Source organism: Triticum urartu, chromosome 5, assembly GCF_003073215.2.
Source record: "Triticum urartu cultivar G1812 chromosome 5, Tu2.1, whole genome shotgun sequence".
NCBI classification, from domain to species: Eukaryota; Viridiplantae; Streptophyta; class Magnoliopsida; order Poales; family Poaceae; genus Triticum; species Triticum urartu.
In genome coordinates, this window is record NC_053026.1 from 302,501,432 (window position 1) to 302,573,520 (window position 72,089).

Below are 72,089 nucleotides of genomic sequence, written 5' to 3' on the forward strand. Positions count from 1 at the left end.
TTGATGCAAGCTTTGACACAGATCCGGATGATTCTAAGTCACAAACCGGATACGTATTTATATTGAATGGTGGAGCTGTCAGTTGGTGTAGTTCCAAGCAGAGCGTCGTGGCGGGATCTACATGTGAAGCGGAGTACATAGCTGCTTCGGAAGCATAACATGAAGGAGTCTGGATGAAAGAGTTCATATCCGATCTAGGTGTAATACCTAGTGCATCGGGTCCAATGAAAATATTTTGTGACAATACTGGAGCAGCAATTACCTTGGCGAAGGAATCCAGATTTCACAAGAGAACCAAACACATCAAGAGATGCTTCAATTCCATTCATGATCAAGCCAAGGAGGGGGCATAGAGATTTGCAAGATACATATGGATATGAATGTTGCAGACCCGTTGACTAAGCCTCTTCCACGAGCAAAACATGATCAGCACCAAGACTCCACGGGTGTTAGAATCATTACTATGTAATCTAGATTATTAACTCTTGTGCAAGTGGGAGACTGGAGGAAATATGCCCTAGAGGCAATAATAAAGTTATTATTTATATTTCCTTGTATCATGATAAATGTTTATTATTCATGCTAGAATTGTATTAACCAGAAACTTAGTACATCTGTGAATACATAGACAAATAGAGTGTCCCTAGTATGCCTCTACTTGACTAGCTCGTTAATCAAAGATGGTTAAATTTCCTGACCATAGACAAGTGTTGTCATTTGATGAATGGGATCACATCATTAGAGAATGATGTGATGGACAACACCCATCCATTAGCTTAGCATTATAATCGTTTAGTTTTATTGCTATTGCTTTCTTCATGACTTATACATATTCCTCTAACTATGAGGTTATGCAACTCCCGAATACCGGAGGAACGCCTTGTGTGCTATCAAACGTCACAACATAACTGGGTGATTGTAAAGATGCTCTACAAGTGTCTCCGATGGTGTTTGTTGAGTTTGCATAGATCAAGATTAGGATTTGTCACTCCAAGTATCGGAGAGGTATCTCTGGGCCCTCTCGGTAATGAACATCACTATAAGCCTTGGAAGCAATGTGACTAATGAGTTAGTTGTGGGATGATGCATTACGGAATGAGTAAAGAGACTTGCCGGTAACGAGATTGAACTAGGTATGATGATATCGACGATCGAATCTCGAGCAAGTAACATACCGATGACAAAGGGAACAACGTACGTTGTTATGCGGTTTGACCGATAAAGATCTTCATAGAATATGTAGGAACCAATATGAGCATCCAGGTTCTACTATTTGTTATTGACCGAAGATGTGTGTCGGTCATGTCTACATAGTTCTTGAACCCGTAGGGTCCGCATGCTTAACGTTCGGTGTTGATTTGTATTATGAGTTATGTGTTTTGGTGACTGAAGTTTGTTCGGAGTCCCAGATGAGATCACGGACATGACGAGGAGTCTCAAAATAGTCTAGAGGTAAAGATTCATATATTGGAAGGTTATATACGGACACTGGAATGGTTCCGAAGAGGTTCGAGGATTTTTCGGAGTACTGGGAGGTTACCGGAACCCCCCCCCCCCCCCCCCCCGAGAAAGTTAATGGGCCTCATGGGCCATAGTGGAGGTAGGGAGGAAGGCCACAAGAGGAGGCGCGCGCCTCCCCCCCTGCCCAATCCGAATTGGACAAGGGGTGGGGGCATAGCCCCCCTTTCCTTCTCACTCTCCCCTCTTTCCCCTTTCCCCTCTTCGTTGGAAGGAAGGGGGTGAATCCTACTAGGAGTGGAGTCCTAGTAGGACTCCCCCCCATGGCGCGCCACCCCTAGGGCCATGTAACGCCCCGAGAATGATGCGTCAGATGTCTTCCAGTTATTCGCTGTCATTGCCATGTCATTCGCTTGCGTGTTGCACTTTCCCATGTCATCATGTGCATTGCATCCTCATGTTTTCAAAAACTTGCATCCGGTCTTTTTCTCCGTTGTCCATTTCGGAATCCGACACTCTCATGTACACCCTTTGCACCTTCCAGATCTCGTTCTGCGAGCGGGAAAAAATGTTCTCGAAATGGGTCGAGATTTGTTGAGTGGCCTTGGTACATCACCGGTAGGCCGCCTGTCAAATTTCGTTCCATTTGGAGATCGTTTGATGCCCCAACGGTTAACTGTGTTAACCGTCAAAACCTTCTTTCTCTTTGCAGCCCAGCACCCCTCCACAATAGCCCACTAGCCCATCTAAACACCCTCCATGCTCTGCGTAGTTGGATCACGATCGTGTGGGCGAAAACCGCTCCTCAATAGCCCTCTCCTAGCTCCAAGAATCTATATAAACACCCCCTCCCCAAAATCTCGGGCAAAAACCCCTAACTTCTTCCTCCTCACGCTGCCGGACATGTCCGCGCGCCATCGGATATGTCCACCGCTGCACCCGGGCCAATCCCGGCATGCCACGTCGCCCGCGCCTGCCCCGCCGCCACGCGGCTCACCCCGGGGCCGCATCCGGGCTCCGCGCCCCACGGCCGACGCCGCCCAGCACCGCCGCCCCACCAGCTCGCCACGCCGCCGCCCACCTCTGCCAGTCGTGTCGCTGCCTCCTCCTCGCCGCCTGGCCGAGCTCGCCACTGCCCGTGCCACTCCGCCACCACGCCGCCGCCTGCCTGCCTCGCTATCGACCTCCGCCACCGTCGCCTTCGGTCGTCGTCGCCGTCTCCGGTGAGATCTAGTCCGGATCGGGACCAAATCCACCACTCCCTCCATCCAAACACCGTCCCCGCGCTGTACGACTCCGTCCCGGATCGCCTCGTCCACTTTTCCCCGGGGTGAGATTTTCTGTAAGTCCCAGATTTTCAACGTTATGTGTGCATGTTGTGATGCTTGTAACTTTGCGCATGTTGCTCCGATTTGAGTGTATGATATGTCGAAATGTTTATATCTGAGTGCTCTACGTGCTAGTGTCATTTGCATGCACTTTACTGTTAATCTTGATGCCTTAATCCTCATTGCAAAAGTGCTAAATGTTATAATATGCTGGAAGTTGTCATAACTTGCTGATTTGTCTTTTTCTTAGCATTTTGTGTGTTTACCTTTTGAGCATCATGTCAGCATGTTTTAAAAGCATATTCATGCCATCTTTACAATAGTGTAATCCATGTATTTTTATGTGCCCTATGGTGACTAGCACAAGCTTGCAAAGTAGGGTACCTGTTGTTGCTGATTTCAGTGACTTAGAGTTTTCTGCCAAGCCTGAACCTGCTATATTATGTTGTCATGTTAACTTGATGCTACAAGTGAATCCGTGCATAATCTGGAGATTCTCTTAGTAAGGATGTTTTGTAGATCTTGTTATGCTCTATCCATCCATGCCCTTGTTTGAAATTATGGCCTGGTGTAGCTTGTCATTACCATGCTCTAAAGTTGCTAAATGATGTTGCTATCAGTCTGTTAACAGTAAGTTCATTCTTGACATGTGAATAGCTTGTGATCTATGCATCCTATGACCATGTTCTTGTCATGAGTAGCTGCACAAATATGCCTTCTTGCTGTTGGTTGCATTCACTTGCCATGATATGCTTTATGTTGAGTTGCATAAGCTTGCAAACATGCCTATTTGTCGATGTTCCTGCCATGTTCAGTTTATTTCTACTAAGTCTGGAAGCTGTTATCATTTGTACTCTTGTCATGATGTTTTGAGCATGTTCTAGTGTTTTTTAGCAGTAGCTCAGTGTTTATGTTTTGTAGTGCTCTACCTATACATGCTTGCCATGCCCTTTGATGCCATGAAATGTTACTATAGCATATACTTTTGTTGTCTCAAAGTATGCATCATGAATCTGTTTTCAGCCTTACTTTGTTTTTCACCAAGTCCGAGAATCTGTTATGACTTGCTTACTTGTCTTGATGATTGCCATTGATCTAGGGGTTATATGGAGATGCTTAGTAATCATGTTTTGCCATGTATGACCTGTACTTTTGGTTGCTATGATCTTTCACTATAGCATCATTGTTTCATGCCTCCAACATGTCAACCTGTTATTTCTGCTCACATGTATGCCCTGTTTTTCTCTATGTCATAATCTGTATTATAAAGTTGCCTTTTGCTTTGATCATGTTGGATTAATCTTGATGCCTATGAACCTGAACCTTGTTGATAATTGAAGCATGTAATATGTACTTTGAGTGCATGTCAAGTTTGTGTCCATATGTTTCCTGTAGCATGTTGTTTCCTTGATTGCAAAGTGCCTAGTTGCTGTTTTGGGCAGATTGTGTTTGAAATTTGTTTCATGTGTATGTGTTGAACCGTGGCTCCGTTTGGAGCATGATCTACATGAAACTTGCTTTGTTTTGCATGTAGTTTCATGTTACCTTGTTGCATCTGACGAGGACATGTACCTAGGGTAGGGTAATAGGCTTGACCTAGACACCCTCCCCAATGACAGTACCCTAAGATCAACAGCATTCAAGGCACAACAATTTCACCGACTGGAATCACCTCAGAGTGCAACCCACTCGACCAACAATTCCACTCGGATAACCCAATACCATTCAACCAGTATATCACCATTCAACCGTACAAGAAACCACTCGGAATACAGAAGACCTAAAGTCACTCAGGATGGCAACGGTCAGGCATTCACTCTGTAGTGTTAATGATCATTTATATGACTTTATTGCTGGCGTTACCAGTAATGCCTCACCTTTATGTACATTGAACTCCTTGTAACGTGGGCTGGCTGGGGTCCTGGCGCACTCTATATAAGCCACCCCCCTCCACTGAGACAAGGGTTCGCACCCCCTGTAACTTCACGCATAATCCAGTCGACCGCCTCAGGGCACCGAGACGTAGGGCTATTACTTCCTCCGAGAAGGGCCTGAACTCGTAAATCTTGCGTGCACAACCTCATCGTAGCTAGGATCTTGCCTCCTCCTATGTACCCCCCTTTCTACTGTCAGACTTAGAACCACGATAGTTGGCGCCCACCTTGGGGTAGGTGTCTTAGCAACTTCCGATGAGGTTGCGATTTTTCCGCGTCCCATCGTCATGGTTTCCGGCGGAGGTTTTGCTGAGGGCCGCGACATCCGTCTCAGCACGCTCGTTTTCATCGCTGACGACTCCGCTTGGCTTCAAGAAGCTCCCCTTGATGTCGAGGCGCTCCCCGTCCGCGGGGCGACCCACTTCCGGGCGTGCGCTCGTGGCGTCCTTCTGCTGCAACCGTCGACCCAGTATCGGTCAGCTCCTGCAATGTCTTCGCTCCCCGTTGTTCGTCGCCGCAAGCAATCCGGTCGATCGTGGCTTCAGCGGTGGATTAAGCATGCGTGGCTCGCCGAACGACCACCCCTCAAGTCGCGGCAATCGAGCCCGACGAATCTCTCTACGGGTTGTTCGACCTGTCGACTAGCTCCATCGAGACCCTGTCCAAGTGTGACAGCAGCGACCCTGCGGCAGAAGTCCTGATGGTCGACACGCCACGCAGCCCACCTGGTTTCCGCCACAGCGAAGGCAGCGATGGCGGCAGCGATCCGTCGCATGTTCATGAAGAATATCGTCCTCAAGCCCTTACTTCGCAACAACGAGAGGAGCTGCATCGTTGCAATACAGAGGCGCTCCACACTCCCATCATTGGGGAAACCTCTAAGGCTCGGCCCTTGGAGACTGCACGCCTGGCCACATTGGCTGAGTGCGCGCGACTAGAGAATCTTTAGCGGTCACTCGATGATCGCGCTCGACGACTGGTCCCTGAATCCAGTCGACGACAGCGACAATTGTTTCCCCCCGATCATCAGGTATACCGTACTCCAATTCAGAATCTTACTTCTGTAGCCCGCATAGCAAAGTCAATCCAGTCGTCCCAGTCAGAGGCTGGAAGGGGTATGATGCAGATTCGAGCGTTGCTCCGTGCAGCGGGAGAGCAGAACACAGCAGTTTCCCAGTCGCGCAATAGGATCCATAGCAGGTATGTGGTTGCAGACACTGTCTAGTCAGGCCACAGCCCAAGATCACCTCTACGGCATGAGGGCCGAGGACACCATCAAGAGCAGTACATGGGTCGGAACCACGAACGATATGATCATCGGTTCGGCCATGAGGACCGCTGTCGAGTGTCCACGCCCCCTCCGAGGGGCGGATCGTATGCACCCCGGCGGCTCGATGACAGGAGTCTGTATGGTGACGAGCGAAGACATCCAATCGACCCCGGAGAACCTGGATTTGATGCAAGATCAATTTTGGTACAAGGTTTGGTCGACCGGAACAGAGCTCATAAAGAAGGACAGGACAGAGATCAACCAACGAGCAGTCGAGTGCATGTATCAGGACCTGAGTGTTTCAGCAGTGCCATCAGGGCCGCAGAAATCCCTCCCAACTTCAGGTTGGCGATTGGGGTAAGTCAGTTCACAGGTGAGTCCAAGCCTGACACTTGGCTTGAGGATTACCGAGTGGCTGTGCGGATTGGTGGAGGTAATGATGAAGTGGCTATGAAACATCTTCCCCTGATGCTGGAAGGTTCAGCCAGGGCTTGGTTGAATCAGTTGGCTCCTAGCAGCATATTCAGTTGGGAAGAGTTAGCCCGAGTGTTTGTCAGAACATTTGAGGGCACTTGCAAGAGACCTGCAGGGCTGACTGAATTGCAGCATTGTGTGTAGAAACCGAAAGAAACTTTGAGAGATTTCATCAAGAGGTGGACCACTTTGCATCACACAGTGGAAAACGTGTCAGAGCACCAAGCAGTGTGCGCTTTCAAGGAAGGTGTTCGGTATAGAGAGCTTAACTTGAAGTTCGACCGGACAGGAGATATGACTCTGGCCAGAATGATGGAAATAGCCACTCGGTACGCTAACGGTGAGGAAGAAGACCGACTCCGCAGCGGCAAGAGCAAACCATTCGCCCAAGACGCCGGAGGAGGTAATTCCAATCGGAAACAGAAGCGCAAGGCCGAACCCGCCGCTCTTGGTGAAGCTGCAGCAGTGACTCGGGGAAAATTCAAGGGAAAACCTAAAGGACCATGGGTCCCCAAAAAGGTGAAGGATTCGGCAGGAAATGACGTGTTAGATTTGCCGTGTCATATACACACCAAGGTGGATGAAGAGGGGAACTTGATTTATCCCAAGCATACCACTCGGTAGTGTCGACTCCTGATCCAGCAATTCCGAGAAGGCCAACCCAAGGAGAAAGAGAAAGAGTCTGATAAGGACGAAGACAAAGAGGAAGATGGTGGTTTCCCCAACATCAATGCCACTTTGGTGATTTTTGCTGATGTTGAGAGCAAAATTCGATTGGAAGTCATTAACAGACAAGTGAACATGGTTTCTCCAACAACGCCAACATATTTGAAGTGGTCTATGACTCCCATTACATTCGACCAATTTGACCATCTAGCACGTGTTGCTACCCAGGGCGGCAAGTGTTGGTGGTCGACCCGGTCGTTGGGGGTACTCGATTGACCAAGGTTCTAATGGATGGTGGCAGTGGCCTGAACATTTTGTATGCTGAGACTCTTCGAGAGATGGGCATCCCAATGTCTAAGCTCAGTGAAAGCAATATGCGCTTCCATGGTGTCATCCCTGGGAAAAAAACTGATTCACTCGGCCAGATCACTCTTGACGTGGTTTTCAGCGATTCCAAGAATTATCGCAAGGAAAACTTGACATTTGAAGTTGTCGATTTTCACAGTGCTTATCATGCTATTCTAGGGAGGCCTGCGTATGCTCGCTTCATGGATCAACCATGTTACGTATACCTCAAGCTGAAGATGTCTGGTCCCAAAGGTGTGATTATGATCACTGGTAATCGGCAGAGAGCGGAGGAGTGTTTCCAAAAGGGCTCAAAGATTGCTGATGAACAGATGGCAGCAGTGGAAATGCAAGAGTACCAGAAGAACGCAGATCCGAGTGATTTTCTACGTGCCAAGAAGCCTGCTTTAGAATCTTCATTTTAGTCGTCTAGTGAAACAAAGCAAGTCCATGTTCACCCGACCGATCCTAGTGCTGCTCCGACTCATATCTCAACAACGCTTGACAGCAAATAGGAAGAAGCGCTCATCCAGTTCCTCCGTGAGAACTGGGACATCTTTGCATGGAAGCCTTCTGACATGCCAGGTGTACCCAGGGGACTGGTTGAGCACCGTTTGTGAGTCGACCCGAAAGCAAAACATGTCAAAGAGCATCTCCGTTGGTCTGCCGTGGAGAAGAGGAAATCAATTGGTGAGGAGGTGGCTCGGCTTCTGGCAGCTGAGTTCATCCACGAGATATACCACTCCGAGTGGCTCGCCAATGTTGTCATGGTCCCCAAGAAGGACGATTCACTTCGCATGTGCATCGACTTCAAGCATATCAATAGGTCATGCCCGAAAGATCATTTACCTCTGCCCACATCGATCAAATTGTTGACTCGACTGCAGGATGCGAGTGTTTGTCCTTTCTGGATGCTTATTCCGGGTACCATCAGATCCGACTATATGGTCCTGATGAAATAAAAACAGCTTTTATCACCCCATTTGGGTGCTTTTGCTATGTTACCACGCCTTTTTGTCTCAAGAATGTTGGTGCCACATTCATGCGCATGATTCAGAAGTGCCTGCTCACTCAAATCAGTCGGAATGTGGAAGCATACATGGATGACATCATGGTCAAGTCACGTAAAGGTTCCGATCTACTGACTGACCTCGCCGAAACCTTTGCCAATCTGAGAAGGTATGATATCAAGCTTAATCCATCAAAGTGCACATTCGGAGTCCCAGGAGAAAAGTTACTCGGTTTTCTCGTTTCCGAACGAGGGATCGATGCAAACCCACAAAAAGTTGGTGCAATCCTCCGAATTAAACGCCATGTGCATGTGCATGATGTCCAAAAGCTTACTGGTTGCCTAGCCGCATTGAGCCGATTCATTTCTCGTCTCGCTGAAAAGGCATTACCTATTTACCGACTGATGAAGAAATCTGACAAGTTCGAGTGGACTCCTGAAGCTGACGCAGTGTTTGCAGAGCTTAAAACCCTATTTTCCACCCAGCCGATGCTTGCTGCTCCAATCAGCAAAGAGCCTTTACTGCTTTATATCGCAGCCACTGGACAAGTTTTCAGTACAGTGCTCACGGTCGAGTGGGAAGAAGAAGGCAAAGCCTACAAAGTTCAGCGCCCAGTGTATTATATTTATGAAGTCTTAACTCCGTCCAAGCAGAGATATCCTCATTATCAGAAGTTGGTTTATGGAATTTATTTGACGACAAAGAAAGTTGCACTTACTTCTCAGATCACTCGGTATCAGTTGTCAATGATGCTCCATTATCAGAAATTCTGAACAACAGAGATGCAACTCGTCGAGTGGCAGAGTGGGCGATTGAACTCCTTCCGTTAGATATCAAGTTTGAGGCAAAGAAAGCAATCAAGTCCCAAGCAATAGCAAATTTTCTCGTTGAGTGGAGTGAGCAGTAGCAACCGACTCAGGTTCACTCGGAACATTAGACTATGTTCTTTGATGGGTCCAAGGTGCTGAATGGTTCTGGTGCTGGTATGGTCCTGGTATCCCCGCGAGGTGACAAGCTCAGTTATGTTCTCCAGATTCACTTTGATTCCTCTAACAATGAGGCTGAATATGAGGCGGTTCTGTACGGGTTGCATATGGCCATTTCACTCGGCGTCCGTCGCCTAATGGTCTACGATGACTCAAATTTGGTGGTCAATCAAGTGATGAAAGAATGGGATACCAGGAGCCCAGCTATGACCGGCTATTGCAATGCAGTGAGGAAGTTCGAAAAGAAATTTGAAGGGTTAGAACTCCATCACATACCCCGAGTTAAGAATCAAGAAGCTAATGATCTGGCGAAGATAGGCTCCAAACGCGATCCTATTACCAGCAATGTGTTTTTGGAACATCTCCACACTCCGTCAGTTCAAGAGGATCCTTTAACAGAAGAGCCCCCACAACCGAAAAGTTCCACCGACTAGACTGAAGTTGAAAGTCCAGCCATGGTCGACCTAATCATGGAGGTTTTGGTCATCACCCCTGATTGGACGGTGCCATATGATGCATACATACTCAGATAAGAGCTTCCAAAGGATGATGATGAGGCTCGTCAGATTGTCCGTCGATCCAAAGCCTTCACCGTGATAGGTGGGTGACTGTACAGAGAAAGTGTGACTAGATTTGCTCAATGATGCATTACACCAGAAGAAGGTCGAATGATTTTCAATGATATCCACTCGGGGGCCTGTGGTCACCATGCGTCCTCTCGGACAATCGTGGCCAAAGCATACCGAGCAGGTTTTTACTGGCCACGTGCAAATGAAATAGCAAAGAAAATAGTCGACAAGTGTGAGGGCTGCCAGTTCTACTCCAACATGTCTCACAAGCCCGCTTCAGCCTTGAAGACCATTCCACTCGTCTGGTCATTTTCTGTTTGGGGATTGGATATAGTTGGACCCCTGAGGACCGGCAGAAGTGGTTTCACTCATTTGCTTGTAGCAGTCGACAAGTTCACTAAATGGATCGAAGCCAAGCCTATCAAGAGTCTCGATTCAAGCACTGCCAATAGTTTCATCAGAGAGCTGATGTTCAGATATGGAGTCCCTCACAGTATTATCACGGATAATGGCTCCAACTTTGATTCTGATGAGTTCAGAGCATTCTGCGCCTCCCAGGGAACTCGGGTCAACTACGTGTCTGTCGCGCATCCGCGGTCAAATGGACAGGCAGAGAGAGCAAATGGTTTGATCCTCCAAGGGTTGAAACCCCGGTTGATGCGTGACCTCAAGCATGCAGCAGGTGCCTAGGTAGATGATTTACCTTCCGTCCTTTGGGGGTTGATAACAACGCCAAATAGATCGACTGGTCGGACTCCCTTCTTCATGATCTATGGGGCTGAAGCCGTGCTGCCAAGCGATTTGCTTCACAACGCGCCCCAAGTGGAACTTTTCTCAGAGGCCGAAGCAGAGCAAGCACGGCAAGATGCGGTTGACCTCCTGGAAGAAGAGAGAGAGAGAGATGGCCTTGATTCGATCGACCATTTATCAGCAAGATCTCCGTCGATTCCATGCCAGAAATGTGAGAGGTCGGGCATTTCAGGAAGGAGACCTGGTGCTCCGAGTGGATCAGCAACGGCCTCATAAGCTGGCTCGTGCTTGGGAAGGTCCCTTCATCATCACCAAGGTGATCCACAACAGAGCATATCACCTTTACAATGTGGAACACAAGAAAGATGAGCCACGGCTTGGAACACGGATCTGATCCGCCATTTTAACACTTAAGCACTCGGGAAAGTGAGTTGTAATAAGAATCGTTCAGTTTGCTTATCAAAGACAAAAAAATTTGTACTGCCTTAATAGTTGTTATCCTCTCAAGTTACATGTATGAATCCCCAGTGGGTGGCTTAGCTGCAAACCTGATTCGCCTAAGTTCCAAAAACTACTCCGAATGGAGAGCGATCTCTCCACTCGGAGGCTTAGCCGCGAACCTGATTCGCCTAAGTTTCTAAAATCCTACCGAGTGGAGAGCAATCCTCCCACTCGGGGGCTTAGCTGCAGTCCCGTACTCGCCTAAGTTTCTAAAATCCTACCGAATGGAGAGAAATCCTCCCACTCAGGGGCTTAGCTGCAGTCCCGTACTCGCCTAAGTTTCTAAAATCCTACCGAATGGAGAGCAATCCCCCCACTCGGGGCTTAGCTGCAGTCCCGTACTCGCCTAAGTTTCTAAAATCCTACCGAGTGGAGAGCAATCCTCCCACTCGGGGGCTTAGCTACAGTCACGTACTCACCTAAGTTTCTAAAATCCTACTGAGTGGAGAGCAATCCTCCCACTCGGAGGTTTAGCTGCAGTCACGTATTCTCCTAAGTTTCTAAAATCCTACCGAATGGAGAGCAATCCTCCCACTCGGGGGCTTAGCTGCAGTCCCGTACTCACCTAAGTTTCTAAAATCCTACCGAGTGGAGAGCAATCCTCCCACTCGGGGGCTTAGCTGCAGTCACGTACTCGCCTAAGCTTCTAAAATCCTACTGAGTGGAGAGCAATCTTCCCACTCGGAGGCTTAGCTGCAGTCACGTACTCGCCTAAGTTTCTAAAATCCTACTGAGTGGAGAGCAATCCTCCCACTCGGAGGCTTAGCTGCAGTCATGTACTCACCTAAGTTTCTAAAATCCTACTGAGTGGAGAGCAATCCTCCCACTCTGAGGCTTAGCTGCAGTCTCGTACTCGCCTAAGTTAAAAACCATCCTGATCTGCAAGGATGACGAGGTGCGGGTCATGCATAGAACCTAGTGCTCTTGTCCATGACCCACTCAACGGAGCTACGCCACAAGTACAACGTCCGCTCCATATCAATCCGCAAGGACGACGAGGTGCAGGTCGTGCACACCACCTAGTGCTCTTGTCCATGACCCACTCGATGGAGCTGCGCCACAAGTACAACGTCCGCTCCATCTTAATCTGCAAGGACGACGAGGTGCAGGTCGTCCACGACACCTAGTGCTCTTGTCCATGACTCACTCGACGGAGTTGCGCCACAAGTACAACGTCCACTCCATCTCGATCCACAAGGACGACGAGGTGTAGGTCGTGCACAGTACCTAGTGCTCTCGTCCATGACCCACTCGACGGAGCTGCATCACAAAGTCAGTGACAATTCCGACTGAAGAATCAAGTTTCACTCGGAGTCAAGAGATTCAAAAGCATCAAAGGTGAAGACAAACATATTCAAAGAAAAACAAAGTTCAGATAAATCTCGTAGGGTTCTAAACCGCAGATAAAAGTGCTTGGGCATCAGGCCCAAAGGAGTTTTAACGGTTATAAAACCACTCGGCATTCCGAGGCAAATTTAATTAAGGCTTAAAGTTTGTTCAATCCTCTGAAGGAGGACCGGCTAGCTCGACAAACTCATCCAGGTCAATTCCATCCGAGTGGCTGCTTCAATGAAGGTCTCCATGAAGGACTGGAACTGGCGATGTTTGGTGTTGGCGACCTTGAGCGCTGCTAGCTTCTCTTCCTTGGCCTCTTTGAAGTGGACACGAACCAGACACAGAGCCACATCAGCACCACATCGGGCGGAGGACTTCTTCCATGCTTGCACTCGGCCGGGGATCTCATTGAGTCGAGTCATTAGAGACTCGAGGTCATTCTGGAACCTCTCCTTCGACTAGAGTGCTGTGTCGACTCGGGAAACCGCAACCTTCAGTTGGGCCAGATAATCCACGACACTGGCAAGACAAGATTCCAGTCGGAGCATGTTTATGTCGGTTTCGTCCGTAACAGGAGAGTTGATGGGACCCAAGTTCGTTTCGATCCGTCCAGTCCCTTCTTCAAAGTTTTGGCAAATTCTGCACAGCACAGCAAAATAATGAGTCAAAGAGCCGTCTAAGGAATCAATAACTAATAAGGGAAACCAATCTACCAGGAGAAAATACCTTCAACCATGAGGAATAACTTCTTGGCAAGTCCCTCCAGATAAGCCTCTAGCTCATCCCTCTTCCGAGAGAGATCTTCAATCTTGTCATTCAGGGCTACCTTGTCCTTCTTCAGACGTGTCACTTCCTTGTTAGCTTCGGCAAGAGCAGTCTTCAGCTTGGCGTTGTCTTCCACTGACGTCCCGACTGAAGCCAACTTCTCGTCGGCAAGTGATGTCTTCTCTTGGGCCTCTTTCTGTGCCGCTGCAAGATCAAGATCCTTTTGTGCCAGAGCCTGCCTTATTTTCTCTAAAAAATAATAAACAACACTCGGTTCAGAAAGAAGAACGAGAATATGACACAGGAGATAGTTCAATCTCACAGTCGGCAAGTTTTTACCTTCCATACCAGCTATTTCGTCCTTGGCCTTCTGCAAGTTCTACTTGGCCAAGTCCAGGTCGAGATTGAGCTGGATCTGCTTCCTCTCGAATTCGACAAATTGGGATATGAGCTCACAGGATTTCTGAAGTCAGTAAATAAGATATATCAGTTGACAGAATCAAAGATTATTTGCTCCCGAGTGATGAAAAGAGTTCTAACACTACTGCAGAATCAAACATTCAACAGTAGTCTCGGGGACTACACCTAGTGGGTGCACTTGGCGTGCCCCCACTAGTTTGGTTTGATACTCGACTTGATCAGTCCAATCGCCCAAAAAAAGATAAAAGCAACAACAATATTGGGTCTCAGACCACCACCGACTGCCTGTAGTCAACTGCGGTCTCGGGGACTACACCCAGTGGGTGCACTTGGCGTGCCCCCACTAGTTTAAGAGTTCACTCGACAGGATCCGTTCGAGACCGAGTGGATTTATTATAAACAAAGATCTAGGACCCCCGCCGAAACAAACATTCGACGACAGTCTCGGGGACTACACCCAGTGGGTGCACTCTACGTGCCCCCACTGATTCGAAAGTTCACTCGACATCGACTCAAGTGAAGAAGATTGCAAAGTAAAATAATACACCCAGTGGGTGAACAGATGCACATGAAGTTTGAAAACACTCATCCACAGACATCTTACGAACAAGAAAGCAGCAGTTTCAAGTATCAAGTTAGAAGATCAGTCGGAAATCAACTAACCTGGACGTTGGCTTGGAGAGCTGCACTGGCGTCATAGGCGGCTTGGCTGGTCTCACGCACCGTCTTCATCCGCTCCATCATCAGGCCTGCTTGGCGTATAGCTTCTTTAGCAGCGCTCGCCTGATCCTCCGAGACATGATGGGTGACGAACAGCAGAGACGGTGGAACAGTCGCAACAATCTAAGAGTCTGAAGTATGGAGTTGAACAGATGAAGCAGGATCTCGGGCAGTCGATGCTGATGGACGTTCAGTCGACACAGGTTCAGCAAAAGTGACAGAGGCCCGATTGAGGTCTCTAGTCTGGTGGATTATCGGTTCGGGCACTGATGTCGTCTGAGCTGTCTTGCCGGTTGGCGCTTTCCTGCCTGAGCTCCTGCCTCTCCTTCCCATAGGCCTCAGAGGCACATCTTCATCGTCGTCTGAAATTTGATCACATGTTGCAGTGCTGCAAAAGATTCGACCGTAATATATCAGTCGACCTCCAAATCAATTGACAAAGTGGAGGCAAGACGGCAGAGTCACACCTGCTGTGGAGGTGGCCGCATCTTCCATTTCCGCATCATCCTCATCCCTATAAATATCCACGGAAGTCCCAGAAGTAGAAGCACTGCAAGTTCCCTAACTCACTCGGTCAAGCAAGAAAGCGAGTCGACGGCTACTTGAGAAGTTCTTGAACAAAAGCTTACCCGGAGGCGATAGGAACGTCGATCTTGATCTTCGGCAGGGTCTTCCGAGGCTTGGGAGCCGCAATCTTGGGTTGCTTCGGCGCCTTCTCAGTCGGAACGGGGGAGGAAGTTCGAGTGCACTTTGAAGTCTGTGCAACTGCCTTGCCGCGGATGCTCGCGGGGTCATGGGTCTGCTTGGAACGTCTTTCAGTATGGGATGGAGAGTCGACCTCCTCGCCATTTCTTGAGTCCTCACTCTCCTCCTCATCCTCATCATCGGATCTCCAATTGCTACTTTCGCCCCCACTCGCCTCTCCCTCCTAGTCCTTGTCGGTGTCAAAACTGGCGGATCTCGGGTAGGGGGTCCCGAACTGTGCGTCAAGGCCGGATGGTAACAGGAGACAAGGGACATGATGTTTTTACCCAGGTTCGGGCCCTCTCGATGGAGGTAATACCCTACTCCTGCTTGATTAATATTGATGATATGGGTAGTACAAGAGTAGATCTACCACGAGATCAAGGAGGCTAAACCCTAGAAGCTAGCCTACGGTATGATTGTTGTATATGGAGTTGATGTCCTACGGACTACAACCCTCCGGTTTATATATACACCGGATAGGGTTAGGGTTACACAGAATCGGTTACAATAGTAGGAGACCTTGAATATCCGCATCGCCAAGCTTGCCTTCCACGCCAAGGAAAGTCCCATCCGGACACCGGACGAAGTCTTCAATCTTGTATCTTCATAGTCCTGGAGTCCGGCTGAAGGTATAGTCCGGCTACCCAAACACCCCCTAATCCAGGACTCCCTCAGTAGCCCCTGAACCAGGCTTCAATGACGACGAGTCCGGCGCGCAGATTGTCTTCGGCATTGCAAGGCGGGGTTCCTCCTCCAAGTCCTTCATAGAAGATTGTAAACACCAAGAGTAGTGTCCGGCTCTGCAAAATAAGTTTTCACATATTGCCATAGAGAGAATAATATTAACACAAATCAAATCCGCTGACGTATTCCGCAGTGGGTCACCACACTACGGCCAAGTCCTTTACTCGAATCGTTTTTACTTTTCCATCTCAGCACGTTTTGCGAGGCGGTTTCCTTGGCACGTCTTGTCAAAGCAGAGATCATGTACCCCTTTTACGGGATTCTCATCAATACGGATGTGGGTAACCCAACCATGCCATTTATCACGGCGCTTGGGAGGCAAGCGAGTTTTACTAGGCTGGTGGGGACGCACAACCGCATCCGCCCATATAAGGGGATAAGGATCCACCTTTTTACCTACGCCTTCTTCCTCCTTTGCCTATCCATCTCCTGCGCGCTCGAGCTCCAGCGCCCAAGCCCGCACTTCCCACCTCAGCCTTCTCCAGCAATGTCCGGAGTGGGAGGCAAGTGGATGGTCTCCTCCGCTACGGAGGGCCAAGTCAAGAAGCTAAGGAAGGCCGGATACCTGTCTAAGGACATCGCGCACCGGCTTCCCGAAAAGGGGCAGCTTCTCCCCACCCCGAGGCCCCATGAGAGGGTAGTATTTCTTCCCCACTTCCTCCGCGGACTGGGTTTTCCACTCCACCCATTTGTCCGGGGGCTCATGTTCTACTACGGCCTGGATTTCCACGATCTGGCCCCGAACTTCATCCTCAACATCTCGGCGTTTATCGTCGTGTGCAAGGCTTTCCTTCGCGTCCGCCCTCATTTCGGCCTCTGGCTCAAGACCTTCAACGTCAAGCCCAAGGTGGTGCGCGGCAGCCAGGCGGAGTGCGGAGGCGCCATGGCGGGCAAGATGGCCAACGTCCTATGGTTCGAGGGCTCTTTTTTGGAGACCCTAAAGGGGTGGCAATCCGGGTGGTTTTACATCACCGAGCCATGCGATCCGAACTGGATCGCAGCCCCCGAGTTCCGATCCGGACCCCCCACGCGGCTTATGTCCTGGAAAGAGACGGGCCTGTCGTGGGGTGACGAAAAAGAGGTAACCGGATTGCAAACATGCATCCAGTCCCTGGTGAACAAGCCAATCCGGCTTGTTAATGTAATCCAGGTTATGCTCGTCCGCCGGATCCTCCCGTGCCAACAACGGGATTTTAACCTGTGGGAGTTCGACCCGGCGCAGCACCAAACCCTTAGCAGGCTCTTCGACACGACGTACGAAGATGCCTGGAAGGTGCTATTCAAGGGCGCCGAGGCTCCCGCATCCACTTCCGAGGACCGCGGATACAGCTCGCAGCGTCACGCTAGCGAGGTAAGCTATCTTCACCTTTTACAGGATGTTAAGATTTTTTCATAGTTTGACTCTATGCGGGATCTAAACTCCCTTACCTTTGACAGGCTTGGCGGGCGATATCCGGACCGATTAACTGTCCGGCTCTGCTGCCCGAAGACCCAGCCCCAGCTCTACTAGTGAAGCTGCTGGCTCCGGCGCCTTATGTGGTGCCAGAAAAGAAGGCCAAGAAGAAGAAGACCACGGGGACTCGAAAGAGTGCCCGTAACATGGTGGTGTCGGACTCGTCATCCGACGAGTTCGAGACGCCCTCTTCCCGTGAAAACGAGGAGGAGGAAGAAGAAAACTCTCCCCCCCAGCGGAGGGAGGAGAGAAGAGGAAGGCCCCCCCAACGGGGGAGGCCGAGGGGTCTAGGAAAAGGAAGACCCCTCCGCCGGACTACTCCCCCGACGCCGAAGAGGGCGAAGTGGAGTGGCCAAACAGGGCCAAGCGTCCGGCGGAATCGTAAGTTCGGATATCAGAGTAACTCATGATGTTCCTTTGTCGCACAGCTTTCCCTAATGTCGAATGTAATTATGCAGCCTGCCCCGGGCCGAATTCAACGAATCATCGGGCGGCTCCCTGGACTCATCGGACGTGAACTCAGTTCCGCCCGCTGTCTCCCCCCGCACTGCAGACGACGCCGAAGTGGCGTCGCGACAAGCTCCGGGGCAGGAGGAGGTGGTCCCGGAGGCGCCGCAAGGCAACCTCCCAGACTCCAGGAGTGAAGGGGATAAGGCCCCCCAGGGCTCCAAGTCTGGCTTTGTGCCGGACACCGTGCCGGAATCTTCCACAGTTCCGGACCGCGGTAGGTGAACTCCTTCCAAGAGGAGCAAGCCTTCTGAGCCGGCGGCCTCTGTCCAACCGGAGGTGCCGGACAATCTGCTGGAGGTGCTTGACGGCGCCTCCATCGACGAGGGGCACCGTACTATTATGAGTACGGTGATCCAGAAGGTTCAGTCCGCCAAGAGCGGACTGACTGAAGCTTGCGCTAGCCTTCTAACAGGCTTCGAGGTAAGTAAAAATATGTAAAAATATTACCGCATAGACAGTAGCCCCTGATGCTCTGTTTGGCGTTCGGAAAGAAAAGCCGAATAGAGGATCTATTAAATTTTGCAGGAGTCTAACAAAAAAGAGTCAATATGCGTATGCAGGCTTCGCTGCTATCCACCGCCGCACTGACTGCGGAGGTGGGTGTCCTGAAGTAGGACCTCGAGCGGACCGAGCAAGAGCTCGGCCTTGCCAAGCGGCGGCTCAAGGAGAAAGAAGGTAAGAAATACCTTACAGAAAAGGTGCCTATAAAAAGGCGTGATTGCAAAAAAGATAACAGGATTGTACTGCTTATTGTAGGGGACACGACTGAAGTGGCGACCCTTAAGCAGGCGCTGTCTGAGGCCAAAAAGAAAACGGCCGCGGAGCGCACCGAGCGAGACAGACTTGGGGCTCAGGTCGGCGAGGTGCAGCAAGAGCTTCATGCTCTCATGAAAAAACATGAGAGTTTGGAGCTTGAGTCAAAGGCGCAAGCATCCGAGCTCGCGACGGCCCTTGAGACTGCCAAGTCTGCCAAGGCCGAAGCCCAAAAGGCCCTCCAAGAGTTGGAGGAGATGAGGAAGATAGCAGCGGGTAAGGCATTCTTTATGCAAAGCAGAAATATAAAAGTAAACTACTTGTTACTTACCCGAATCCGGAGCTCTCCAGGGGCATTCGCAGATCTTCCCCGCAGCGTATCCGCCGCCGCCGCATTCTACCGAGCTGAAGAGGGCAGCTCAACGGAGAAGGTGTTCTGGTCTCAGTATTCTGAGGCCGGACACCCTGTGCCCTTGAGCGACCAGCTGAAACAGTTGGTCGAGCTCCACAAGGCGGCCGAACAGGCCATGAAGGGCTTCATAGTTCGGCTGTGACCCAGAGAGGCCCTGCCTGGGAGCTATTTCGGGCTGGTGCGGCGGCTGGTGGAGGCCTGTCCGAGGCTCGAGGTCATCAAGCGCTCCGTCTGCATCGAAGGTGCCCGTCGGGCCCTTGCCCGTGCAAAGGTGCACTGGGGTAAGCTGGATGGTGAGAAGCTTGTGAAGGACGGGCCGCCGCCTGGGAAGGAGCATCGCAAGCCTGAGAACTACTACAAGGATGTTCTTGCAGGTGCCCGCCTTGTGGCGGATGAATGTACCAAGGATGTGATTTTTGAATGAACTCGCTTGTGTTTATCCTGTGCGCTGAAAACTTGTTCATATGCGCTAAGCAATGCTTATTGAATTTAAAATATTACTTTCTGTGCGGCCGTTTATCAAAAAATTGAGAGATGGCCAGTCGTCGGCTTCTGCCCCCATGCCACTAGTGCTGGGGTGTTCGGGATAAACCTGAGCGCTCTTTTTCCCATAGTTGGGTCCTTCGAGGGAGGCGCTCAGCACAACGAACCAAGCAATCGGACTATAATGCTTGAACACTCTCACTTAGCCATAGAACTCTATAATTTTAAATTTCGGCGAAGCCCCTAGTTCGGAAGACCGAGTTCGGGGCGCTATCCACGCCTTGGCCGGACAAAGCCAGCTCCTCGCTCGAAGCGGCATATGTCTTTAGGGACTCGAAAAACCTCTCGAACAACGACCGGTCTCTCGCCTCATCATGACAGTCAGTTTTAGCTTTCTCCACTGAGGTGCTTAACCCAGCTGAACCGGGGCACAATCGCAGTGGTTCTCCTAGTGCTACCTTAGCCGATATAGCGGAACGTAAGGCACCAAAACATAGGAGTCGGGCAAACCCAACTATTGACCCAAATCATGATTCGGAGCCGATGCATATAGTGCTATAAGTTCGGGGTGCCGCACTTGTGAAAGTGTACGGACTTCTCACACCATAATGAGGGGTACTGAAGCCCCTGGCGTGTTTGCCGTACCATGGTGTACGGGTGCAATCATGTCATTTAATAAACATATATGTGAAAAGAGGATAATGCAAAAAATAGACAAAAAGCTATGCATTGTTTAGAGAGAGGGTATTTATCAAAGCCGAACGATACAAATAGTGCTATAAGCAAAAAAAGATATTGGACTATTTAACATGTCCTGACCAGGGGCAGGCCGCGGAATTGTATTCAAAACAGGTATACTGCTCGTAACAGAGACCACCTGGGAGTTCCATAATGCGGCATGGCTTATCTGCCTCCCTGGATCTTGCATCGTTTGTGCGGCAGTCGAATTGCCGAACAGGTCGTCCGAAGTATGGAGTCCTGAAAGTAAGAAAAAAAATTAAAAAAAAGAGTCCGGCAGCCCCTAGTACGTTTTAAGCCGTATTTTGGGCGTGCCGTTATTGTGCCCCTTCCCCTGTGCCCATGGTATTTCAAGGGCGTAGTTATGTACGTGAGGCACTGGTTTCGCTATGTCGCGAGAGCTGGGGTTGGGGCCGCATTGCTACGCTTGCTCAGAGCGTGCCAGGAGGTCCTGTTGTGGATTACTCCGGGCGCGCTTGGCAGTGTCTGGCTTTTTAACGGCCGGACTAGAGAATTGCCTAAGAAGGCTACCTTGTACTTCTGCTGCGAGAGCCGCCGTGTGCTCCTCCGTACGGAGGGAGCGTTCGGTGTTTCCGTTGACCGTGATTACCCCTCGAGGGCCTGGCATCTTGAGCTTGAGATATGCGTAGTGCGGCACCGCATTGAACTTTGCGAATGCGGTTCGTCCGAGCAGGGCGTGATAGCCATTGCGAAACAGGACTATATCGAAGATTAACTCTTCGCTTCGGAAATTGTCCGGGGATCCGAAGACCACGTCAAGTGTTACTGAGCCTGTACAGTTGGCTTCTACACCTGGTATAACGCCTTTAGAGGTCGTTTTTGTGGGCTTAATCCTTGAGGGATCTATGCCCATTTTCCGCACTGTATCCTGGTAAAGCAGGTTCAGGCTACTGCCGCCGTCCATGAGGACTCTTGTGAGATGAAATCCGTCGATGATTGGGTCGAGAACCAATGCGGCGAAGCCGCCATGACGGATGCTAGTGGGATGGTCCCTTCGATCAAAAGTGATCGGGTAGGAGGACCATGGGTTGAACTTTGGGGCGACTGGCTCCATCGCGTATACGTCCCGTAGCGCATGCTTCCGCTCCCTCTTGGGAATGTGGGTTGCGTATATCATATTCACCGTCCGCACTTGTGGGGGAAAGCCCTTCTGTCCATTGTTGTTCGGCGGCCTGGGCTCCTCTTCGTTTTCGCTATGCAGCCCCTTATCTTTGTTTTCGGCTCTTAACTTGCCTGCCTGCTTGAACACCCAACAATCCCTGTTAGTGTGATTGGCTGGCCTTTCGGGGGTGCCATGTATCTGGCATAAGCGGTCGAGTATTCGGTCCAAACTGGACGGGCCCTGAGTATTCTTTTTGAATGGCTTTTTCCGCTGACCGGATTTATAGCCTCTGAATCCGGCATTGACTGTCGTGTCTTCATTGCTGTCGCTGCTAACACGGCATTTTTTCTTATTCCGACGTGTCCTGCCACTTTTGTCCTTGGTATCCGAATTACCAGGGTTCTTTGATAAGTTGTTACTGCGAGCTAGCCAGCTGTCTTCTCCCGCGCAAAAGCGGGTCATGAGTGTCGTGAGGGCTGCCATAGATTTCGGCTTTTCCTGTCCCAGGTGCCGGGCAAGCCACTCGTCACGGATGTTATGCTTGAAGGCTGCTAGGGCCTCTGCGTCCGGACAGTCGACTATCTGGTTTTTCTTTGTTAGGAACCGTGTCCAGAATTGCCTGGCCGATTCCTCTGGATGCTGAATTATGTGGCTTAAGTCGTCGGCATCCGGTGGTCGCACGTAAGTGCCCTGGAAGTTGTCGAGGAATGCGGTTTCCAGGTCCTCCCAAGAACCCATTGAGTCTGCTGGCAAGCTGTTAAGCCAATGCCGGGCCGGTCCTTTAAGTTTGAGCGGGAGGTATTTGATGGCGTGTAGGTCATCGCTGCGTGCCATGTGGATGTGAAGGAGATAATCCTCGATCCATACCGTTGGATCTGTTGTGCCATCGTATGATTCGATGTTTACGGGTTTGAAACCCTCTGGGATTTTATGATCCATTGCTTCATTCGTGAAGCATAGCGGGTGTGCGGCGCCTCTGTACTGGGCTATATCACGACGCAGCTCCGAAGAGCTATGTTTGTTGTGTTCGGCCTGGCCGGGTTTGTTGTATCCGGAGTGAAGATCATCGTCACGTGCCATAGGGCGCCTGCGCGATCCGTAGATCGATCTTGTTTGTCTTGCCTTATCCTCCAGTACGTCTCGCAGGTCTGGCGCATTTTCCCGTGCCTTAGTTGAGCGGCGTTGGGGCATGGCTTGGGTGGAGGGCCAAGAGGCCTCTCTGTCGCGGCCGCGAGGTGGCCGGTCTGCCATGTCGTGCGCTAATGATGTAGGTGCTTCCTCCTCTGATCGGGGTAGCGGCCTGCGCTTTGGGTAACTCTTGGAGGGGCGTTCGAGTTCATACTCTTTGGCCGCAAGGACTTCAGTCCATCTGTCAGCTAGCAAATTTTGGTCAGCTCTAAGCTGTTGCTGCTTTTTCTTGAGGCTGCTTGCCATGGCTAAAAGCCTGCGTTCAAAATGCTCTTGTTCGGCGGGGTCTGATGGTACGACAAATTCGTCGTCATCGAGGCTTGCCTCGTCTTCGGAGGAAGGCATATAGTTATCGTCCTCGACCTCTCGGTCTGCCGCTCTCTCATGAGGGCTGGCTTCTCCATCTTCCTGTGCCGAATCTTGCTGGGGTGGGTGTTCTTCGGCGCTATCCGGGGTAGTATTATCTCCCGTGCCGGAATCACCGTTTTTGCTTTGGCGGGATTTAGAGCGGCGCCGCTGACGTCGGCGCTTTGGCTGTTTCTTGGAGGTGTCATCCCCCGCTGTTCCATCGCCATCTCCATCTTTTGGAGTATCCACCATATATATGTCACATGACGAGGTGGCCTTCCAGCGCCCTACAGGTGCTGGTTCCTATTCGTCTCCTACATCGTCGTCCATACCGTCGATGTCTTCGGAGCCAAAGTCAAGCATGTCGGTTAAATCGTCGACAGTGGCTACAGGAAGATGTCTTTGAATTTCTTCATTGTTCGTACCCCATCCTCGCTGACCGCAGTTCGGCCAGAGCTCTCCTGATAAAGAGAGAGACTTGAGAGAATTCAGGATATCGCCAAAAGGCGAGTGCTGAAAGATGTCCGAGGCGGTGAACTCCATTATTGGTGCCCAATCGGATTCGATCGACAGGGGCGCGGGGGGTTCGAAGTCCGGGGAGGAGTCCGGATCCTCGGAGTCACGGGTCATGCAGAGTGCGGGGCTGGCGCTCGGCTCGATCGCCTTTGAGGTTGCAGCCCTCGAGGTGACGTCCAACCGCTCATCCTCGCTTGGCGCAATAGGCTCCGAGTTAGGGGTCGGAACCGGTGCATGTGCGGCCTCCAGGACACTGTCCGGAGGCAGAGATAGATCATGCCCCTCAAGATAGTGCGGCGCGCTTGGCCGTGGCTCGAACCCGTCGAAGATCAAGTCTCCGCGGATGTCAGCCGTGTAGTTTAAGCTTCCAAACCTGACTTGATGGCCAGGGGCGTAGCTTTCGATCTGCTCCAGGTGGCCAAGCGAATTGGCCCACAGTGCGAAGCCGCCGAAGATGAAGATCTGTCCGGGGAGAAAAGTCTCACCCTGGACCTCATCGTTGCTGATGATCAAGGGAGCCATCGGGCCTAAAGGCGACAACACAGAGGAACTCTCAACGAAAGCACCAATGTCGGTGTCAGAACCGGCGGATCTCGGGTAGGGGGTCCCGAACTGTGCGTCAAGGCCGGATGGTAACAGGAGACAAGGGACATGATGTTTTTACCCAGGTTCGGGCCCTCTCGATGGAGGTAATACCCTACTCCTGCTTGATTAATATTGATGATATGGGTAGTACAAGAGTAGATCTACCACGAGATCAAGGAGGCTAAACCCTAGAAGCTAGCCTACGGTATGATTGTTGTATATGGAGTTGATGTCCTACGGACTACAACCCTCCGGTTTATATAGACACCGGATAGGGTTAGGGTTACACATAATCGGTTACAATAGTAGGAGATCTTGAATATCCACATCGCCAAGCTTGCCTTCCACGCCAAGGAAAGTCCCATCCGGACACCGGACGAAGTCTTCAATCTTGTATCTTCATAGTCCTGGAGTCCGGCTGAAGGTATAGTCCGGCTACCCGAACACCCCCTAATCCAGGACTCCCTCAACGGGACTCTCAAATGTCGGTGTCAAAACTGGCAGACCTCGGGGAAGGGGGTCTCGAGCTATGGATCTAGGATCAATGGGGAACAAGGGGTGACGAACATAGTGTTTACCCAAGTTCGGGCCCTCTTGAAGAGGTAATACCCTACGTCCCGCTTGATTATATTGGATATATGGTATGGTTCATAGAGTAGATCTACCTCGAGATCAGCATGAGCTAAACCCTAAAAAGGTGAGGTGATGAATGTAGCTCTAGCCCTAAAGACTACAACCCTCGGTTTATATAGACACTGGTAGGGTTAGGGTTACCGAAGATAGATTACAATAAGAGATTAAAGAGATCATGCACCTTTTTGACTTGGAGGGCACACCATGGCTTCATAGATCTCCTGTCACTATACGGCTCCACCAGTCCGGCCCATACTCAATGGGCCGCCGCCCCGAGGACCCCTTAGTCCATAACTCCCTCAGTGGGCAACAGGGTGGTCAATCTCCTTGAGCTTGTTACCTTCAAGGATTAAATCTCGTAGCGGTAGATAGATAAAAAGAAAAGTAAATAAATTGCAACAATGTATTTTTTTGTTTTAGTAATATGATTAAAGTAGACCTGGGGCATAGTTTTCACTAGAGGCTTCTCTCTCGAAACAATAGCATACTGTGGGTAGACAAATTATTGTTGGACAATTGATAGGAAAGCACATAATTATGACGTTATTCATGGGAATGATCATGTATATGGGCATCACGTCCGTGATAAGTAGACTGACTCCTCCCTGCACCAACTCCTTGGCCCGACCCACTTGGCTAGGAGTCGACATGGTGAGAGGCCCTCTAGCCGGGACACCATCACTTGTGTCCATTGCTAGCCGAGTTTCGGGTCTCCTTACCTTTTTGTGTGCTTGATCTCTTGTTTTTGTCATTCGTGCCTTCCCTTGTTTATTCGTCGGGGATGCCATTGTGTTCCATTTTTTACCTCCCTTGTGTTTGAGTTGAGGAATGACATGGATTTCAACTCACTTGTGTTTACACATTGTGTGTTTCCTGGGATGCTTGACGTGTGGCTTCTTTGTTATGCAGGTCCTCCTCGCGCTTGCCGACTGTCTGCTTTGCGGCGTGAAGGTTCATAGCTTGCTATGTTTACCACGATTTTGATGGCCTTTTCATGGCTAGTCACATTTCTTTCTTTCTGTCCATCCATTTGTGTGTTGTGTTCGTGTGTGATTTACTATTGCAACTTGCCACCTATTTTGTGTTACTTGCTTTGGAGGAGATTGAGGTGCCTGTGTGAGCATCACTACACTGGCACATTGTTTTTTTCGCGGCCTTTCGAGTTGGCTTCCATGCTTATGAGGAAGCTACATTGTAATGCAAGCTTGCACTTTTTTGTACCCGCGCCATCAAGGGCATTTCCTTGGCTTTTTTGTCAGCCAGGCTGCCTTTGATCGGGTGATTTTGTCTTCTTTCCTTGGGTTTTATTTTTCTCCTTCATTTACTCCCTTTGTTTCCCCTCCACATTGGGTCATTGCTCTATAGGTCTGGCATGTGCGTTGGTCGGAGCGTCCATTGTCGCAGCTTTTTTGGTTGCTACCGACCGTTGATCGGTGCATGTCAGGCACCTTTTTTGCGTTGTTGCCGGCTTGATGGAGGTTTGTTGCTTTCTGGGTCCAGCTTGTCGGTCGCTCTTGGTGTGGGAGGCGAAGAATGACAAGTGCGATGAGTAATGTCCCCAGGTAACACACATCAATTCGGCGAAGAATACCGACCGGCTACACGACACTTGCATGTGTCGCGTATACGCGATAGCCCCGACCAGCCAAGGGGTCGAAGAGACGTCGACAGACCGGGTAGGACAACGCCTTGAATATCCACCAAGACCGGGTAGGACTACATCATACGTTGTTTGAGGGCAAGGTTTTCATTGTGTATAATAACTATTCATTGTTGTTGATGTACATTTGGTTTGTTTGAGAAATAGAACTTGAAATATTATGGTGTTTGCACGTTGGCTCTTCTTATGTATCACTGTTTGTTGCTCCTTACGTTTCTATGAAATCAAAGCGAACAGCTCTCAAAATCATAGCAGGCGTCACGGGGAACAGTGTTCAATCAGCGTTAACTGGAGTTGTCGGCTAGGACATTTCTTGGTGTCTGCCAGAATTGATGCAACTAGGCCGTTCCCAACATACAAGCTAACTATATTAGTAGGTTTCTCCAATAAAAATCATAGAAAATGATGCCAAAACTATGTACAAATGATAGTGGCATGGACATGACAAAAATTATAAATACACCATTGAATCAAATATGATGTCATCCTTTGGAAGAAGGCATGTGCGAGGCACTTGAGTTCTTTGATGCCACTGGAGTAGGCTAATACTTGCACCGCTTTCATTGGTCATCCAAATTACTAGAGGCTAACACGCCCTTTGTCGCATCATTCTTTACCCGTGGGATTGCCTTTTTCTGTAGTATGTTTTTATGTTACCTTTTAGTTATGTTCTGATGGCATTTTTCTTCGTTCGTATATCGTGTTGGGGTGATGCTAAAGACGGTATTTGTTCTGAGAACAGTGAGCTTGTTCAGTGCATGGTTGTTGTGTCCTTACATATTTTAGCCTCGGTGTCGGTCGATGGTCATTGTGTGAGTCTCTTGGGAGTTCCTATGATACTATAACATTCATGTGAGCCAACCCTCCAAACTCCCGATTGCTCACCTCGGCTCCTTGCTCCACCTGCTTGTTTAGCATTTTCTTCGCTCGCTTCACGCTATCTTATAAAAAGCGGGGTGTTTTTATTTTGAAAGGGTTCATTAAATCAAAAGATGTTCATGGATTTTAGGAAATCTTAGATTTTAAAAATGATACAATCTTAAAATCTTTTAAAAAAATGTTCATGAATTTTAAAAATAATGATGTATTTCAAAAAGATTCATAAATTTGAAATAAAATTCACAAATTTGAAAACATAGAAAATATACACGGATTTAAAAAAATGTTCATGGATTTTAAAAAAATAAGTAGGTTTTTTAAAAGTTCATAATTTTTAAAATATTAATAAATTCTAATAAATGTGTATGAATTAAAATGTTAAAAAGGAATGCTTGAAACTAAAAAAGAGAAGAAAAAGGAAATCAATAACAAATAGGAACCCAACCAACAACACACACCCTCACAAGCAGGCCCAACGCCCCCCCCCCCCCCCCCCCACCCCCCCCGCGCTAGAAGGCTGCAAATTTGTCTACAAAAATTACAAGGCTCCAAATCTATAGAGCTTAGTATCGAAATAATGCATATCAATAAATGGAGGCAAAGATATTGCCTCCATTCTGAAAGGGAAAATAGTGCCAACACTGGTATCCTTAGAGTGTGAGTTTCTTGTTAACACTTTAGCGCAGTGGAAAAAGCTAAAGTTTAACTCATATGATCATTCCACGCGAATGTGACATTCGTGTGAGTCCCCCCCCCCCAGAAAGCCAAATCACATCGCAGCTCCTACTGGATTGATAATCTTGGTTCTCTAATAGAGGGAAATACTTGTTGATAGGCTACATCACCCTTACACTTGGGGAATCCCAACCACTCCTGCGGAAGCAAGCAGCATATGCGAGGCCTGCGAGTTCTTCGATGCCACTAGAATAGACTAATACTTGCACGTGGCTTTCGTTGGTCATCCAAATTACTAGAGGCAAACACGCACTTCGCCGTGTCATTTTTACTTGTGGGATTGCCTTTTTTTCTCTAGTATGTTATTGTGCTGCCTTTTTAATTATGTTCTGGTAGTATTTTTCTTTGTTTGTATATCGTGCCGGGTGATGCTAGAGACGTTATTTGTTCTGAAAGCAGAGTGGAGTTGTTTAGTGCGCGGTTGTTGTGTCCTTGCACATTTTGGCCTCGGTGTCAGTCGATGGTTGTTATGTGAGTCCCTTAGAAGTTCCTATTCCTCGCTCAACTCAGCTCCTTGCTTCACCTGCTCGCTTAGCATTTTTTTCCCGCTTGCTTCACGACTATCTTATAAAAAGCAGGCTATTGTTTTACTTAATATTTTTATTAAACTAAAGTATTTTCATGGACTTAAAGAAATCTTGGATTTTTACAAATGTTGCACTTCAAAAAAAAGTTTTTAAAAACATTTGTTAATATTAAAAAGATTCATGTATTTCAAAAGGGATTCATAGATTTGAAATAAATCCACAAATATAAAAACTTAAGAAACATTCACATATTTTTAAAATATTCATGAATTTAGAAAAATGGTCAAGATTTTTCTAAAATTCTATTTTAAAAAAAATATTCATGAGTTTTAATAAATGTCATGGATTAAAATGCTGAATAAGAATAATAATAAAAAAAAAGTAAATGACAGATAGGAACCCCAACCAACGGACCCAACGACCCCCCAATCACCTACGCACCAGAAGGCTTCAAATCTAGAAAGCTTAGTATCTTAATAGATATGCAAATCCATGAGTCGTGGCAAAGATTTTTGCCTCTGTTTTGAAAGGAGAAATAGTGCCAGTGCTGGAATTCTCACCGTGTGAGTTTCGTGTTGACACTTTAGCGCAGTGGAAAAGCTAAAGCTTAACTTGTATGACCATTCCACACGAACGTGACATCCCTGTGAGTTTCCCCCCAGAAAGCCAGAGCGCATCGCATCTCCTTTTTATAAAATAGAATACTAAAACCCTTTAGAAAAAAGAATACTAAAACAGTAAGGCGATTAGTCAGTTATTGCTACTTGCTCCTACCCCACAAAACCCCATTGCTACATATGTTTCCACATGGAGGCAGATAAATAGCCGAGGACGATCCAGGAGAAGAGGAGAGAAAAAGAGGCAACGCGGCATACTATGTGAGAATGCAGCAGCTGGTCCAAATTGCCCCCACCGCCACATGCTCTTGGGCAGCTTTAACTTGGTGCGGTCTCTTTTGGTTTTGGGAGGAATATTTTGGTGCTGTGGGATCCATCCTAGGGTGGCCAACATTCCCAGGTTAGATTCTGCATCGCTACAAATTAGGACCTCATAGACAGTGATCAATAGTGTACTATGCATGTATACAAATTCAGATGTCCATCTATACGCGCTGAGCGATGGACTGAACTCACTGGCAGCAGGAGCAATGGAAGATTTATAGAAATACAAGCCATCATGCGTCGTGTGCACGTGCGTGAAGCGTAAATTTTGGCAGGATGTTGGGCTTGGCAGGTTATAATAACAGAGACTAGCAGAGTACGTAGTATACAGTGAGCCATTGTCGAATGTCGACTGTCAGCAATCAGCAATTTAATAATACTATTCCACTGGAGAAGAGAAGATCTGCATGGTTGCAGCTCTGCATTCATATTTAGTACTGTTGCATTCTGAACTGGTCTGATCTGAATATGTGACCCGATCTTATGTTTAGCTCGCGGCAGCGGAATTGTCTAAATTCAGACATGCGTGCGTGCAGCAGGTGCAGTAGCATTTCAGGCGGAGTCGGCCTCGTTTCAAAAAAAAATTCAGGCGGAGTCGGCCTCGTTTCAAAAAAAAATTCAGGCGGAGTCAAGGTTTGGCTGCTGTCGCCTTTGCTTGCCTGGAGAGGAGAAGGAAGACAACGGCGAGACGATCAGGCAGCTGTAACCGTTGATCAAAACGGAAAGGAAAAGCGAAGAAGGAAAGAAGAGCAGCTGGGCGTAGTTATTAGTGAAGCGATCCGTGGGGGATGGGAGGACGAATGCAGTGATGGACGAGTAAAGAAAAGCAGATGGAGAAAAGTGACGGCGAGGACAGACGCGGACGCGGACGCGGTGATAAAATGGAGCGGCGTAGATAGAGTAGCAGCAGTACTAGTAGTAAGTAAATTGAGCGCACGCCGGTGCATAGCAACCCAGTGAGGCAGTACATAGGACGACAGCGCTGCCGATCTCATCTGTGCAGACTGCATCACAGGCACAGCACACGACGTGGGCGTGGGCCGTGGGGGCTCACGTACTCACTCACCCGGGCGCGGTCCACGGGATGGTGATTTGATGGTGGAATTCAATTCAAATCCATCTAACCTCCCTACGGATCCAGGCAAAGCTAGCTGCCACACGACACACTCTCTTATTAACCCTGCTGACCTTCACGCCTCGCTAACCGTAGGTTAGCTTAGCTAGAGATGGATGAAAATGGGACGGTCACATGCGGACGCAGGGAGGGAGGGGGAGCCAAAAACGGGAGGAGATCCGCGGAGAAAGCGACGGGGATCGCGACCTGCTTTGGACGCGCCGGCTCTTTACAGGAAACTCAATTGCAAATGCGGATTCGACTCCCTCAGCTAGCTTGACGCTGAAGCTTGGCTGCCTGTGAGCATGGCATCTGCCTCCAGCTGAAACCGGACAGCACGCACCAGCCAACGCCCGCCCCCATCGATCGTCCTCTGATTTTGGTCCCCTGGGGTGGTCGCCCCTGGCATGAACAAGAGTAGGAGTAGGTGGCATGCGTGGGGGGCATTTTGTTTTGTTTGCAATATCAATCAGGGAAACCATTTTGTTAGCCTGCTTTTCGAGGATGGGCAATTCACAACCTAGTAGGAGTACCACAGTACTGGCGACCACAATGATGATTTTCTTCCTACTACCGCAAAAGAAGAAGATAAAAGTCGGTCACGTAACTAAAGCCCTAATTTACTGCGTCGAACGTACTACAAAAATGTTGCTACTACAAAAATGTCGGTCATGTAACTAAAGCCCTATCTGTGCTTCTTCTTTTTAAAAAAAAAAACGGTGAAGTGTGTCTGCGCTTTGACTGATCTGATGATTATGGTGCCGTCAAAAGAAACAACCCAACCCCATCCATGTTCACACACTTTCTCATAGTTTTCTCTCTAATAAAAATCCAAATTTACCTGACAGCGAGTGGCCCACGGGGACTGGGGGCAGGCAGAGAAGATAGGGGCGTGGCGTCCAAAGGTAAAGCAAAAAAGAAGATGAATAGCGGGAGAAAGGAACTCGAGAGAGAAGAAGAGGGAGGCGGTCGGCTGCTCACTCCACAGTCCACAGTCTCCACTCTCAAGTCTCAAGTCTTGCGTTGTCTGGCCACTACCGCGGGGCGCCGGCCAATCAGTTACGCGTAGCGCTCTCCAAGAAAACCGCCTCCGCCTCCCCCTCCCCCTCCCCCGCCTCCTCCACGACCACGCCTAGCTTAATGCGGGACTAAGTGTATATAAAACTAATCACCAGCACACGCACACGCACACGCACACGCAGCGGCAACCCGACGACGACGAGCCGGGCCGAGGGATGAAGGGCCACCACCACCACCACCTGGCGCCGCTTTCGCCGCCGGCGGCGACGGCGGCCAAGCGCCGCTGCACCGGCATGGCGGCCGCCGTCCCGGCGCTGGTGCTCTGCTCCGTCCTCCTGCCGCTCGCCTTCCTCCTCGGCCTCCACAGCACCGGTCAGTAAACAACCTCTACCTGTCTCTGTCTGCCTCCGTAGCCTGAGTTGCCTCCGCGGATCTGTGCTGATTCTGTTCTGTGCGCGCGTGTGCAGGGTACGGATCGGAGGAGCGCGCGGCCGTCGTCATCAGCACCGTGAGATTTCCCGCACTCGGATTCATCCTCCTCCTCCGGTTGCTGCATTTTTTCTTTCGCTGCCGGAGTTTGCGAATTTTCTGACGGGTTTTGCTCTGCTGTGTTTGTGTTGCCTTTAGGAACTGGGGCTGGGGAAGCACAAGCATCTTGATGGGGCCATGAGGCACAAGCTGCTCAAGGTGCACTGTCCTAAATTACGCGTCCCTACTGGATTGCCGACAGAAAAGATGGCAACTTTGCATCACATTTTTGTGCATTCAGATTTTCTGAGTACCATTCCCAATTCTGTGGTGATTCTTCCTGCTGGTTTCTACAAAAAAAAAGAAAAATTACATTCGTATAGTAGTAATTAGGGGGTTCAATCATGCAATGCGCGTGTGCTTGCGTGCGTGTTTTCGTGGACGTCGGCTGCTTGCTGACGGCTTCGCCACCTACCTGCTTCGTGAGGAGAGGGGACGGTTGCTATTCTGGTCCGGTCTGGTCTGGTGCGTGGCATCACACCATTTGTCTCTGATGATGTTATGGGATTACACGACATGTGGCGTTCAGTGGTGCAAACTTCCCACTCGCAGTGTTGTGCAAATCACAAGTGATGCCAAAATAAATAGAGTAAATCAAATTGTGTTTGCAGTACTAATTCTCACAGCTAGTCAAATGATTCATCTATTTGGTATCACTTCTGCCAAATTGGCTTTTGTTGGCTTGGCTGTAGTAATCATTACGGTTTTAGTTCAAAAAGCTCTTCATTTGTCTATTTGATGAGTAGTCTCCTCTTCTCTTGTATAAACAGGATGTTTCCAAAATGATAACCTCGGGGTCGAACGGGATTTCCAGCGAGAAATCTAGTAGATCAAAGTCCAGGAATCTTGCTGCCAGATCAAAAATCAAGGATGCTTTCTCCTTTGTTGAGCTAAACAATGACACATCCAAAAAGAGAGGTAAGAAATGCGGGATCAAATAAATACTCCCTCCGTCCCAAAATATAAGAACGTTTTTGACACTATGCTACTGTCAAAAACGTTCTTATATTTTGGGACGGAGGTAATGCATGCCATCACGTTGACTTGGATTAGTACACGGGCTCCATGTCCTTCTTACTGTGTGCAATGGTGTTTCAGGATCTCATACACAAAGGTATCAACTAAAGGACTTGTCATGGAGATCAACGGTAAGAGATAGTTTTTATTTTCTCTTGTGTTGGCAAATTGTTTAGGTCGTCTGCGTTTCACTTTCCAATAATATTAGGAAGAGATCATGCCACACATGGGCTGTGACTACTTAATTCTGTTAGTATCATGGTGTTTGTACGGCTATTGTTCTGAGGCCTTAACCAATTGGGTTTTACAGTCAACAAGATTTTCAGTTCTTCAAAGGTAAATGTTAAATCTATGTGTAAGAACATTGTTGCATCTCAGTGTGGCGCCAACAATAATTTTGTACATGTTTTTGTGGGCTAAACATGCTCTAAATCTAGATATATAGGTACAGTTACAGACTGTCTTATTGGGGGCAAGTTTTGCACCTTCAAAACTGCCTATTAAATATTTTGCTACCGTGAGTGTTTCAGTTAGGTGGCAATAAATAAACGCCTTTGCCGTAGTCTGCATTGCTGCACAACTGTTCTCCCTCTGGAATTTGGTGGATGATTTCCATTTTTCACCTTTACTAAGATGTTTAGTTAAAAAGAAATTTTACTAACATTTTGTCCCATGATAAAAAAAATTACTGAAGAACTTCATATTTACTGTGGAGAGTACATCAGATCCCTGGTTGATTATTATGCTTTAGATTTCTTGACAAATGCAATAACCATTGTTATCAAGCAGCAAATCTGGCGAACAACGCAATGATCTGGTACCATAAAAGGCTGAGATATGAATTCTAAATAGATTGGGGCACAACATGTTTTCATCTTTGCTTGAATGTCCAGTATGATTGTACTAGTGAGCCATTTGGAACTGTTCTAGTTTTCTACCATAAAACACTGAATTTGTTTTTTGACAGGATACTGCTGTTGATGGGAAGGAGAGCCAAGGCCAGGAAGTAGCACAAGAGGAGAATCCCAAGTCCTGTGAACTTGAATATGGAAGCTATTGCCTCTGGTCTGTTGAGCATAAGGAAGAGATGAAAGATGCTATTGTGAAGAGGCTTAAAGATCAACTGTTTATGGCCAGAGCCTATTATCCTAGTATTGCAAAACTGAAGCACCAGGAAAGATTTACACGTGAGTTGAAGCAACATATCCAAGAACACGAACGCATGCTCAGTGACACCATTGCAGATGCTGATCTTCCACCATTGTGAGTATTATCCTGGTGTTAAAATATTATCTTTTTTCAATAGAGGGATTTTAATTGACTCAATGGTCGCATCAAGGCGATACAACCACAAAGAGTTCACACCCGGCCTCTGCATAACAAGATGCCAAAGTATTATTTGTTAAACTGATTATAATATATATTACACTCCATAATGGCTAAAATGAGCATTAGCGATTTCAGGGCTGCTTCCCGTTTTTTATATGTTGTACTCCATCCATCCCAACATAAGTGTCTCAACTTTGTACTAACTTTAGTACAAAGTTGTACTAAGGTTGAGACACTTATTTTGGGACGGAGGAAATACTACATATTTGCTGACCCTATTGCTAGTCAGACTGGTACCCCGAAGAAATATGACCTATGTCCAACCCTCATGTATATGGCCATGTGGAATCTGTATGGAGGTATTAAGATGTTAATTTTACTGAATGCATCTCTAAATGTGGATATAGTGTTTTCTCCCTGTAATGATATATGTTTTCTTGTACATGCATCACTTAGAATATGTATTTGAGAGGTAGCAACTATCATGTCTTCATTACTGTGTGATGTAAAAAGTTCCTTGTATCAAGCAATGGAGTATACAACATAGAAAATGATGGCATGTACGACCTTACTTTTCTTTACTTTTTCTGTTGATTATTTGTCAGCTAATGGCTGCTTACTGTTTTCAGTTTCACAAAGAAGCTAGAGAAAATGGAAGGCACAATTGAGAAAATCAAGTCTTGTGAAGTAGGCTGCTCCAATGTTGAGCGGAAACTTAGGCAGCTACTCGATCTAACTGAAGATGAAGCTTATTTCCATACAAGGCAGAGTGCATTTCTCTATCATCTCGGGGTCCAGACTATGCCAAAAACTCACCATTGTTTGAGCATGAGATTGACAGTAGAGTATTTCAAATCTGTATCTCCTCAGAGGGAGCTATTAAATAAGCAGAAATTTGAAGACCCTGCCTTCTATCACTATGTAATGTTCTCCAGGAATGTACTTGCAGCTTCGACTACTATCAATTCAACAGCCATGAACTCCAAGGTATACTGTCCTTTCCAAATAGCTGAAAATCTTATGCGGAGTTTGTCTCAGTGCTAACGTATTTCCTACGACATGTTTCAGGATTCTGGCAGCGTTGTTTTCCATGTATTCACCGACACCCAGAATTTTTATGCAATGAAGCATTGGTTTGACAGGAACTCATATTTGGACGCTAATGTCCACGTGACTAACATTGAGGATCACAACAAGCTCTCTAAGGATGTTGAATCTCTTGAGAGGCAACAATTATGGCCTACAGAGGAATTTCGTGTCACGTTTCGTAATCATTCTCAGCCTCTCCGGAGGCAGATGAAAACTGAGTACATATCTGTTTTTGGCCATTCACATTTCCTCTTGCCTGATCTTCTTCCTAGCTTGAATAGAGTAGTTGTTCTAGATGATGATATGATTGTCCAGAAAGACTTGTCATCTCTTTGGAACCTCAATATGGGAGACAAAGTAATAGGTGCTGTACAGTTCTGTGGAGTTAGATTAGGTCAGTTGAAAGCTTATGTAGAGGAAAACAATTTCGACGCGGATTCATGCGTGTGGTTCTCTGGTCTGAATGTAATTGAATTGGAGAAATGGAGAGATCTTGGCATTACCAGCTTGCATGATCAATCACTTCAGAAGGTCAGTAAACTTGCCATTCCTCTTACAATCCTATCGAAAGAAAACTGTATACTATTAATTTGTTGACATATGGGAAAACGTGTAGTTTCTTCTGGTAAATCCTAGATGGCTAGGACTATCCTTTTCCTGTGATATCCTTTGTCATAATTATTTGTAGAGAACATACCTTGTCTGATGTATTTATTATTACCTTCACTTTTGTTGTTCCAACAGGATAGTTCGGTATCACATAGACTTGAAGCACTCCCTACAGGTTTACTTGCCTTTCAAGACCTGATATATCCTTTGAAAGGTTCATGGGTTCAGTCCGGTCTTGGATACGATTATGGAATTAGCCGTGTCGATATAGAAAAGGCGGCTACTCTGCACTACAATGGTGTCATGAAACCTTGGCTTGATTTGGCAATACATGATTACAAGAGCTACTGGAGAAAGTATATGACTAATGGGGAGAGGTTCATGGCAGAATGCAATATACATTAATGGCAGTGACATGAGACGTAGCACACGTTGCACAGTCTGCATTTGTGGGAGTTTGAAGCAGCAAACAGCATGAACTTGCTTCCACAAAGGGATATTTTTTCGGAGAAATGGGATGCAGTATTTATGATGTATCAAGTGCACCTCCGGTGACCATGGTGGCACCGCGTTGATTCCAAGAAGGAAAATAAGCTAAAATGCTTTCCTGCCAGAACACTACAGTTAGGAGGCCAGATGCACAGCAGCATGAAACCTGTTTATTATAGAGTCAGATGAGTCTTTTCATTTGCGCAGCTTGGAACCGCAAAAGTGCAGTTCTATGCTGATCATTTTTTGTACAAATTCTTTCGTGCTATTCTTTTTGCCCATGTGCAAGAGCTACACTGAGGGACGCCGATGTTCAGTGCTACACGGCGTGTACAGAGAACAAATGCCTCGGCCTGCAGCAATTCGCTTGTTATTATGGGATGGGATTGTTGATCTCTGTTGATGACATCATAAATGAATGTTTGTCAGCACTGTCGTGTTTTTGTGGCGTTTTGAGGTTTTCTTTTTTCTTGTGTGCTGTGCAACCCCCATTCTGTTTTGTAAAGGAAATTTAAGATGTCACATGGTTGTTCCTCAGAAAGGTTGCAGCCTGGTCATTTAACATAAATCTGATACAGATAGGAACTCATATAAGTAGTACTCCCTCCGTTTCTAAATATAAGACTTTCTAAAGATTTCAATAGGTACTACATACGGATGTATATAGATGTATTTTAGAGTGTAGGTTCATCCATTTTGCTCTGTATGTAGTCCGTATTGGAATGTCTAAAAAGACTTATATTTAGGGACGGAGAAAGTAGCTTTCAACTTTAAAACATAGAGAACCATAATGGCATAATGACAGTGGCACATCACTGAGATTAGCCTTTAGTATGTCTGCAAGATTAATCTAGCAGGTAACTGGTGACTTCTGCAAAGATGCAGCGAACACTTTGGAAGCTATATATTTGCCTATTGCACAATCCAGAGAGTCCAGCTGGGAAATTCTAGCCCTGGCGTTACAAGTTGTGAAGCTTGGGGCCATGAGGATAGTGGCCTTCGAGAGGGCACTTGCAAAGCCTGTGCAGCTCCAGGTACCTCTCCATGTCGAACCTGTGCTTGGCGCAGAGCTTCCTCCTCCTGGACAGGAAGAGCCTCTCCATGAAGTCCTGGTACGTCGGGTCCCTCGATGTCACGAGGAAGTAGGTGTAGCTGACGAGCAGCCCGGACGCGGTGGTGAAGAAGGCGATGGGCTCCATCACGTCCCAGGAGAGCTCCCAGAAGGTGAGGCGGAAGAAGAGGCCGATCTGGGACATGATCAGCCCCAGCCCGGACCAGAGGATGCGCCGGACCTGCCTGTGCGCCAGCTTGTCGATGCCGTCCTTCTTCTCCTGGAGCTGCCTCAGCTCCTCTCTCCTTGGGTCGTCCTCCACCTCCAGGGCCAGCGGCACCGCCCTTCTCACCAGGTCCACCACCTGCAGAATGGCGATACGGTCCGTCAGTGCAAGCTTCAGCTTGAAAAAGATTGACCCGGCTGCATTTTTTGTGATTCTTGTTCTGTTTTCCTCCTCTGAAGCAAGCAGAGATTTCCCCTGATTTCTGTGATCAGAAACCAGGACTTCTGTGCGCCTTGTGCATTAAAAGTTAAAATCAAAATCTATAATGATGGTGTAGAGTGATCATTAATACTTTTTCAGCTAAAAAAAGGCCCAAAACGGTTGCTTCTCCACAGTTGGAAGCAACAAAAACAATCTATAATGATGGTGTAGTCCTTGTGGATACATTTAAGGATTTTGTGGGCTTATAGCTCACGGCTCAAAGAATATAAAGTAATAAAGTTCATGTCATGTCGATGCTTAGATGTTTCAATAAGTGACCTGGACGTCATCTAAATAGGATTACAAGAATCCGCTTTACGGATTAGAGCATCGTATGATCTTGGTTCTGACCGGCCAGTGACCAGGGAACGTGAAGACTGAAGGTCCTTGCTGTTCAGGAGGCCTGGAAAGGAACACCTCTTGCTCTTATTTCTACAACATTTTAGTTTGATGAATTACGACAAATTCCAACTACATCTTGATTTTTCTTACTTTTGTTCCCTCTCAGTTAAACCCAATCGTAAGTAATTTGCAGTGTTCAACATTAGTTTGTTTATTAAGGTGTGGAGGAGGACTTCCAGTACACAAGTAATGTGTCAGACGTGAGAGTCGAACCTGGGTTGGCTAAGGCTAACCCACCAAGTTGATTGTGGAATCCTAAGAGCCTCCAAATCCCTAGCGTCTAGTATTGGGTGCCAAGCTTGACCTTAATTAGCGTCTACCATTTTTCATATCCCTTAACATTGATGCTAGTCAATTTCTCTCACCTTTAGCGTCTAAGACGCGGATGCACTAATACAGCACAATACAATTATATAACAATAGTCGATGCGCTCAAACTGTAATGGGATAATGTGATTGATTTGGTTGATTTATTTGGATTCGAAAGGAATCGCACGGGGGCCTTTCAATCAATGGAAATCAATTTTGAATATAATCTTGAATATGTACATGAGAAAATCTTCGTCCACCAACAAAACAACATTTGCAACAGGAATGCACCAACCCTAATCCATACATTTCCTAATATGACAATTATGGCCGGTTGCAACTAGAAAATCATTTGCAGGTATGGGAAAATTAAACAGAGATACTAGCAGGAATGTTAAAGGTAAATCTAACGGGCGCCTGAAAATCTAAAAGGGGTCAGTCGATTTCTAACTCTCTATCTCAACCGCTGGATCAAAATCCAACGTCTAGGGCTTCATCTCCAACCTCGAAACAGTACGACCACCGGCTGAACCGCCAACCACCACCACCCGCGGCCGGCAACGCTCCCGCACCAGCCTCGTTGCCCCACCCTCCCCTCAACCGCCGGCCAATCGTCGTGCTACCGCCACCCCCCGGCCATTCCTCTAGCCCCGGCTATGGACCAATTTTTTTCAGCGAACCTGCACCACCCCCGCACCCCTAACATAGCTAATGGGATCGTCAGTCACCCTAAGATAGATAGTGGGGTCACCTATCACCCTAAGATAAGACCCAGAGGGGTTCTCTGCCGAGCTTCTTCCTTCCTTCCGGCAAGCTTCTCCCTTTCCTCCATATGTTTCTTCCTTCACGCAAAATTCGTCTGGCCCAAATTCTAAATTCAAGCGACTTACATATAGCTACTGTAAATCTAACACACGTGTGATCGATCAAGATTTAATTAGTTGTGACTTGCGAGGCGACCAAGGCCTGGATTCATTTCAAATTTGTCGATCCTCCCGCGCTTAACAAACTGCTGGACCTGCTAATCGAATTTGTGCTACAGGACATGGTACAGACGGTGGTGATAAGTGGGTGCCTAGACACCCGGGTTCCGGAAGGCCTATCTCAGAAACGAAAAGGTGCCTGAAGAATGTCCATTTCGTGTCCTTAAATGTCAAAATGGAGCCTGAAGAGAATTTAAACCAGCGGTAGTAGCAGCAGGGTTTTTGGAAGAAAAGAAAGGAAGAAACAAGATGCGACCTTCTCGGGGTGGAGGTAGGCCTTGTCTCTGAAGAGCAGCAGGACGCCGGCGTCGTCCATGGCCCGCGCGAGGCCCTCCGCGTCGTCGCGGGTGCGCGCCGCCCCGGCCTCCACGCACGCGTCGAGGAGCTCCCCGTAGCCGATCGCCTCGCGGGGCCCGTCCCGGAGCCGCCGCTTCAGCGCCTCGACCCCGACGAGCCGCACCAGCCTCCTCGCCTCGGACGCCGTGACCGGCGGGTCCACCCGCGGTGGGTGCGGCGGCGGCGAGTAGAGGCGGCGGAGCGCGCCGGGCGGGCAATGCGCGCGGAGGCGGGAGGCGGCCGCGCGCCACATGGTCGAGGCCTGCGCTGCGTGCGAAGCGTGAGTAAGGCGGAGTGGAAGACGATCGATCTCTCTCGAGCTGCTTCTACTTGTGGGGTTTTGGACCTTTTCCACTCTCCATCCGATGTCTTGTGATCTTGTGTCCGCGACGTGGCGATGAGATGGCTTCACGGCGGGGGAAAGAATCCATCTGCAAAAGAGGGAAAGGAAAGTGCGTGGCGTGTTTGGGAGTTTTTGGGCGCCATCGCCTGCCAGCGTCTTTTTTGTTTCGGGTTCTTCCATTTTTGCCCACGTTTTTCTCGCTTATATACACATAAATACAAATGTTTTTTGTTACTCCTATGTAAGGTGCGGCTTACGTGTGGTGTGACGTGTTGTGATTTGAACGCGTTTGTTTTGATTACACGGCTCGAGAGCGTGTGTCATGTGCATGTGGTATACCCTCAGGCTGCATCTACATCTTTTTTTTTGCGGGGGAGGTTGCATCTATACCGATAATGTCTACACATGTCCTGTTCATATCTATATCTATATCAATTAATCGTGGCCATCAAATCATGGCAATTTAATGACCTAAATTACTTTTATGGTGAGCGCTTAATATATTTAATGTGCAATTAATATCATATCAAATATCAATGCACGTGATAATCATAAAATTATCTCGTAATTGACGTCAACATAAAATCAGCGTACAATTAATTTTTCTTTCAATATCACCGTGAATTACACGTACGCATTTACTAGTTTTTAAAAGGGGAAACACAGCATATAAAATCAGAACAGAGAGGAGGCCATCAATACTTCGTCCAAGTGCAGAAAGAATTGGTGCACTCCTAAACAGCCCAACAGATCATTCAACGATCTTTTTTTTTCCGAAGAAAAGGGGCTCACACCCCCGGTTCCATTCCATTGAAAGAAACCAGAAACCAACCAGTGTTCAAGTTACATCACAGGGAAGATGGTGGGAGAGCGTCCACTGTCATCTCCACCAAAAGTAAAAGGGAAACTAAAATCGTTATTCAGCTTACATCCCCATTTGGAGCAGACTGCCACTCCCTTACAAGACCAATTACATTCAACGATCTTATCTTGAATTGTAAATCACGACAGAGCTATATCTCACCTACTGCGAGATGTAGCTCTTACTCGCCGCTGGCGCTTATGATCCGGCCCATTACCGTGTTTCGCTCGATCCGTCACTATTTTTGCTCGCTCGGTTGGTTGGGTTTTCTTCTGCTGCTGTACACTAGCTGGACAGATCCGATTTTAAGACTTTCTTTTTTGTGTTTTTAGTGTTTTTACAGGTTTTCTTTCATTTTCAGACAAGCTAGTTTTTTCTCTTTCTTTTTGTGTTTCTTACGGTTTTTATTGGGTTTCTTTGATTTTCATGGTTTCTTTCCTTTTCTATGTGCCTTCTTTACAGTTTACGTCGGTTTTCTTCAGGGGGTTCTTCCTTTCATTATTTTGAATTGATTTTTGTTTTTTGTTTTTTCCTTTTTCAGTTTTTTTATTTTTTCTTCATTTTTCTTTGTTCTTTTCTTAGTTTTCATTTGTTATTTTTCTTTTTCTTCGACACATGTCAACTCTTTTTTCATATACCCTGTATATCTTTGTATGGACCTGGCTACCTGGTGCCCGAGCGCCCTCCCGAAAAGGAAAGCCCAACCGCGCGCCGCGTCAGGACAACCGAGAAAAGGAAACGCGCCCCGCACGCACCTGATCTAGCGCCCTGGACCTCTCGTTAGCGCTTCACGTGTTTCTCCCAGCCCCCGCCTGGTCCCCTCACCCACCCCCACTCTGATCCCACGCTTCCTCTCTCCCTCCTCTCTTACTTGAAGACCAAGAACATGCAGGGAACCCCTTCCTCCTCCCTGCTCCTCATTTCTTCCTTCGAAACAGATCTGGAGAACAAGGACAGGTTGCCTTCCACAACAATGACGTCTTGAGGGAGAAGAAACACATACAGGGACCCCTCCTTCCTCCTGCTTTCTTCCTGGAAATCAGATCTGGAGAACGAAAAGAGAGCCTACCTCCCCCCAAATAGGTAAGCACCTGCTCCCCCCAACCCTGCCTCCTCTTTTGCTCTTCGATCATGTATTGCTTGCTCAGCCACCCTGGTTGTGCCAGTTTTGAGACATCAACTGTTTTTTTTGCTTTGGTGAAAACCCAAGAGCGTTTGGTCGACTGCTTTTAGGCAACCCTACTGTATGCATGTGGCAACTATGTATAATGCATTGCGTACCTTGATGTACAACTGTAGTTAGGCAAAAAAAAGCAACACTAGATAAAAGAAGGGACAACTCTAGTACCAAAATTGGGCAACTTCGGTGTTGTCTAGAAGATGATGTGTCACTACTAGGGAAAAGCCTAGTAGTAGCGCGGGATAAATAGCTAGTAGTAGCGCGGGTGTCGGCGCTACTACTACGACACTACAGCTAACTAGTAGTAGTAGCGCGGGTGCCACCCGTGCTACTACTAATTATCTGTAGTGGGTCTTATACCCCGCACTACTACTATTACTTTCAAAAACAAAAAAAATCTCGATCTCGTGCGTGTTTTCAATGGCACCGGTGGTTCGATCCAGCGACGGTTGGGGTCGCTGGAGGCATGAGCGCCCAGCGGCAGACCAGAACTGGCGATGGCTGTTGGAGAGGGCCTGTTTCTATGGAAGAGCAAGGCAGCGGCGTGGGGCTCCTCTTCCTGACCATGCCAGATAGCTCCTGGTCGTCCATGGTGTCGACCTGCACGGGCATGGACATGGGAGGGTGAGTCAAACCAGAGGGAGAGAGAGAAAAAGAAAACCAAGGGAGAGAGGAAGGAGATGGATGGAGCAGTGGGGTTGGTCACCGGTGGTGAGGTGGTCCGACGTGGTGGCGCGAGGCAGCGGCCTCCTAGACGCCGGTGGCCCAAGACGGTGGCCTCTTTTGGCACCATGGAGGAGGAGGGCGAATGGGCAAGAGGTCCATGTGAGAGCGTATAGAGATAGAGAGGAGAGAATGACGGAAGAGAGGAGAGATTTGGGGGAGGAGATGGGGATTTCAGGGCTATTAAAAAACCCTGTACTTAGTAGTAGCGAGGGGTATGAGCCCGCGCTACTACTATCAGCTTAGTAGTAGCGCGGGTTTATACCCCTCGCTATTACTATGACATTGTCCCGAGGGAACGGTAGAGACCACTTAGTAGTAGCGAGGATTATAAACACGCACTACTACTATCAACTTAGTAGTAGCCAGGGTTATAAACCCGCGCTACTAGTAAGGAGCAGTAGCGAGGGGTATAAACACACTCTACTAGTAAGCGTCTACCTATAAGCTTTTCCCTAGTAGTGTGTGTCAGGATGTTGATTATGCCAGCCCAATTGTGATGTTGAACAACTACTCTACTGTTTTGAGCCAAGAAAACCCCAGGAAAACCTCATTGTATGCATGTAGCAGCTGGGGGTGTAATGAACTGTGTAGGTCAAAAAAATACAGATGCCCAAAAAATGGCAACTCTAGTATAAAAAAAGGGCAACTGATGTGTTGTTTAGCAGACAGATGGTACAAAACTAGCAAGCCCCCCAAAATACCATTTCTGTAAACATGAAGCAACCATAGTGTATTCATTGAGACAACTATATGTAGAAAAAATATCGATGTACAACTGGGCAACTCTATTTCTAAACGCATGCAAAACTGGGCATAATAAGGACTATAGAACTGGGCAACTCTATTTCTAAAACACATGCAAAACTCCTATGCTTTAAGGAGCATTTTGCATCGGCCAAAAAAATGAAGTATATAAAGTAGAAAAAAGCATAAAACTCATGTTAGAACAGTAGTAGTAATATGCATGTGCTAGAAACACAACTTTTGCATTTGACTATCATTCTCGCCAAGACACAAACGGCAAGCACATAAAAAATAGGATTCGAACAAAACCCACATTCATGTACTTTGCTACATTGCAGATGGTTCTCACTAAAAAACAAAAAGAGTATAGACTACACCAAAGATAGGTCTTCTGCCCCCTAGTAAGCTCTCCGTCAGATGCATGTTCTTTCCATGATCAAACGTTGCGACTCCCTGCTGTTGAAAAAGGAGCAATAAATGTAAAAGCACATATCACATAAAACAAACCTTTGCTGCTATATATGGGTGTCATACTGCTAGAAACATAAAGGGTAGAAGAAAAAGGAAATAGAAACTTTTTGACAATAATGAATATATATAAGTTGCCTCTGTTTAACTCTATAGTTGCCCAAACAATTGCTTGTAGTTTCTCCTTTTATTCTGGAACTAATTTCTACAACAGATGATACAAATGTTTTTGTGGTGGCCTATGTTGCAGGTGTTGGGAAACGTAGCATGCAATTTCAAAAAAAAATCCTACGCTCACGCAAGATCTATCTAGGAGATGCATAGCAACGAGAGGGGGAGAGTGTGTCCACGTACCCTCGTAGACCGAAAGCGGAAGCGTTTGAAAGTGCAACTATCCCCGGGTGGTTTTGGTAATTCCTAACAACATATAGATCATAGAGCTAATGCTACTTGAAGATAAATATTTCAGGAAAAGCTCAATGATTGGCATGGCATGGATTAGAAAGTGGACCCCTCAAAATGCGAAAGACAAAAGAATTGGCTCAAGCTCAAAGCACAAGACTCTACATTTCATTTTTAGTGATCCAAGATCACATTGAGTCCATAGGAAAAGCCAATACTAATAAGAGGGGATGAGGTGTGGCTTAATGAGGTTCTTGCTATTAAGAGGAAAAGAACAAGGCCCCAGTGCCTGAAGCTAAAGAAGAGGATGATGAATCCCATGTTTTGCGGAAGTTGAAGCCCAGAATTCCTGACCATAATGATGCTCATCCAGTCGCTGAGGACATGCACATCACGAAAGATGCAGGATTGAGGTTATGGAGATAGTCTGACCCATATGCTGTCAGGAGGAGAACTGCTGTGGATTATAGGTTCCATACAAAGGAACAACAAGATTTCTATGAAACCATTCTGCTTGACAAGAGGCCCATAGTGTGTGACATGAAATGGGTGGACTGGGAGTTCATCCAGGAAAATGAAGATCACTTCCCTGGAGTGTATGACAGCTTTAAGGCATGTGGAGTTGATGAATTCGTTGGACAAAATCTCACCAAGTGGGATGATGAGTTGATCATGCAGTTCTACTCCACTGCCCACTTCTATCCAGACGGGAGGATAGTTTGGATGTCTGAGGGTACCAGGTACCAGTCCATAGTTGATGAATGGGCTAAGCTGATCAATGCCCCTGCAGAGCATGAAGATGACTTGGATGTATATGCCAAGAAGAAGAAAGACCACAACTCCATGGCAAACATGTACAAGGAGATCCCGGACAAGGCTTTGGAAACTCACAAGCTTGGATATGTACATTTCTTGTTGTCTGGTCTGCCTACGATCAACTGGAACTTGAGGCACACTCTGCTACCCAAGTCAGGAGATCACAAGATGATCAGAGGGCATTCTATGAATCTGCTCCAATTGTTTGATGTCCCTCAGAAGTTCAAGGTTATGAGCTTAATGGTAGAAACAATCAAGAGGACTGCTGCTGACCAGAAGAGAAGTCGTGGGTATGCTGCACACATTCAGGGGCTCATCAACTCTAAGATGGGCACAGGAACTTATTTGCTAGACAAGGAGCATCTACCCATATATCCCGCTTTTGAAGACAATACCGTTCTGATGACTGAGGAAGATCCATCATTTGTGCAAGCACATGAGAAGAGAAAGAAGGCAAGGGCAGAGAAAGCTGCAAGGATGCCAACTGCTGAAGAGGCATCTCAAGTATTCCTGAAGAGCAAGCAATATCAGCTTGGATATCTGATTCAAGCTACACTGAGGATTGAGAAGGGATTGGCCACCCTGACTAAGAATCAGGAGAGCCTGGAGAGGATTGTGGAAACAAAATTCTATGATCTTGATATGAAGGTGACTGAAATTCAGACTGCAGTTGAGCAGATTCAGGAGGAAGAAGAGGAGAGGAGAGGAAAAGCAACCACTGATGCTTTCAAGCGTGTGCCACGAGGTCCAAGGTCTGCTGCAGTGCCAGTCTCAGATGCTAGAGCTTCAGTGTCAGCACCAGCAGCTACAGCTCCAGTGCCACCTCTAGCACCCACTCCAGCAGCTCCAACTACTTCATCGTAAGCCTTCGTCCTTGGAGTTGTATCCACACCTCCTCCCGAAGACCAAGCCTGAGAGACGTATAGCACTATGCATTTTCAAACTTTTTGGTAACTTGTTGCCAAAGGGGGAGAAAAATGTATAGATCATAGGCTTCAAGAGAGAGTGTCTTGCTTTTTATCTCTTGTGCTATTTTGGTTGAACTACTTTTATTGTGTGCTTGCGTGAGATACCTTATGTCCTTATGAGATATTTATATGATCATGTGGTTGATCATATGCTACATTAATGTTTGGTTGAATGATGTTATCCTTTAGATTCCATATATGATCATTCACTTTCTTGGCGATGAGTGCATGCTTTTAATTTCTATTATTTTGAGCGCTCCACCAAGATGCATGTGACATGGAAGAGTGACCCATGATCCTAATCGATTGTGCATTTGAATTCAAAAGGAAATTTTAAATAATGCACAAATTTAGGGGGAGCTCTTGCTTATCACATACTTCTCAAAGCGACGACGTTTTTAAATCTTATAATCATTTGTCGAAGCTTTGATCTATATGTTGTCATCAATTACCAAAATGGGGGAGATTGAAAGTGCAACTATCCTCGGGGTGGTTTTGGTAATTCCTAACAACATATAGCTCATTGAGCTAATGCTACTTCAAGATAAATATTTCAGGAAAAGCTCAATGATTGGCATGGCTTGGATTAGAAAGTGGACCCTTCAAAATGCAAGGACAAAAGAATTGGCTCAAGCTCAAAGCACAAGACTGTACATTACATTTTTAGTGATCTAAGATCACATTGAGTCCATAGGAAAAGCCAATACTATTAAGAGGGGATGAGGTGTTGCTTAATGAGGTTCTTGCTCAAAGTGCTTAGTGATATGCTCCACAACCCTCAACCACTCTCTCATATCCAAATGTATCCCAAACCAAAAGTCAAACTCGGCCCCACTGATTTGATCTATCCGGCGCCACCGAGTTCACTTGACATAGCCACTGCCACAAACCCTAGTCTTTTCGGTCCCACCGATAGGGATCTCGGTCTCACCGAGATGGGATTGTAATCGCTCTGTTTCCCTTTCGTAATGTTTCAGTCCAACCGAGATGAGCGATCGGTCCCACCAAGATTGCAATGCAAACTCTTTATTTCCCTTTCGTAACGTTTCGATTCTACCGAGAGAGCGAATCGGTCCCACCGAGATTGCCTGACCAACTCTCTGGTTAGTCTATTATGAAAATCGGCCTCAACGAGTTTGTGTAATCAGTCTCACCGAGATTACGTTATGCCCTAACCCTAATGATATCGGTCTCACCGAGTTGATATGTCGGTCCCATCGAAAAACCTAACGGTCACATTATGAACTAAATCGGTCTGACCAAGTTGTATGATTCGGTCCCACCGAGTTTGGTGATTTGTGTGTAACAGTTAGATTTTGTGTGGACGCTATATATACCCCTCCACCCACTCTTAATTCATGGAGAGAGCCATCGGAACATGCTTACACTTTCAACATACATTTTCTGAGAGAGAACCACCTACACTTGTGTTGAGGTCAAGATATTCCATGCCAACCACATAAATCTTGATCTCTAGCCTTCCCCAAGTTGCTTTCCACTCAAATCATCTTCCTACCAAATCCAATCCTATGAGAGAGAGTTGAGTGTTGGGAAGATTGGCATTTGAAGCACAAGATCAAGGAGTTCATCATCAACACACCATCTATTACCTCTTGGAGAGTGGTGTCTCCTAGATTGGTTAGGTGTCACTTGGGAGCCTCCGTCAAGATTGTGGAGTTGAACCAAGGAATTTGTACGGGCAAGGAGATCGCCTACCTCGTGAAGATCTACCCTAGTGAGGCAAGTCCTTCATGGGCAATGGCCATGGTGGGATAGACAAGGTTGCTTCTTCGTGGACCCTTCGTGGGTGGAGCCCTCCGTGGACTCACGCAACTGTTACCCTTCGTGGGTTGAAGTCTCCATCAACGTGGATGTACGATAGCACCACCTATCGGATCCACGCCAAAAATCTCCGTGTCTACATTGCGTTTGCTCCCTCCAAACTCCTCCCTTTACCTTCATATGCAATTGCTTTACATTCCACTGCTATACTCTTAGAATTGCATGTGTAGGTTGTTTGCTTGACTTGTGCTAAGTTGCAAAAATCTACCAAGAATTAAAATTGGGAAAAGGCTAGATTTTTATTTGGTCAAGTAGTCTAATCACCCCCCTCTAGACATACTTTCGATCCTACAAGTGGCATTAGAGCTTTGGTCTCCATTTGCCTTTATTTCCATAGCTTTGGTGATCATAGCCTTGGTTTCACAACCTAGGAGAGTATGGCGTCTAGTGAGGGAAATTACCACCGTAGAGGTCCTTATTTTGATGGTACTAATTTTGCTAGTTGGAAGCATAAGATGAAAATGCATATTCTTGGACATAACCCCGCCGTTTGGGCTATTGTGTGTATTGGCTTGCAAGGTGAATTCTTTGATGAGAGGGAACCGAACCGTGAGGCTAGCGCGGAAGAGTTAAAGATGCTGCAATACAATGCTCAAGCTTGTGATATTTTCTTCAACGGATTGTGCCCCGAAGAATTCGACAAAATCAGCCGTCTTGAGAATGCAAAGGAAATTTGGGATACTTTGATTGATATGCATGACGGTACCGACTCCGTCAAGGAATCCAAATTGGATGTGCTTCAAAGTCAACTTGACAAGTTCAAAATGAAGGATGGTGAAGGTCTCGCTGAAATGTACTCTAGGCTTGCTCTCATCACAAATGAGATCACCGGCTTAGGAAGTGAAGATATGACCGATAGATTCATCATCAAGAAGATCCTAAGAGCCTTGGATGGAAAATATGATACCGTGTGCACATTGATCCAAATGATGCCCAATTAGAAAGATATCAAGCCAACGGAAGTCATTGGAAGGATTGTTGCTCATGAGATGTCACTCAAGGATAAGGAAGAGCTTCACAACAAGTCAAGTGGTGCTTACAAAGCCTCATGTGATGTTCCCACATCATCAAGTGAGAAAAAAACTTCAATGAAGAATTGAGCCTAATGGTGAAGAACTTCAACAAGTTCTACAAGAGTAGAAGCAAGGAAAGAAGTTCCAAGTCAAGGTCCTACAATGACAAAAGATCTTCAAGTCGTGAACGTAATTTCTATAATTGTGGAAGACCCAGACACTACTCCAATGAGTGTACGGATCCCTACAAAAGAAGAGAAGGTTCTCCCAAAAGGAGTAGGAGAGAAGAATCACCACCAAGAGAAAGAAGGAGTAGAGATGACCATTATGAACGAAGAACATCACGGAGAAGCAAGGATTCAGAAAGGAAGGACAAATCATCAAGGGGCTACACAAAACGAAGACATCAAGCTCACGTTGGTGAATGGGTATCCGGCTCCGACTCCGGCGATCACTCCGGGAGAAGTTATCACTCCGACTCGGAATATACTCAAGATGAAGGTGTTGCCGGTCTAGCACTTGTGTCAACCAACTCCTACGACATATTTGAGTCACCAAATGAAGGAAGTGGAAGATGCTTCATGGCTAAAGGACCAAAGGTATCACACCCCGAGTATGTTGCTTTCAATAGTGATGAAGATGACTTGCTAGGTGATGATGATTTACTTGTTGACAATTCTAGTGATGAAAACTATGATGAACTTGCTATTAATCATGCTAATCAAGACAAAACGAATGACGTTGGTAAGAAGGAGATTGAGCATCTAGCTAAAGAGATAAACACTCTTAAGTTAGCTCATGAAACTACCTTGGAAAATCATCGGGAGCTTTTAAAGACTCATGAGAAGCTACGCTTTGAAAAGCTCAACCTTGAGCAAGAGCATGAGTTCTTGAAGGCGATCAATGATGATCTTTGCAAGAAAAGTTCTTCTTACTTTGCCAAGCGTTTACTTTTGTCTACTTACATGCCACAAGTTAAATCTAGCAACAAGAGTAATAAAGATTCTTCTTGTAGTAGTAACAATAATCATGCTAAATTTAATGATGTTGCTTCTAGTAGTTCTCTTGATTCCACTAATGATTCTCTTAGCCAAGTTACACTTGAGCAAGAAAATAGCTTATTGAAGGGAATTATAGAGAAAGGTGTTTACAAGAGCCTTGCCGGAAGTAAGTAATTTGAGGAAATTGTACGCAAGCAAGGAAGACACCGGAAGAATCAAGGTGTTGGTTTTGAACGAAAGTTCAATGCCAATGGGTTGAGTGGGAATAAGATCAATACCCCAAGACGAAGTTTGTTCCTCAACAAGATAAGTATGATCCTACTTCTTTCCAAGGAACACAAGCTCAAGATGATCTTCCACCACAATGATAGAGGCAAAGGTGTCCCGTCTTTCGATGAGATGGTGGCTATCGTTTTGGAGGAAGTCGACTTTGATGATCCGACTACGAACGTGCGAGGACGCCGCGCCTTAGCAATCGCTAAACCAACTCCGAGAGGTTATTAACCACGCCGGAGCACGATCAACCTGACCACGAAGGTCTGTTTCCTGCAGGCAAACAAAGAACAAGCAAGAAACTAAGATTGCAATCAGGATATTGCGAATATAAGAGGAAAGCTTTATTGATCAAGGTGGGGTTCTGTGACGCCTTGGTCTGGTCGTTGAACACAAACGAAGTACGCGAAGTTGCAGCTATGGCAAACTTTTAATGTAAACAAAACCTAAAGTCTAAACGATGCCCTAAGGGCTGTATATATGGAGGAAGAGGGGGGAATTTCATGGCCCTTGGATGAGGGGTCCGAAACCAACCCTAACTCTTGTTTCCCCACACATACGGACTCTAAAAACAGCCTATACTTAAGTATTTCAAAAATACATGAGCCTGGCCCAATAATAAGGTGACGCAGCACCTAGAATAGCCTCTGGACGAAAATTATGAAGTGGCATCTTGAATATTTCGTCCAAGGCTTCATGCACTCCTTATGGTGGCTTCAAAGTCCTAAAATCATCACTTGTAACTCCGTTCTTGATCCCCTTGCGCATGCCATCATCTCCATGCTTGGTCTTGCTCCAGTGTTGATCCCTCTTATCCATGCCAGGCCCTTCATTCGTAAGCAAAATGAATGTATCCAATTTAGGCAGCATCATATTCTCATGAACATTAGAATAATTACCAAGAAACGAAAGTACCTGATAATTTAATTGGCGTGCGCGAGCTCTAGTAATTGGTCCAGTATGTATAGCAGCAGGGGTTGTGGGTGTTACAATGGTATTGATGTCCTCATCATCCTCCCCTTCTTGAAATGAAGTCGTCATCGACGGAAGCTCATCTTCCTCACTCAAATAAGGCTTCAAATCTGCAATGTTAAAAGTGGGACTAACCCCAAAATCTTTAGGCAGCTCAAGTTTATATGCATTGTCATTTATTTTCTCTAACACCTTAAAAGGACCATCAGCACGTGGCATTAGCTTTGATTTGCGCAAATTAGGAAACCTATTCTTATGCAAATGTAACCAAACAAGATCTCCAGGTGCAAACACAACATGTTTTCTACCCTTATCTCCAGCAAGTTTATTTAGCATTCATATGCTCAACGTTTTCCTTAGTTAAATCATGCATTTTTAAAATCAATTCAACACGTTCTTTAGCATCAAAATTAACCTTCTCCGAAGATGGAAGATGCAACAAATCAATAGGTGCACGAGGTAGGAAACCATACACAATTTCAAAAGGGCACATCTTGGTAGTAGAATGCAATGAACAACTATAAGCAAATTCAATATGAGGCAAGCATTCTTCCCACATTTTCTTATTATTCTTCAAAACAACCCTAAGCATAGTAGACAATGTTCTATTGACTACTTCAGTTTGTCCATCAGTTTGGGGGTGACAAGTAGTACTAAAAAGCATTTTAGTCCCCAACTTAGCCCATAAACATCTCCAAAAGTGGCTAAGAAATTTAGTATCACGATCTTAAACAATAGTATTTGGCAAGCGAATAATTTCACGAAAGAACAAATCAGCAACATTAACAGCATCATCGCTTTTATGACATGGTATAAAGTGTGCCATTTTCGAGAATCTATCCACGACAACAAATATGCTATCCCTCCCCTTATTTGTTCGAGGTAAACCTAAAACAAAGTCCATATATATATCCTCCCAAGGAACACTAGGTACAGGCAAAGGCATATATAAACCATGAGGATTGAGTTGTGACTTAGCTTTTTGACATGTAGTGCATCGAATAACAAAACGCTCAACATCCCGTCTCATATTTGTCCAAAAGAAATGTGTAGCAAGTATATCCTCCGTCTTCTTGACGCCAAAGTGTCCCATTAATCCTCCTCCATGCGCCTCCTACAATAACAAAAGACGAACGGAGCTAGCTGGAATACATAGCTTGTTAGCACGAAACACAAATCCACCGTTCAGAACAAACTTGTTCCAAGTTCTCCCTTCCTTACAATTCTGCATTACATCTTTAAAATCAGAATCATGCACATATTGATGTTTGATAGTCTCCAAACCAAATATTTTGAAGTCAAGTTGTGAAAGCATAGTATAGCGACGAGACAATGCATCAGCAATAACATTTTCTTTACCCTTCTTGTGTTTAATGACATAAGGGGAAGTCTCAATGAATTCAACCCATTTAGCATGTCTATGATTCAGTTTAGCTTGACTTTTAATATGTTTCAAAGATTCATGATCAGAATTTATAACAAATTCTTTGGGCCATAAATAATGTTGCCATGTTTCTAAAGTCCGAACAAGAGCATATAATTCTTTATCATAAGTAGAATAATTCAGACTAGGCCCACTCAATTTTTCAGAAAATTATGCAACAGGTTTGCCATCTTGTAATAACACACCTCATAATCCAATTCCACTAGCATCACATTCAAGCTCAAAAGTCTTATTAAAATCAGGAAGTTTCAGTAAAGGAGCATGTGTCAACTTATCTTTCAATACCGTGAAGGCTTCTTCCTGTGCGGTACCCCAAACAAAAGGCACATCCTTCTTTGTAAGCTCGTTGAGAGGTGCAGCAATGGTGCTGAAATATCTCACAAAACGCCTATAGAAACCAGCGAGGCCAAGGAAACTCCTCACTTGTGTGACCGTTTTGGGCTGCGGCCAACTCTCAATAGATTCAATCTTGGCTTTATCAACTTCAATTCCCCGTGGAGTAACAACATAGCCAAGAAAAGATACTCGGTCAGTGCAGAAGGTGCACTTCCCAAGGTTACCAAACAAACATGCATCACAGAGAGAAATAAAAATATCATGTAAATGTTCCAAATGTTCCTCCAAAGATCTGCTATAAATCAGTATATCATCAAAATAGACTACCACAAATCGTCCAATGAAAGCACGTAAAACTTCGTCCATTAATCTCATGAAAGTACTAGGTGCATGTAACGCCCCGGATGTAACTTGCCATATTTGTATTCCAACTCTTGCCATTTTCGGCTCTAAGTTATGATATTCCCTCATGGTTGGGTTTTTTCTTCGTTTTGCATTTTGTCCATGTCATGCATCACATATCATGTCATCATGTGCATCGCATTTGCATACGTGGTCATCTCATGCATCCGAGCATTTTCCCCGTTGTCTGTCTTGCGATCCGACACTCCTATGTCCTCCGGCGTCCATTTTTGCCTCTTTTCATGTGCGGGTGTTAAACATTCTTGGATTGGACCGAGACTTACCAAGCGGCCTTGGTACACCACCGGTAGACCTCCTGTCAAGTTTCGTGCCATTTGGAGTTCGTTTGATACTCCAACGGTTAACCGGGGAACCGTAAAGGCCTCGTGTGTGTTGCAGCCCAAAACCCCTCCAAAGTGGCCCAAAACCCATCTAAACCCCCTCCATCCTCTCGGTCGTTCGATCACGATCGCGTGGCAGAAAACCACACCTCATTTGGACTCTCCTAGCTCCCTCTACCTATAAATATGTGCATCTCCCCGAATTTCGTGGATGAACCCTAACCTCTTTCCACCTCGCGCCGCCGGACAAAACCGCCACCAACGGACGTGTCCAACTTCCCCGCGCCGCCGGCACATGTCGCCTCCTGATTCACCGCCGCCCCGCGCCCACTTGCCCGTGCCGCCCGTCCGAACCCGTGGTTGCCCGCCTCCTCGCGCCGCCCGGGTCCTCGCCGCGCCGCCGTCCTCCGCCATGAGACCTCGTCGCGCTGCCCGCGCCAACCTCGCTCCGGTCGCCGCCGTCAGCTACCGGCCGCCGTCCTCCGCCCCGTGTCTTGCCGCCGTCCGCCGACCACCGCTCCGGCGAACCTCGCCCGCGCCGCAGCTCGCCGTCTCTGGCGCGTCCCGTCCCTCTCCGGCGAGCCTCGGCAACCGTCTTCAACTCCGGCCACCGCGAGATTCCTCGTCGACAAACCTCGAAGTCCGTGCCCGAAAACCTAGATCCAGATCTGATTCAGAGGTCTATTTTCGTCTAAGTCTTTTCCCTGTTCATATTTTCTAGACATGTTCATTGCATCATATCTCTGCATCCATAGCTCCATTTTGGGCGTGTGAAATATCAAAATGTTCGTTAGGGTGTCCTATTCATTTTGTTCCATTGCACCATGCTTGTTTGAGTCCATCTTGATGCCTAAAATGCTGTTGCAAAAGTGCTATAAAATGTTAGTTCCTGATTCTTATCAGATTATGAGCATTTGTCATTTTTGCCATGATTATTGTGTGCCTCCTATGAACTTGAGCCCTACATGTGTTTTGGGCTATGCCATGCCATCTTTACAGGGGTGTTTGCCATGTATTTTTGTGATCAATGTGGTGACTAGCACAAGAATGCAAAGTAGCTCTCGTAATGTTGCTGATTTCAGGGACTTAGAATTTCACTAAGTCATTTCCCTGTTGTTATTTCAATGCCATGTATTCATGTTGCTACAGAGAGATCCATGCCTCTTTTGAGCATGTTCAGTAAGGATGATTTTGACATATGGTTATGCTCTATCCATCCATGTCTTTGTTTGCAATTATGGAGTACCCTAGCATGACTCAATCTTGCTCTACTTTTGCTATAAAATGTTGCTGGCAGATTGGTTACGCGTTAATCAATTTTGCCAAGGTTGTTGTAGTTGATCCATGCATGCTATGAGATGGTTCTTGCCATGGTTAGCTTCTTCAACATGTCTTCACTGGATGTATGCTTAGTTTGTCATGCAATGCCTTGTGGTGAGTGCATCGAGCTCGCGAACATGCCTACGTAACTCTGTTTATGCCATGTCCAGTTTTCTGCTAAGTCTGAATCTGTTAACGAAACTTGCTATGTTTACATGGGTGCCATCATATTTTATGTGCCCTTTTGGCTTATGGTAGTAAGGGACTTTTGTTATATGCTTTGAGTAGTTTCATTCCATGCCTTGTGTTGCTATGTTCTCATCCTGTAGCATCCGACGTCTGGCTCATCCGGTGTGCCCTGAGAACGAGATACGTGTGACTCCTATCAGGATTTGTCGGCACCTCAGGCGGCTTTGCTGGTCTTGTTTTACCATTGTCGAAATGTCTTGTAACCTGGATTCCGAGTCTGATCGGGTCGTCCTGGGAGAAGGAATATCCTTCGTTGACCGTGAGACCTTGTGATGGGCTAAGTTGGGACACCCCTGCAGGGTTTTGAACTTTCGAAAGCCGTGCCCGCGGTTATGGGCAGATGGGAATTTGTTAATATCCGGTTGTAGAAAACCTGACACTTAACTTAATTAAAATGAATCAACATCGTGTGTAGCCGTGATGGTCTCTTTTCGGCAGAGTCCGGGAAGAGAACACGGTCTTGTGTTATGCTTGAACGTAAGTAGTTCTAGGATCACTTCTTGATCATAGATTGTCGACCGTGCCTTGCTCCTCTTCCCGCTCTCATTTGCATATGTTAGCCACCAAATATGCTAGTGCTTGCTGCAGCTCCACCTCACTACCTTTTCCTACCCATGAGCTTAAATAGTCTTGATCGCGAGGGTGTGAGATTGCCGAGTCCCCGTGACTCATAGATTACTTCCAAAACTAGATGCAGGTGCCGATGATGCCATTCCAGGGGATGCAACCGAGCTCAAGTGGGAGTTCGACGAGGATTCAGGACGTTACTATGTTTCCTTTCCAGACGATTAGTAGTGGAGCCCAGTTGGGGCGATCGGGGATCTTATGCATTTGGGGTTGTCTTTATTTTGGTTCCGTAGTCAGACCTTGATTGTTTCTGGATGATGTAATGCTATATTTATGTATTGTGTGAAGTGACGATTGTAAGCCAACTCTTTATCTCTTTCTTATTCAGTACATGGGATGTGTAAAGATTACCCTTCTTATGACATGCCTACAATGCGGTTATACCTCTAAGTCGTTCTCCGACACGTGGGAGATATAGCCGCATCGTGGGTGTTACAAGTTGGTAATCAGAGCCTTTCCCGACTTAGGAGCCCCCTACTTGATTGAATTGTTGGTGTTGTTGAGTCTAGAAAAATGTTTTGAGTCTTTTAGGATTATATATATATATATATCGGAGAGTAGGATTCTTTTTACTCCTCGGTCCCTTCGTCGCTCTGGTGAGGCTTCGTGACGTAGAGTTTTAACTCTTCTCTTCTCAAATTTCACTAATTTTTTTAGGATCATGCGGGTATCTTTGAATGGTTTCGATGGTTTTGTGACGAGAACATTGTTCTTGGTGCCTCCTGACATTTAGGGGTTGCGGCAGTGTCCCGGGGAGTTGAGCTTCGAGGTGTTGTCGTCATAATTTTATCGTTGCAGTTTTGGAATACCTGAGTTTCGCCGACATCAAAAATCTCTTTTATGCAGTTGTTGGTGAGATAACTTCGACGCCACCCAGTACTGGGACGGGAGTTCGGGAGTATTTCCATAACTCGTATAACGGATGCTTTTCAAAGGTTGAGGTAAATGATTTCCGAAGGTTTCTTGGTTATGTGTTGAAGGATGGATACAACTGGATGTAGGATTTGCTAGTTTTGAGTGAGATATTATGCTTCCCCTGTATCCCCAACACCTGATTGCATAACCGAAAAATTTCGGGAGTTTTCATAGGTGGGAATTCATGTAGCTCTAGTATTTCTTCCGCAGATATTTGGTTTGTGATTGGGTAATCCTTACCAAGTATTTGTTCATGTCCGTACCTTATTGTTTTATTCATCTACCTCTATCTAAGTGGCTTCTCAATTTATAGAAGTGTGATCATTTAATTTGGAATTCATTCGTTCATTCTTGTTCAAATGTTAAGGCTATATGTTGCAATTTCGATCCATTTGATTCAGTTTGAATATATGTCTTTCAAGATGCTAACGGATATCACCCTCTTCAGGATGGCTCCTCCAATGCGTCAGAATCCGAAACCACCGCCACCACCTCCACCTCCGGAGGCATGGTAAGCTGTGATGGCCGCCACCAACGCCAACACGCAGATGCTTTTGCAAATCTTGCAAGAGCGCAACCAAGGAAATCAAGGCCATGGCAACAATCAAGTTTAGTTTGCTACCCTCAACCAGTTCCTCACAAACCAGCCGAAGTCTTTCAGTAACTGTGTCGAGGCCACAGACGCTGACGATTGGCTCGTGGATATCTGCAAACATTTTGAGTGTAGCAACGTCAGGCCTGAGGACTTTGTCAAGTTTGCTTCGTTCCAACTCAAAGACCAAGCTGCTGAGTGGTATCAACAATACAAAGATTCCTGAGGTGGTCATGTGATTACCTGGGATGATTTCCGCCAAGACTTCAAAGCTCACCACATTCCTCAGAGTGTTGTTGAGAGTAAGCATGAGGAGTTCCGTAATCTGAAGCAAGGCAGTTTGTCTGTTTACCAATACAACATCCTATTCTAGAGGCTCGCTCGCTTCGCCAAGCAAGACGTCCCTGACGAGAAGATCATGATTTATCAATTCAGAGGTGGCCTCAAAGAAGATCTGCAACTAGCTCTTGTGCTTTTTGAGCCGAAAAAGTATGATGAGTTCTACAACATGGCACTAAAGCAAGAAGCCGCCCAGCTCAAGTGCGATGCTTCGAAGAAGAGATTCAGGGATGCAACTCCTTCTTCTTCTTCAACTCAAGTGGCAGCTAAGCAACAAAAGTACTGGTTGCCTCCTCCTCCTCCGTTCCGTCAACCTTATCAGCAGAAGAGTAAAGGTGGCAATGGATCTTCCCACCCACCCAACCCAGGCTTTCAGAACAAAGCTTCGTCTCATGCTCCAAGGTCAAATGCTCCGTATCACCGTCTGCTCTCAGAGGTTACGTGCAACAAGTGTCAGCAGAAGGGTCACTATGCAAACAAATGCTTCAACCAGATGCGTCTTCCGCCTCCTCCTCCTGTGAGATCTGCCAGCAATGCGGTGGTCAAGCATAATCCCAAGTCTGCAAAGGTCAACTTGATGAACGCAGCTCAGGCAGAGGACTCTTCAGAAGTGATCATGGGTAATCTTCCTGTTAATGATATTCCCGCAAAAGTCCTTTTTGATACTGGTGCATCGCATTGTTTCATTTCAAGACCATTCACATCTAAGCATGAGTTGCCTTTCCATGATCTGCCTAGGCAGTTATCAGTTGTCTCTCCAGGTAAATTCATGAACGCAAGCTCTATGGTTCCGGATGTTTCTATCAAGATGGGCGACTATAAGTTTCTGTCCTCTCCAATTGTTCTTGGTAACTCGGATATTGATCTAATTCTTGGCATGGACTGGCTTTCTAAGCACAAGGCTCAGCTTGATTGTGCTGCCAGGCAGATTCAATTGACACACTCGTCTGAGGATGTGATCATCTTTGCCGCTCATGATGATACAATTCGACTATTTTCTCTCAATGAGAAGGGCGAGCTGAATGCCATCTCTCAGATTCCAGTCGTTTGTGAATATCAAGATGTCTTTCCAGAAGAGCTTCCAGGAATGCCTCCTCACCGGCCAGTTGAATTCATCATCGATCTTGAGCCTGGCACGGAACCTGTTTGCAAACATCCTTACAAGCTTGGACCAGAAGAGTTGAAGGAGCTGAAGAAACAACTCGATATACAAGAGCGTATGGGTCTGATCCGACCGAGTTCTTCTCCTTGGGGCTGTGGTGTTCTTTTTGTCAAGAAGAAGGATGGCACGGACCGACTCTGCGTTGACTACCGTCCATTGAACAAGAAGACCATAAAGAACAAGTACCCACTTCCCAACATCAACGAGCTTTTCGAACAACTCAAAGGTGCTCAAGTATTCTCCAAGCTTGACCTCCGTATGGGCTATCATCAGATTCGCATTCGTGAACAAGATATCCCCAAGACAGCATTCAGAACAAGCTATGGTTCCTATGAATACACTGTCATGTCTTTCGGCCTTGTCAATGCTCCACCAATGTTCTCTCTCATGATGAAATTCATCTTCAACCCCTACACAAATGACTTCGTCTTGGTCTATCTCGATGACATTTCGGTCTTTTCCAAGAACAAAGAGGATCATGCCAAGCATTTGAGATTGGTGCTGGACAAACTCAGAGAACATCAATTCTATGCGAAGTTTTCAAAGTGCGAGTTTTGGCTCGATGAGGTTCTATACCTTGGGCATATTATCTCCGCCAAGGGCATAACTGTTAATCCTAAGAAGGTGTCTGCAATTGTGAATTGGGAACCGCCTCAGAATGTGAAGCAACTCCGCAGCTTCCTTGGGCTCGCAAGCTATTGTCGAAGATTCGTTGAGAATTTCTCTAATATTGCAAAGCCTCTTTCCAACCTCCTCCATAAGCATGTGAAGTATGTCTGGACGCCTGAATGTGGCATCGCTTTCAACACCCTGAAAGAGAGGTTAGTCACAGCTCCAGGTCTGACTCCTCCTGATGAATCCAAACCATTTGAGGTTTTCTGTGATGCTTCCCTGCAAGGTCTCGGTGTTGTGTTAATGCAAGAGAAGAAAGTTGTGGCTTATACCTCTTACCAGTTGAAGCCCAACAAAAAGAACTACCCCACTCATGACCTTGAGTTGGCGGCAGTTGTCCATGCTCTTCTAACATGGAGACATCTCTTGTTGGGAAGGAAAGTGGACATCTTCACTGATCATAAGAGTCTCAAGTACATCTTCACTCAGCCCAACCTCAACCTCAGGCAGACTCGTTGGGTCGAAATGATTCAAGAGTATAATCCGAGTATTGAATATACTCCAGGCAAGGCCAATGTCATTGCTGACGCTTTGAGCAGGAAGGCTTACTGCAACAGTTTGATTCTCAAGCCCTTCCAACCGGATCTTTGTGAAGCTTTCCGCAAACTTAATCTCCAAGTTGTTCCTCAAGGATTTCTTGCCAACCTCCAAGTCTCTCCTACTTTGGAAGATCAAATTCGTGAGGCACAACTTCTTGATGCCATGGTGAAGAAGGTGAAGATTGGGATTGCCAAGAGTCAACCCAAGTACAAGTGCTATCGCCTTGATGACAAAAGCACTCTATTCTTCGAGGATCGAATTGTTGTTCCTAAGGGTGAACTTCGTAAAGTCATTATGAACGAGGCTCACAATTCAATCCTATCTATTCATCCTGGAAGTACAAAGATGTACCATGACCTCAAGCAGTCGTATTGGTGGACTCGAATGAAGCGCGAGATTGCTCAGTTCATGAATGAATGTGATGTCTACAGAAGAGTGAAAGCAGAACACCAACGGCCAGCTGGTCTCCTCCAACCTCTTGCCATTCAAAAATGGAAGTTTGATCATATTGAGATGGACTTCGTGACTGGATTTCCCAAGTCCAAGCGTGGCAATGATGCTATCTTCATCGTCATCGATAAGCTCACTAAAGTGGCTCATTTTCTTCCTATCAAAGAATCTATCACATTAGCTCAGTTGGCAGAGCTATATACCTCCAGGATTGTCTCTCTGCACGGCATTCCGCAGTTGATATCTTCAGATCGTGGAAGCATCTTTACTTCTAAGTTCTGGGACTCCTTTCAGAAGGCCATGGGCACCAACATTCGCTTCAGCACAGCCTTTCAACCTCAAACTAGTGGACAAGTCGAGCGAGTAAATCAAATTCTTGAAGATATGCCCAGGACTTGTGTCATTTCTTTCGGTATGAAGTGGGAATATTGTCTTCCATATGCCGAGTTCTCCTACAAAAACAACTTCCAAGCGAGTTCGGGCAAGGCCCCATTCGAGATTCTCTATGGCAGAAAGTGCCGTACTCCTCTTAATTGGTCAGAGACGGGTGAACGCCAACTTCTTGGCAATGACTTGATCACAGAGGCTGAAGAAATGTGCAAATTCATTCGTGAAAATCTCAAAGCCACGCAATCACGCCAGAAGAGTTACTATGATAGCAAGCATCATGACTTGGCTTTCGAGATCGGAGACCATGTCTACCTCCGCGTCTCTCCAATGAAAGGTACTCGTCGCTTCGGTATCAAAGGGAAGCTTGCCCCTAGATACGTGAGTCCTTTCAAGATCATTGGCAAAAGAGGCGATCTAGCCTATCAACTTGAGCTTCCATCCAACTTTGCAAATGTGCACGACGTGTTTCACGTGTCTCAGCTTCGCAAGTGTTTCAAGACTCCTGACTGCACCATCAACTTTGAAGAGATTGATCTCCAAGAAGACTTGTCTTATCATGAGCATCCTGTTGCGATTCTTGAAGAAACTGAGCGCAAGACTGGCAACAACTCTATCAAATTCCTGAAAGTGAAGTGGTCACATCATTCCGACTGAGAAGCCACTTGGGAACGCGAGGACCACCTCCGTTCCGAATATCCGGAGTTTTTCCAGTCCTAGATCTCGGGACGAGATCCTTTCGTAGTGGTGGAGTGTTGTAACGCCCCGGATGTAACTTGCCATATTTGTATTCCAACTCTTGCCATTTTCGGCTCTAAGTTATGATATTCCCTCGTGGTTTGGTTTTGCCTTCGTTTTGCATTTTTTCCATGTCATGCATCTCATATCATGTCATCATGTGCATCACATTTGCATACATGGTCGTCTCATGCATCCGAGCATTTTCCCCGTTGTCCATCTTGTGATCCGACACTCCTATGTCCTCCGGCGTCCCTTTTTGCCTCTTTTCGTGTTCGTGTGTTAAACGTTCTCGGATTGGACCGAGACTTGCCAAGCAGCCCTGGTACACCACCGGTAGACCGCCTGTCAAGTTTCGTGCCATTTGGAGTTCGTTTGATACTCCAACGGTTAACCGGGGAACCGTAAAGGCCTCGTATGTGTTGCAGCCCAACACCCCTCCAAAGTGGCCCAAAACCCATCCAAACCCCCTCCATCCTCTCGGCCGTTCGATCACGATCGCGTGGCCGAAAACCACACCTCATTTGGACTCTCCTAGCTCCCTCTACCTATAAATATGTGCATCTCCCCGAATTTCGCGGATGAACCCTAACCTCTTTCCACCTCGCGCCGCCGGACAAAACCGCCACAGATGGACGTGTCCAACTTCCCCGCGCCGCCACCACATGTCGCCTCCTGATTCGCCGCCGCCCCGCACCCACTTCCCCGCGCCGCCCGACCGAGCCCGCGGTTGCCCGCCTCCTCGCGCCGCCCGGGTCCTCGCCGCGCCGCCGCCCTCCGCCACAAGACCTCGTCGCGCCGCCCGCGCCAACCTCGCTCTGGTCGCCGCCGTCCGCCGCCCCGTGTCTTGTCGCCGTCCGCCGACCACCGCTCGGGCGAACCTCGCCCGCGCCGCAGCTCGCCGTCTCCGGCGCGTCCCCTCCCTCTCCGGCGAGCCTCCGGCAACCGTCTTCAACTCCAGCCACCGCGAGATTCCTCGTCGATGAACCTCGATGTCCATGCCCGAAAACCTAGATCCAGATCTGATTCGGAGGTCTATTTTCGGCTAAGTCTTTTCCTGTTCATATTTTCTAGACATGTTCATTACATCATATCTCTGCATCCGTAGCTCCGTTTTGGGCGTGTGAAATATCAAAATGTTCGTTAGGATGTCCTATTCATTTTGTTCCATTGCACCATGCTTGTTTGAGTCCATCTTGATGCCTAAAATGCTGTTGCAAGAGTGCTATAAAATGTTAGTTCCTGATTCTTATCAGATTATGAGCATTTGTCATTTTTGCCATGATTATTGTGTGCCTCCTATGAACTTGAGCCCTACATGTGTTTTGGGCTATGCCATGCCATCTTTACAGGGGTGTTTGCCATGTATTTTTGTGATCAATGTGGTGACTAGCACAAGAATGCAAAGTAGCTCTCGTAATGTTGCTGATTTCAGGGACTTAGAATTTCACTAAGTCATTTCCCTGTTGTTATTTCAATGCCATGTATTCATGTTGCTACAGAGAGATCCATGCCTCTTTTGAGCATGTTCAGTAAGGATGATTTTGACATATGGTTATGCTCTATCCATCCATGTCTTTGTTTGCAATTATGGAGTACCCTAGCATGACACAATCTTGCTCTACTTTTGCTATAAAATGTTCCTGGCAGATTGGTTACGTGTTAATCAATTTTGCCAAGGTTGTTGTAGTTGATCCATGCATGTTATGAGATGGTTCTTGCCATGGTTAGCTTTTTGAACATGTCTTCTTACTGGATGTATGCTTAGTTTGTCATACAATGCCTTGTGGTGAGTACATCGAGCTCGCGGACATGCCTACGTAACTCTGTTTATGCCATGTCCAGTTTTCTGCTAAGTCTGAATCTGTTAACGAAACTTGCTATGTTTACATGGGTGGCATCATATTTTCTGTGCCCTTTTGGCTTATGGTCAGTAAGGGAATTTTGTTATATGCTTTGAGTAGTTTCATTCCATGCCTTGTGTTGCTATGTTCTCATCCTGTAGCATGTTGTTATCTTGCTCTAAACATTGCTTCCTGATGTTAATTCCTAGCATGTTATTTTCACCAAGTCCGTGATGCTGTTATCTTTTGCACTTTTGCCATGCTTGTTTGAGCCTGCTATTTTGTGATTTAGCCATAGCTCAGTGTTCATCTTTTGTCAAGCATCTTGAGTGGATCACTTCCATGTGCTTTGTTGCTATGTTAGAGTGCAGTAGCTTAGCTTCTTGTTGCATTTTAGATGGCATCGTGCTGTTAATCGTAGAATCGTGCCATTATTGTTTTGCTTGTCATTTGCAAACCGTGCATCCGTTTCCGGTGATCTTTATATCGATTTCGACCGAAATAAACTTATCTTTCCAGTGGCACTCTTGGTTTGCCAAGTTGAGGACTGGTTCAATCTTTTCCTTCCGGAGCACGCATATGCATTGCATATCACATCCCGCATGTCATGCCATGTTTTGCATCATGTTGCTTGCGCATTGCACCGTGGTTGATTGTGTTTCCCTTGCTTGTGTTCTTGCCTTGGGTAGAGCCGGGATACGAGTTCGTGATCAAGGAACCCGTTGAGTACGGTTACGAGGATCAAGCTTACGTCAACTCGGAGAACTTTGCAGGCAAGATGACCATACCCTCGAAATCACTTCTATCTTTGCTTGCTAGTTGCTCGATATATTGCTATGCCTATGCCGCGATACCTACCACTTGCTTTATCATGCCTCCCATATTGCCATGTCAAACCTCTAACCTACCTTGTCCTAGCAAACCGTTGTTTGGCTATGTTACCGCTTTGCTCAGCCCCTCTTATAGCGTTGCTAGTTGCAGGTGGAGATGAAGTTTGTTCCTTGTTTGGAACATGATTATTATTGGGATATCATTATTATATCTTGTTTACTTTAATGCACCTATATACTTGGTAAAGGGTGGAAGGCTCGACCTTATGCCTAGTGTTTTGTTCCACTCTTGCCGCCCTAATTTTTGTCATACCGGTGTTATGTTCCTTGATTTTGCGTTCCTTACGCGGTTGGGTTATAACGGGAACCCCTTGACAGTTCGCCTTGAATAAAACTCCTCCAGCAAGGCCCAACCTTGGTTTTACCATTTGCCACCTAGCCTTTTTCCCTTGGGTTTCGCGGACTCAAGGGTCATCTTTATTTCAAACCCCCGGGCTAGTGCTTCTCTAAGTGTTGGTCCAACCTGAGCGATGTCCGGCGCCCCCTGGGCAACCAGGGTCTATGCCAACCCGACGTTTGGCTCATTCGGTGTGCCCTGAGAACGAGATACGTGTGACTCCTATCGGGATTTGTCGGCACCTCAGGCGGCTTTGCTGGTCTTGTTTTACCATTGTCGAAATGTCTTGTAACTGGGATTCCGAGTCTGATCGGGTCGTCCTGGGAGAAGGAATATCCTTCGTTGACCGTGAGAGCTTGTGATGGGCTAAGTTGGGACACCCCTGCAGGGTTTTGAACTTTCGAAAGCCGTGCCCGCGGTTATGGGCAGATGGGAATTTGTTAATATCCGGTTGTAGAAAACCTGACACTTAACTTAATTAAAATGAATCAACAGCGTGTGTAGCCGTGATGGTCTCTTTTCGGTGGAGTCCGGGAAGAGAACACGGTCTTATGTTATGCTTGAACGTAAGTAGTTCTAGGATCACTTCTTGATCATAGATTATCGACCATGCCTTGCTCCTCTTCTTGCTCTCATTTGCGTATGTTAGACACCATATATGCTAGTGCTTGCTGCAGCTCCACCTCACTACCTTTTCCTACCCATGAGCTTAAATAGTCTTGATTGCGAGGGTGTGAGATTGCTGAGTCCCCGTGACTCACAGATTACTTCCAAAACCAGATGTAGGTGCCGATGATGCCATTCCAGGGGATGCGACCGAGTTCAAGTGGGAGTTCGACGAGGATTCAGGATGTTACTATGTTTCCTTTCCAGACGATTAGTAGTGGAGCCCAGTTGGGGCGATCGGGGATCTTATGCATTTGGGGTTGTCTTTATTTTGGTTCCGTAGTCAGACCTTGATTGTTTATGCATGATGTAATGCTATATTTATGTATTGTGTGAAGTGGCGATTGTAAGCCAACTCTTTATCTCTTTCTTATTCAGTACATGGGATGTGTAAAGATTACCCTTCTTGCGACATGCCTACAATGCGGTTATGCCTCTAAGTCGTGCTCCGACACGTTGGAGATATAGCCGCATCGTGGGTGTTACAGTGCATTAGTTAACCCAAAAGGCATGACTAACCACTCATATAATCCAAACTTAGTTTTAAATGCGGTTTTCCATTCGTCTCCCAATTTCATACGAATTTGATGGTATCCACTATGCAAATCAACTTTGGAGAATATTGTAGAGCCACTCAATTCATCAAGCATGTCGCCTAGCCTAGGAATAGGATGACCATAACGAATAGTAATATTATTAATGCCTCTACAATCAACACACATACGCGAAGTACCATCCTTTTTCGGCACTAAAATGATAGGAACAACACAAGGACTAAGGGATTCGTGTATATAACCTTTGTCGAGCAGCTCCTGTACTTGACGCATAATCTCCTTCGTCTCCTCTGGATTGGTACGGTATGGTGCACGGTTGGGTAATGATGCATCGGGAATTAAGTCAATTTGATGCTCAATCCCTCGAATAGGTGGTAATCCCAGTGGCACGTCTTGTGGGAAGATATCAGCGAACTCCTGCAAAATGTTAGTGACAACAGGGGGCAAAGAGGAAGACACGTCCTCAAATGAAAATAATGCCTCTTTGCACACAAAAGCATAGCAAACAAATTTGCGGAAATCTAGCTCATCAATATCAGATTTTGTGGCAAGTAAACATGCACTTTTCAATTTAATTTCAGAAGCAACACTAGATGGTGTGGTATTAGGTTTCATTTGTTGCTCAAATTCTTTTGCCACAATCTGATTTTCACTCTTATTTTTCTCCTGTTTTGCTTTATTAGCTCTATTAATATCATCTTTCAAAATGGATTCAGGAGTCATAGGAAGCAAAGTAATATGGCTATCCTTATGAACAAGAGTATACTGATTATTTCTACCATGGTGTACAATTTTTTTTATCAAATTGCCATGGTCTACCAAGTAATAAGGAACATGCTTGCATGGGTACCACATCATAGTCAACATAATCAGCATATGTAGAGATACTAAAATGCACACAAATAGTACATGTTACCTTAACCTTGCCACTGTTGTTGAACCATTGGATGTAGTAAGGATGTGGATGTGGTGAGAGATAGCTTCTCCACCATCTCCATGCTAGCCAAGTTGTTGCAGCTCCCTCCATCTATGATGACGCGAACAGAACGTTCCTTCACAACTCCCTATGTATGGAACAAATTATGCCTCTGATTTTGCTCAGCTTGTGTAACTTGCACGCTCAAAACACGTTGAGCAACTAAACATTCATACCTGTCAGCATCTTCAACAACCATGTATTGCGTCTCATGATCAGAATCATCTCCACTGTGTTCTTCATGTGTAATAAGAGCCAAAGTATCCTCATCATAGTCACTAGCGGACTCATACCCACCATCCTCAGTAGCAATCATCACACGCTGAGATTTGCATTCTCTCCTAAACTGTCCTCTTCCCTTACAACAACGACAATAATATCACTTGTGTGCCCTATTGATGCCATGGAAGAAGAAGAACTCTGCGCAGGCCCGATAGGTGTGCTCTTGGCATATAGTGGTGGTTGTGCCTGCTTTCTTGTATCACGGCTGGAGGTGGCACCTGATGGAGGTGCTGGTGTAGTGGAAGTAGAGGATGCACGTGGTGTCCATGATGAAGATCGACCTGCAAAAAAGTTAGTTCGCGCCAATGCCTGTCGATCTCGCACTTCACGTTCAGCTTTACAAGCAAGATGGAATAAACGAGTGATATTAGTATACTCCTTATACTCTAGAATGGTATGAATCTATCTATTTAATCCACCCATAAAACGTGCAAGCATAGCTTCATTCTCCTCAACAATACCACATCTAATCATGCCAGTTTGTAATTCCTGATAATATTATTCTACAGAATTTTTTCCTTGTCTTAAGCGCTGCAATTTTTGAAGTAGTTCACGTTGATAATATGGTGGAACCCAACGAGTACGCATAGCAGTTTTCAAAGCAGCCCAAGTAGCTGGAATAGGATATAATCTACAATGTTTAGACCACCAAACACATGCAAAGCTAGTGAAAGCACAAACAGCAGCAGGAACACGTCTCTCCTCTAGATATTATAAACATGTAAATCGTTGTTCAGTTTCTAACTCCCAAGTAAGATATATATCAGGAACATATCTACCCTCAAATGGTGGAATATTCAATTTTAGTTTAGGAAGATGGTCATGTACCTCAGGTGGTGGTGCAGCCCTACCTTGCGATGATATGCATGAGGATGACCTGGTGGTGGTGGTGCTGGTGGTTGCACGTAGTTCTGATTTTGGTCAACCTCATCCTCGTAATGGTCCTCCACCTCTGCAGTAGCAGCAGGAGCTACAGAAGCATCAACAGCGGCACCAGAATTTTGCCCAGGGTCAATGGGAACGCGATGTGCTCGTCCCACTTGATTTGGAAGGCGACGTTGTTGTTGTTGTAGAGGTGCGACAGCTACAACGGCGGTGGTTGTGGAAGACGCGCAAGCAATTCATTAAACCTGTTATCGAGCTTTGTTTCGAACGCCTTCTCAATGTCATCTATCTTCTCCATGGCCTCTTCAAATCTGTTTAGCACATCTTCCACCTGTCCACTCATCATTTGCTGAAAATTATCATGTAACTCTTTGTTCGTCATGTTCTCCCAGTCAATCTCGTCGGGTTGTGATCCTGCCATGGTTAGCAGCAATAGAAACACACAAGAATATGATCCTACAGACTACTAGAAAATGGCGGTGGTGGAGTGTCACAAATCCGTCAAGCAAATCTCAAATTCTTACCAGTTCTTACCCAGCAGCAGGCGGTGATCGGCAACCGTCGTAGTCAAAACTCTCAAAGCTTGGATAGAGCGATTACCAGGGAGAGTCAAACGCACGGTGTAGATGTATGTGGAGCTGGGAAGGCTTATAATATAGTAGCAAAAGGGTCAGCAATAATCAATTCAGAGATGCAAAGTTGAATAAACGCTCAACGACGGTACTGTGCTGGTCCTAGGCTAGACCGTGCTAGAGATGCGAGCCTAGAACACTAACAAAATCACGGCGCTGCACGTAAACATGGGAGGCGCACGCTCTGATTTTTTTTACCTTTTCCCCCTTTTTTCTCTTTTGTTTGCTCCGCAACAAAATTTTTTTCGAAAAAGTCTACAAATGGTCTAAAAACTGCCTAGCCAGAATTTTCCAGACTTAGTTTTTTTTCGAGTTTGGAACTATTTTTCTACTGCGGGTAGCACAGAATCTCAGGAGTCCTACTCTATCAAGACTCGGAGTATGGCGTGATCTGGAACTCGAAAGCAATGCAACAAATACTGGACTTGGACTAGGACTATTGGCGGAGATGAATCTGGTGGAACTCGGACTGGTGGCGGCGATGAATCTGGTGGAACTCGGACCGGTAGCGGATATATGTTGCAGGTGGACTCGGATTGGCGTGATGGTGGCGGATATCTGGTGGCGTATATGGACTCGGATTGGTGGTAGATATGTGGTGGTGGTATATGGCAGCGACGATGAAGTTGGTGTGGTGGTGGTATATGGCAGCAGCGATGATGATGATGGTGGTGATATATGGCAGCGGTGACATGACAACCTGTGAACAAAGCTCGAAACTCTAAAGGACTAGACGCTAAGACCAGCAACTTGACACGATGATGCAACCGCAAATTCAACAAAGCAAATACAGAAAAGATTATGCAAAGGCTCAGATTGGTTTGGATAGGATGAACTAACCCTAATTTTTTTTGGCTTTTTCGTGGACTATAGGTATGAAGAACAGACTCGATCTAAACTACGAAAAACTGTAAAATCTCACCGGGCAACCTGGAAATCTGATACCACTTGATAGAGGCAAAGGTGTCTCGTCTTTTGATGAGATGGTGGCTATCATTTTGGAGGAACTCGACTTTGATGATCCGACTACGAACATGCGAGGACGTCGCGCCTTAGCAATCGCTAAACCAACTCCGAGAGGTTATTGACCACGTCGGAGCACGATCAACCTGACCACAAAGGTCTGTTTCCTGCAGGCAAACGAAGAACAAGCAAGAAACTGAGATTGCAATCTGGATATTGAGAATATAAGACAAAAGCTTTATTGATCAAGGTGGGGTTCTGTGACGCCTTGGTCTGGTCGTTGTACACAAACAAAGTACGCGAAGTTGCAGCTATATGAAAGTCTTCAAAACTTGGGAGTTCTGAAGACAAACAGTGAAGATTATGCCTATTACTATGCAGCGGAAGTTAGATTACACTAGGCCAGCCATGGTCATGTATTCACAGAGTGAAAGCACAGTGACAAACAGCTTCAGTGTAATAAGGATCAAGTGGGAAGAAGTTATGAAGCCACACAGATCATGCATTCACGTTGTGAAGACAAATGATAAAGCAAGCATGCAATGACTTCACAATAAGTAACAGCAAGGGAAGGAAGTGAAGATGAAACCAGTGACTCGTTGAAGACAATGATATGTTGGACCAGTTCCAGTTGCTGTGACAACTGTACGTCTGGTTGGAGCGGCTAGGTATTTAAACCTTAGGACACACAGTCCCGGACACCCAGTCCTGAACACACAGTTCAGGACACCAAGTCCTCACCGTATTCCTTGAGCTAAGGTCACTTAGTCCTCGCCCAATCACTCTGGTAAGTCTTCAAGGTAGACTCCCAAACCTTCACAGACTTCGTTCACTGGCAATCCACAATGTCTCTTGGATGCTCTGAACGCGACGCCTAACCGTCTGGAGGATTCACAGTCCTCAAGTGTAATAAGTCTTCAGATCACACAGACAAGAAGACTTAAGTGATGCCCAATTTACTCTGGCTCTGGGTGGTTAGGGCTTTTCTCCTCACTAGGAATTTTCTCTCAAGGCTTCGAGGTGGGTTGCTCTCAAACGACAAAAGCCGTGCACTGAAATCTGAGCAGCCAACGTTTATGGTTGTGGGGGTGGGCTATTTATAGCCACTTGGCAACCCGACCTGATTTGTCCGAAATGACCCTGGGTCACTAAGGAACTGACACGTGTCTCAACGGTCAGATTCGAACTCTCATGGCAACTTTACTTGGGCTACAAGCAAAGCTGACTTGTCCGGCTCTGGACAAGATTTGCTCTCATTGTCTTCACTCGAGACATAGGTTTTTGATTTTGATTTAGGCATCACTTCAGTCATTCTGACTGGTTCTCCTGGACCCCACTTAACAGTACGGTGGTTCCTATGACTCAACAAGAATAAAAAGAACTACGAAGGATCTAAGTCTTCGAGTTCCATAGGCTTCATAACGTGTCTTCTGTTGTCATAGTCTTCAATGTGAATATCTTCATATACCACCTTTGTCTTCAATGTCTTCATACATTTTTAGGGGTCATCTCTGGTAGTAAAACCGAATCAATGAGGGACTTCTACCTGTGTTTTCCTGCAATTCTCACAAACACATTAGTCCCTCAACTAGGCTTGTCGTCAATACTCCAAAACCAACTAGGGGTGGCACTAGATGCACTTACAATCTCCCCCTTTTTGGTGATTG

General features: G+C 46.6%; 2 protein-coding genes across 2 annotated transcripts; one reads left to right on the forward strand and one right to left on the reverse strand.

Moving 5' to 3' along the window:
* Positions 1-31,543: 31,543 nt before the first annotated feature.
* LOC125508715 (probable galacturonosyltransferase 7) lies at positions 31,544-37,129 on the forward strand. The gene is made up of 9 exons (XM_048673498.1): positions 31,544-32,012; positions 32,108-32,148; positions 32,268-32,327; positions 32,939-33,086; positions 33,267-33,316; positions 34,153-34,448; positions 35,144-35,501; positions 35,583-36,134; positions 36,348-37,129. Exons 1-9 carry the CDS (start codon positions 31,856-31,858, stop codon positions 36,615-36,617), a joined length of 1,932 nt encoding a protein of 643 aa, XP_048529455.1. The 5' UTR covers positions 31,544-31,855; the 3' UTR covers positions 36,618-37,129.
* Positions 37,130-37,437: 308 nt separating this feature from the next.
* On the reverse strand, positions 37,438-40,665 carry LOC125508716 (calcium uniporter protein 6, mitochondrial-like). The gene is made up of 2 exons (XM_048673499.1): positions 40,190-40,665; positions 37,438-38,116 (listed from the first exon to the last, which is right to left on the reverse strand). The coding sequence occupies exons 1-2, from the start codon at positions 40,520-40,522 to the stop codon at positions 37,661-37,663; spliced, it is 789 nt and encodes a 262-aa protein (XP_048529456.1). The 5' UTR covers positions 40,523-40,665; the 3' UTR covers positions 37,438-37,660.
* Positions 40,666-72,089: the final 31,424 nt, after the last annotated feature.

Bases quoted from the DNA above. Each gene is read 5' to 3' on its own strand.
- LOC125508715 (XM_048673498.1), top strand. From the start codon at position 31,856: ATGAAGGGCCACCACCACCACCACCTGGCGCCGCTTTCGCCGCCGGCG. The intron at 32,149-32,267 runs GTGAGATTTCCC...TGTTGCCTTTAG, and splicing joins CGGCCGTCGTCATCAGCACC to GAACTGGGGCTGGGGAAGCA. The intron at 36,135-36,347 runs GTCAGTAAACTT...TTGTTCCAACAG, and splicing joins ATGATCAATCACTTCAGAAG to GATAGTTCGGTATCACATAG.
- LOC125508716 (XM_048673499.1), bottom strand. From the start codon at position 40,522: ATGTGGCGCGCGGCCGCCTCCCGCCTCCGCGCGCATTGCCCGCCCGGC. The intron at 38,117-40,189 runs GTCGCATCTTGT...GCCATTCTGCAG, and splicing joins CCTACCTCCACCCCGAGAAG to GTGGTGGACCTGGTGAGAAG.